The 72,089-nt window shown below is 42.7% G+C and overlaps 2 protein-coding genes and 1 pseudogene across 3 annotated transcripts; 1 reads left to right on the top strand and 2 right to left on the bottom strand.

Moving 5' to 3' along the window:
- Positions 1-19,709: 19,709 nt before the first annotated feature.
- On the top strand, positions 19,710-21,106 carry Mageh1 (MAGE family member H1). The gene has a single exon (XM_090326382.1). The coding sequence runs from the start codon at positions 19,929-19,931 to the stop codon at positions 20,586-20,588; it is 660 nt and encodes a 219-aa protein (XP_090182508.1). The 5' UTR covers positions 19,710-19,928; the 3' UTR covers positions 20,589-21,106.
- Positions 21,107-50,637: 29,531 nt separating this feature from the next.
- Usp51 (ubiquitin specific peptidase 51) lies at positions 50,638-55,917 on the bottom strand. 2 transcript variants are annotated; one of them, XM_090326048.1, is made up of 2 exons: positions 55,848-55,917; positions 50,638-54,991 (listed from the first exon to the last, which is right to left on the bottom strand). In XM_090326048.1, the coding sequence occupies exon 2, from the start codon at positions 54,937-54,939 to the stop codon at positions 52,810-52,812; it is 2,130 nt and encodes a 709-aa protein (XP_090182174.1). In that variant the 5' UTR covers positions 54,940-54,991; positions 55,848-55,917; the 3' UTR covers positions 50,638-52,809. The 2 variants fall into 2 exon arrangements, with proteins under 2 accessions (XP_090182174.1, XP_090182173.1); XM_090326047.1 differs by lacking the exon at positions 55,848-55,917 and adding an exon at positions 55,545-55,823.
- A 9,925-nt stretch (positions 55,918-65,842) lies between these two features.
- LOC150040808 (small ribosomal subunit protein uS5 pseudogene) lies at positions 65,843-66,351 on the bottom strand (annotated as a pseudogene).
- Positions 66,352-72,089: the final 5,738 nt, after the last annotated feature.

The following is a 72,089-nucleotide window of genomic DNA, read 5'->3' as shown; positions in this document are numbered from 1 at the left end:
CTTTACTTTTGTTCCCCCCACTCCATGATGTACCATTTCATTCCTTATAAAATATATTTCCTTAGCCAGGCACCAGTGGTTCATGTCTACAATCAAAGTTACCCAGGAAGGCTTAAATCTGTACATCATGGTTTGAATCCAGCCTAGACAGAAAAGTCTATGAGATTCTTTTGTGTGTGTGTGTGTGGTCATGGGGCTTGATCTTGGTCTGGGCACTGTTTCTGAGCTCTTCAGCTCAATGCTACTGCCCTATCCCTGGGCCTGGGCGTTGTCCCTCAGCTCTTCTGATCAAGGCTACTGCCCTACCCACTTCCTATTTTCTAGAGGTTAATTGGATTTAAGAGTCTCAGGTACTTTTGTGCCCAGCCTGGCTTTGAACCTTGATCCTCAGCCTCCTGAGTAGCTAGGATTACAGGCGTGAGCCACCTCCTGGCAAGTGTATGAGACTCTTAGTTACAATTAACTCCCAAAAAGCTGCAAGTGGAGATGTAGCTCAATTGATAAAGCACTAACCTTGAGAGAAAAAAGCAAGCAAGAGTGCAAGGCCTTAATTTTAAACCCTAGTATCAGCACACACAAATAATAATAATAGCAAAAATACATAATTTCCATGTAAACATTAAATTTCATATTTAAAAATTACCAGTAAAATGATACTTGGAAGATAGCAGAGACAGGGATAGGTGCCAATGAGACAAAGTCACAAATGAGATTTAATTCCTCTTTCTCTTTCTCTTCGTATCAATTTGTATCTCTCTCTCCTCTCTCTCTGTCCCTAACAAAACCAGAACATGGAATGACAGATTTCTTCCAACAAATCTATTGAACATCCAAATTAATATTGTCCTCTTAGGAGCTAATCTATAGACTTGCTGTAACAGCATAGCTGTCGCTCACAATACTGTCTGAAGCTACAAAAATTGCTTTCAGGGCCCTTAAAAAAGTCAGATCATTTCAACCCAAGCTATGTTACTTGAGAATCTTGCTTTCTGCTGAGTCTTTTCTGATGACAGATATTATTCTCCAATTTCCCTGCACAGAAAGAACACAGCACAGACTTAGCGTGGCTGAGTCTGTGTTTCCAACACAACACTGCCTCTGAAGATAATCCCTCTGAAGATGTATTCTGAATACAGGGGAACTTTGCTAGATAAATGGCTTCCCAAGATAACTGCTCTACACGGCAGTCCTGTTCATTTTCAAAGCACATCTGTGGCACCATTCTCCAGTCAGATCCCACACAGTGATGCTGGGAAGCTGGGAGATACAGACAAGAAGAAAATAGGCCTGATTGCTGGGTCAACCCACAAGCCAGCCCAGTCTCTGAGAAGAACCAAATGGTGCAGCCCTGAACACAAAGCTACATTTGCCAACAATCTAAAAGATAGCAATACAGAGCAGGTGGACAGAGGACAGAGGCCAACACGACTTCAAAAGACCAGCGAGCAAATGCAGACAGGCAAAGCTTCACAGAAACAAAATAAAGAAGAAGAACAAAACCAAAGCCACCTCATTTTTTATAGTGTCCCATCAATTCTGTCTTGTCCTTTTCTGTCTTGCATACCAACAGCATGGGAAGCCAACTTCATGGGAAGAAAATCTTCCTATCCAGTTCTATGCAGTTCAAAACAAGGTGAGTATAAGCAGCTCTCTGAAGACAAGAATCAGCACAAGCTGGGTCAAGAAGTGAATGGAGCTGGCTTTTGGTGGCTCATGTCTGTAATTCTAGCTCCTCAGGAGCCTGAGATCTAAGAATCCTGGTTGGAAGACTGTCCAGGCAGAATAGTTCATGAAATTCATATCTCTAATTAACAAACCAAAGCCAGAAATTGAGGTATGGCTCAAGTGGTAAAGTGCCTTTAAGAAAAAAAGGCTGAGCGAGAGGATAAGGCCCAGAGTTACAGGACTAGCAAAAGAACTAGGAGGAAAGGGGTCTCCTTAGAAAGTCCCCAAAGTGCCCATTGTCTTATTTCCCCTCCCCAGTGAGATCTCAAGATGGACGGCATGTTGGGAGAAGCAATAACTTGATACAAGCTCTTAATGATCTATGAGCTTAAAGGTACAGAAGAGCCCAGAGCCACCTCTGACTTGGCCTGGTTTTGATCTGTACCAAGGAGTCTGAATTCTCTACACATATTCTCCTAAATTATCAAAACATAACCCTACTGAAGAAGAACCCGCATTTGAATGACCCTCCCATCACCAGCCCAAAGTCATCATACCCTTTGCAAGCTCATATCCCTGCTCTTATGTTTGCAGCTTTTGTAACACTCACTGTGTCTTGGATTGAAAAGCATGCGATGCCACCAAAGTAATCTCAGTGCCCAGGGGTTTTCACCTGGACTAAGAGAAAAGGTAGATGGTCACAGCTCAGTTCCAGAAAAAGTGGCTTAGTGAGATTCCCTGAGGCTGTGACACCTGGACATCAGTCCAAGACAGGCAGTCATGTTCAAGCAGGCCCCAAGGAATTCTTGGCCAAGTCCTGCTTAGAAATTTAAAACTCTAAACAAAATGGGTCCTGCTTTCAGCTAGCAATCTTTATTCCCCTCAGCACAGCAGCAAACTCACCCCCCAAAAGAACAGCTCTCTCCTCAACAAGAATAACTTTACATAAGGATATCCACACTGCCCTTTCTTCCATAAATCTCTTTAGGCTATACAAATACCAAAGGCATAGTAATCCATCCTGTACCTTCTTTCCTGATGTCTTATAGCCATGATTATTTTTTTCTAGTCCTAGTGCTTAAACTCAGGATCTGAGGGCTGTCCCTGAGTTTTTATACTGAGAATTCAGGCTCCGCCACTTGAGCTATAGCTCCACTTCTGGCTTTTTAACTGTGGTTAAAAGTGTCATAGACATTTCTGCGTGGGCTAGCTTTGAACCATGACCCTCACATCTCAGCTTCCTGAGTAGCTAGGATTAGAGGCATAAGCAACCACTGCCCAGCCATAAAGATGGTTCTTTAACTGTCCTCACTCTAGCTTATGCAAGAAATAGGAACAGTAATTTCTGGAGAAGCTAGAAGTCAGAAGTAGCCTGCCAAATATCTCTGGGACCACCTAAGGAAATAAACATTTAATCAGCCAAGGCTTCCAATGCTCAGAATAAGAGAACCAAGTGTCCTAGCACTTCCTCTTTGTACTAGAAGGAAAAGACATCAGGTAAAAAGAGCATTTCCAAAGACATTGAGATCCTCTGGCATTGTCTTAGTAAAGATTGGAGGATGTGCAAGATAACATTCAACAGCCTCATTTTGAAAAGTAAACGCTCATTATCCCTTTGCTCAGTTATTTAGGGATAGTTTTTAAAGACCTATTAGTCTGAACTTTGAGGAGAAGCTGTATATATACTGGGATATAACCTAATGTCGGAATCCAGATTCAGCAGAGGCCTCATAAGTCTGATCTGCCTGAAGGAACCAATGCTGATTTGCTGAATGCATTTGAGGATAGGCAAGACTCCAGTCCAGAGTGTTCCAGATTGGAGTACTGAACTTTGTGGGGAGACAGTGGAAGAGCAGCAAAAGAGAGGCTGGTCACACTGGAGGGAGTGGTCCTGGCTCACCCGTGGGAGGCCCAGAGGCAGAGGGGCCAGCTGCAGATCTAGCAGATTCTCCTTTCATCTACAACCCTGGCTAGTAATAATCCATCTTCTCACCTGAACTGATCAGAATCAACACTGTTTCCCCAGGTGGAGGGCATTGATGCCCATAATGGAACACAGAACTTTGCCACGTTTGGGCCACAGGTACTTATACCTCATCTTCACCGAGTTCTTTTTTTTTTCTTGGAGCTGGCTCATCCAACTTTCCAGGAAAAGATCAAGATCCATCTCAAAGCCATCATCCGTTTGATGAGAACTAAAGGCACCCTCTAAGTATTGGGGTCTGGGAGCTCTAAGCAGGGGTAGAGATACTGCTACTCTGGCTACTCTAGAGATACTGCTGGCTGGCCATGCTGCTGTCACACCCATTGTTTTCCTTCCACAGGTCACCACAGGCTTCAGGAGAAGCAAAGAAGGTAGCTTTGACCCTGGGAGGACTCTGCATGAATCACCATAACAACCAACATTTCATCCATCTCCATCTCATCCCAACTTCCTCTTTGAGAGGTCAGTGTTCCTGAAGATAGGACCATAGGCTGCAGCCTGAGTCTCATGCTCCAGGGATGGTGCCTGTAGCATGGTGCTTTGCAGGAACCCTTCCTTCCCACACTTCCTTCATTTTGCAGCAGATCTGTAAGTTTCAGTCACTAGCCAGATTGTCACCTGTTTTCTTCCCAGCACTGCTGTTTTTACCAGGCCTTTGCATTCTTGATTTCCATATCACACATAAATTTTCTATCCAGGCTGCAACGCCACCTGCTGGAGACCTGAGGCATTCAGAGCCTTGAGGAGCTACTTGAGCTGTTCCTGAATGCAGGAAGAGCCAAAGAGCGACCCTTCCCACAGCTCCCCCTGGTGGGTGAGTCCAGAATGGCCTATCTGAAGCACTGGATCACAACACTTGGCCTCACTAGCCATGCTGCTGTCCCTTTTCTATTTTCCTTTTGACCATGTGCTTTACTTCCTCATTTTCAAACATTATATTTGCTCATATTTAGAACACAGGTGTTATTTATTGTTTCTATGTTTCGAGGTTTGCTGTTTGTTTAGTTTTTTGTTTTTTTGTTTTTTCTCACAGAGGCAGTAGGCATGTCGGGAAAGGCTAAAATCTGCAGTAAGTCAACTCTGCTTGCAGTCCTGACTGAACTGCTGACCTAGCCTTGTGATCTTCAGCATGTTCTTCAACACTGAACATCAGCTTCTTTATCTTCAATCTATCTCTTGAAAATAAGTCCTGGCTGGCAAAAAAAGATGAAGAATGTTCACCACATGGAGAGGTAGTAGTTTCATGTATGTAGCTGTTAAAGAGAGAAGACTGTGTGACCAGCTTGCCTGAATTCTCCTCTTACTCTTCCATCTTGTGAGATGGAAATATTTTTAAACATCAAATGGTAGACAGGAAAGAATGAGGTTGTAGATTAAAGATCAATATCCTGGGAATTAATGGAGATGATTCTGTATATCTGGACAGTGTAATCATTTAGAATAGTGGGACCTAATACTCTACGATCCAGAGAAAATTAATATTTATTGATCACACTTCTCTGAATTAGCCTTCTAGGTATAACTATGAATCCTAAAGCAAGAGTTCAATTGCTTAGGCCCCAGTTTTATCAATGAAGATGTTGAGGTATATTGAAGTTTGGTACATGCCAAGGTTACGATATCTCCTGACAGACTGATCCAGGTTTTGATGACCAGAGAATGCTCTTAAGACTGTGGACCCTTTAAGTACTGTGTAACCATGTACTCCTTTTCCTCCCAGACAATAAAGAGAAGATACTGTAATTTCTTTCTTCTTCCTTCCTTCCTTCCTTCCTTTTTTCTTTCTTCCTTCCTTCTTTTTTTCTTTCTTCCTGCCTTCCTTCCTTCCTTCCTTTTTTCTTCCTTCCTTCCTTCTCCTCCCTCCTCCTCCCTCCTCCTCCTCCTCCTCCTCCTCCTCCTCCTCCTCCTCCTCCTCCTCCTCCTCTTCTTCTTCTTCTTCTTCTTCTTCTTCTTCTTCTTCTTCTTCTTCTTCTTCTTCTTCTTCTTCTTCTTCTTCTTTCTCTCCTTTTTTCTGATCCTGGGGCTTGAACTCAGGGCCTGGGTACTGTCCTTGAACACTTTTTTCTCAAGGCTAGTTCTCTGCCTCTTACGCTGTAGCATGACTTCCGGCTTTTTCTGTGTATGTGGTACCAAGGACTCAAACCCAGGGCTTCATGCATGCTAGGCAGGCACTCTACCACTAGGCCACACTCCTGGCCCTCAACGGCATTTTTCTTTGTTTTCTGAATGACAACCATTCTGACTGAGTTGAGACAAAAGATCATTGTAGTTTTGATATGCACTTGGTGAGGATTAATTAATATCATGTAGCTACGTATATTCTATAGCCCCTGATACATTTATTTGGTGCTTATCAATGCTTTATGCTATTTCTGTGAGAACGGATTGAGTATGACTACATTTTTTAATTTATTTGTATGTGTACATGCTTCAAATTTTCTAAAAATTATTTACTGTTATTTTCAATGAAAAGGGGGAAAGATGGTACATTTTGAGCCAAAAAGATTGATAGGAGTGGTGCTATAGTGCAAGCAGTAGAATGCTTGAATACAGAGAGGCTCAGGAAAAGAGCTCAGGCCTTGAGTTCAAGCCCTAAGCCTGGCAAAAAATCACATTTGCAGAGAGTGTAGCCTAGTGGTAGAGTGTGGTAAATTGTTTGCCTAGCATGCATGACGACCTGGGTTTGATTCCTTGGTACCACATATACAGAAAAAGCTGGAATTAGCACTGTGGCTCAAGTGGTAGAGCGCTTGCTAGTCTTGACAAAGCTCAAGGACAGTGCCATGACCCAAGTTCAAGCCCTATGATTGGCAAAAAAAGAGAAAAAAGAAAGAAAATAGAAAAAGACTAATAGGATTCCTCAGTACCACATACATAGAAAAAATCCAGAAGTGGTAGAGCTCTAGCCTTGAGAAAGCCCAAGGACAGTGCTCAGGCCCTGAGCTCAAGCCCAGAACTTGCAAAAAAAAGAAAAGACCGATAGGGCAACCCCTACTCCAACAATTAGCCCATAATCATAGGAGGTAAAGATCATCAGGATGACAGTTTCAGGCCAGATCTGGAAAAAGTTAGCAGTGTCCATGCCTGTAATCCTAGCTACTCAGGAGATGTAAGTGGAAGAAACACATTGCAGGCCAGCCCAGGAACAAAGCTCTAGGCCTTTCATGAAATATAAAAGCAAAATGGGATGGGAGTGTTGTTCAAGTAGTCAAGCACCTGTCTAGTAAGCACAAGGCCCTGAACTCAAACACTTACACTGAAAACAAAAACTTATAAAATAGACATAGGTTATATTCTATTTTGGAGCCTGGCACCTGTAGCTCATATCTGTAATCCTAGCTACTCACAGTTCAGAGCCAGCCCAAGCAGGAAAGTCAGTGAGACTCTTATCTCCAATATACTACCAAGAGAGATAGAATTAGAACTATGGTTCAAATGGTAGAGTACTAGCCTTGAGAAAATTAAAGCTCAAAAACCTTGATACATAAGGCCATATAGTATGAAGCTAATTGAAAGGACCTCCAGGATATTGAAACAAAAGCCATATAACTAACTAATGATTGTTGTCCCTAATGTACTATGTTATCTCTCATCTCCTTTGCTGTCCCTTGGGTATCTCATATTGTTATAGTATCTCACTTTGTTATCTGATATAGTGAATTTATTTGTATTTGGTTATTTGAAATTTGATAGGGAAGGGGGGAAAACAAAGTGGGGGGAATGGGGGGAGGGTAATGTGTACCAAGACATGTGAAAGGGTATCAATGTATGTGAATTAATGCACCTTCTATCTGGCAAATATCATGTAACCCTTTTATTAATTACAAAAAAACATAAAAAAAGAAAAAAAAGAAAAGAAAAGCTCAGGGAGAACACCTAGGCCCTGAGCTGAAACTACAGGACTGACACAAAAATTATTTTTGAAGGTAGTATAAACTAATAGTATACCCTGGCATTCTTCTGGTGCCTTCCTGCAAGAATCCTGACAAATGGAAAGTCTCAGCTGTGAGTGATTCCAGGTTCTAAAGCTATTTCTAGGGAGATATTTTCTCTTGAGAATATATCTCCTTTAAAGGACAATAGTAGAGAGGACAACCTTAGCTCCAAAGCCCCTCATACTGAATTAAACCCTCATTCTATTTAAATGATGGTTCTGATATATAAGCTTCCCAGCTATATACTCTACATTCTATAGTGATAGTAATTTTATACAGAATGTTAAATTTTATTGTATTGCATTTTTCCCATAATATTTTTTACTTGTACTTTGAAGCTAATTTGGGACTCTTCTTGCTTGTACAAAAGTAGACAAAACATCTTTTAGAAAAAAAATATTGTTTCTAAATCCCTCAAGGGAAAATTGGATCTGAAACAGTAAAATAATTTAATGATTAATTTTGTATCTCAAAGAACTAAAAGTAATTTATTTTAATTGTCCAATATCTGTAAACTTGGAAACAATGTATCCCGTCATCCTGGAAATATTATACTGGAGCTTGGGAACATTTTAATTCATCTACTTTATAGCTTCACAGATAAAAAAGAAGAAAAACACAGGCAATAATTATATACAGATGTTGCATGCTGTGAGGCCAGGCAAACAAAATATTTACATATTCTAGAAGGAGTAATAGCACTAGATAACGGAAAACCGGAAATACCTAATTCCTATTTGGTAGTAGGAACATTTTCTTTCTATAACTAGCAATATGTCGATTAATGTCGATATAATAGAAATAATCTTTTACAACCACTGTTGTATTTAGACATTCTCTCTTTCTCTTTTTGTTTCTGTCTCAGGCTCTCTCTTTAAGTTCTTCCTTTTCTCCATTAAATAACAGGCCAGGGTTCCTTAGTGACCTTTTAGCATTCCATCTACAGCCACAGGAGAAAGCATACTGCCTTTGGCTTTTTTGCTTGATGCTAGTGCTTTACCACTTGAACAACAGTTACATTTATGGCTTTTTTTGCTAGTCCTGAGGCCTGAACTCAGGGTATGGACACTGTCCTTGGGCTTTCTCAAGGCTAACACTCTACCAATTGAGCCACAGAACCATTTCTGGCTTTTTCTGTGTACGTGATACTGAGGATTCGAACCCAGGGCCCCGTGCATGCTAGGCAAGCTCTCTACCACTAGGCCATGCTCCCGGCCCTGGCTTTTTTTTTGAGTGCATTGTGTTCTTTTTTTATTTTATTTTTCATATATTTTTATTGTAATTAATAGAAGGGTTACATGATATTTGCCAGATAGATGGTGCATTAATTCCCATACATTGATACTCTTTCACATGCCTTGGTCCCCATTTCCCTCCCCCCACCCCACCCCTCATCTTGTTTTCCCCCGTTCCCTATCCAATTTCAAATAATCAAATACAAATATATCCGATATATCAGGTAACAAAGTGAGATACTGTAACAATATGAGATAACCAAGGGACAGCAAAAGAGATGAGAGATAACATAGTACCTTAAGAACAACAATCATTCATTATATGGCTTTTGTTTCTATATCCTAGAGATCCTTTCATTTAGCATCCTACTATACGGCCTTTTGACATTGCCCCATTTGTTAGGAAATGGAAAGACTTAGAAAAGATCATATTAAGTGAAGTAAGCCAGACTCAAAGGAACTTAGGCTCAATGGTTTCCCTCATTTGTCATAATCAGTAGAAACCTTGGGCTCTCCTAGCAGAGATTTGCAATAGAGCAAAACCTTGATACAAAAGGCCATATAGCCGGCCCTGGTTTTTTTTTTTCTTCAGTTAATTGGAGATAAGTCTTAGCAACTTTCCTGTGTTGAACCTCAATCCACAGATCTCAGCCTCCTGAATCAGGTAGCTAGGATTACAGGTATAAGCTACTGGCGCTCAGGTTTATGAGCCCACTATTAAAGCTTCAGTAAGTGGACCATTGCCTAGTACATAATAGCTGTTTTGTAAATAGGATTGGTACATGAATAAAATGTCTGACACAGCCATTATTGATACTACTCTGTAGTTCTGGTAGAAAAGGGGAAGTTACTGAAGATACACAAGTTGCTGAAGTATTTAGATGGTGAGGGAGAATCCTGAGGATGGTACTGAAATTTTGACATAGCTAGAGACAATTAGGAACCATTAACTCAAAAGCACCAAGGTAGTTATTCAATAGATACTGCAAACCCAGCATTGTTCCCAGCACTTTATGTGTATTAAGTAATTTGATCCTCAAAGAAGTTATCTGGCTAGGCACCAGTGGCTCATCCCTGTAATCCTAGCTACTCAGGCAGCTGAGATCTGAGGATTATGGTTCAATGCCAGCTGGGCAGAACAGTCCATGAGAGTCTAATCTCCAACTAACCATGAGAAAACTGCAAAGGGCACTGTGGCTCAATGTGCTAGAATACTAGCCTCAAGCAAAAATGCTCAGAAACAGAACTCAGGTCCTGAGTTCAAGCCCCATGACCAACAGAAAATGTTATCTGAAAGGTATATCCTTCTATATTCTTATCCACAGATAATAATAGTGAAGTGTACAAGAGATCATTAATGTAATCTAATGTATGATGGAATCTGGAATTAATCCCCAGCAGTCTCCCTTCACAGACCATGCCTTTAATCACTGTGCATTATCGCCTCTTCCTAGATAATCAGTAGACTTTGGGGAAATGCATTCTTACAGCAAGTAAAAAGGATAATGTTGGACAATTGTTTTTTTAAATGAGGTCAGAAGAATAAGAAACAAATGGGAGACAGTTTATGGTACATATATATTATGTAGATAGTCTACATAATACTCTAGTGTTAACTTTGACAAAGATGGAAACATTCATTCCTGGAGCTTGAACTCAGGGCTTCTGCACTGTCCTCGAGCTTTCTCAAGGCTAGTGCTCTACTACTTGAACCATAACACCATTTATAGATTATCTGTGCATGTGGAACTGAGAAATTGAACATAGGGCTTTGTGAATGCTAGGCAAGCATTCTACCACTAAGCCACACTCCAGGCCACGATGGAAAAATTGATAACAATTGAAATGATCTACCACTCTTTTTTTGCCAGTCCTGAGGCTTGAACTCAGGGCCTGAGCACTGTCCTTGAACTTTCCTCAAGTCTAGCACTCTACCATTTGATCCAGAACACCACCTTCAGGTTTTCTATGTATGTGGTACCAAGGAATCAAACCCCGGTCTTTGTGCATGTTAGGCAAGCACTCTAACACTAGTCCAAACTCCTGTTCTGCTCTACCACTTTGAACCATGGTTCAACATCTGGTTTTAGGTGGTTAATTGAAGAGTCTCACAAACTTTGCTGTCTGGGCTTGGCTTTGTACTGTGATCATCAGATCTCAGCCTACAGAGTAGCTAGAAATATATGCATAAGCTACCATTGCTTGGTTTCATGTTGGTTTTAGACTTGAAGTTGAAGGACAAAGTTTGTTTTATTTTATTTATTTTGAGGGTGGAGAACTTAGTTCAGAAAAATATATCTCATCTAAAGGCTGATGCTACTTCATTTCTAAATGCAAAATGGATTTTTATATCAACCATGCAATATTATGAAAATAAATTTAGCTGTAATACCAGTCATACATATTTCTCATTTAAGGAAAATCCTAGCAAATTATGGCTGTAATTTTTGTAGCATTGTTTGAAGAAGGAGAAATAACTTAGAAGACCCGTATAGCCCTCAATATATAAAGTCATGAAGAGATGTTTAGAAAACACCAAAAGGAGTCAGGTACTAATGGCTCAGGCCTGTAATGATAGCTACTTGGGAGGATGAGGTCTGAGGACCGCAGTTCAAAGTCAGCCCGGGCACAAAAGTCCGTGAGACCTTCATTTCCAGTTAACCACTACAAAACTGGAAGTGGCACTGTGGTAGACTATTAGCTTTGAGCTGAAGACTCAGGGACAGCACCCAGGCTCAGAGTTCAAGCCCCGTGACCGACTAAAAAAAACACAAAAAACAAAAACACCAAAAGGAGTATGTATCACTGTTGATGAGGAAAGTTGAAATAATTTTTACAATGATCCAAATTTTGTAAATAAAGCAAAGTAGAAAGATGTGTGGTCTATCTAAATGCATACATGCATATAGTCATACTCATTAATTCTAGTCATAGATGTTGATTGTAGAAAATGCCATGTATGGGGTTGGGGGATTTAGCTCAATGGAAAAGCACTTGCCTAGCAAGTGCAAGACCTTGAGTTCAATCCTTAGCTCTGAAAAAAAGAAAGAAAAATGTCATGCATATGACCACAGATGAAATTTACAAAAATACTAAAAAAAAACAACTACCCTAAAACAAAAGCAAAACTAAAACCAAACACAACAGATGAATTTTTTAAACATACTAAGAAAAAGAAAAATGCCATCTATGTGTCCATAGATAAAATGTACAAGAATAGCCAATTGTGGTGGCTTATGTCTGTAATCCTAGATACTCTGAAGGCTGAGATTTGAGGATCTCAGTTCAAACCCAGCCCAGGCACTAAAGTCTATGAGATTCTTATCTCCACTTAACCACCAGAAAACTGGAAGTGGCACTGTGGCTCAAGGGGTAGGGTGTTGCCCTGAGCTGAAGAGCTCAGGACAGTACTCAGGCCAAGAGTTCAAGCCCCACAACTGACAAAAAAATTTTACAAGAATAATAAAGACAAAACAAAACAACAAAAAAACAACAGATGAAATTTACAAAAAAATATTCAAAAAAGAAAAAGAATACCATTCATGTGTCCAGAGAAAATTTTACAAAAATAGTAAAAAAAAAAAAAAGCAAAATCAACAGATGAAATTACAATAATATGAAAACAGAAAACAATTACAAAAGTACTGAACAACAACAAATAAAGAAGCCGGGTGCTGGTGGCTCACTCCTGTAAACCCTTCCTAGCTACTCAGAAGGCTAAGATCTGAGGATGGGGTTGAACTCCGGGATTGAGTTGAGCTTTACTACTTGAGGCTATCGCTCTACCGCCTGAGCCACAAAGCCACTTCCGGTTTTCTTATTGATCACTGGAAATAAGTCTCAAGACTTTCTTGCCCGGGCTGGCTTTGAACCGGAACCATGATCGTCAGATCTCAGGTCTTTGACTAACTAGGACTTTCGGGGTGAGCCACCAACGCCCGGCTAGAGAATTGTGTTTTGCAGCTATGAAATGCCCGCCAAACAGACGGAAGTGGCCCTATGGTGTCAGTGGTAAAACCGCCGGAAGTGGGTCTATGGTCCCAGTAGTATAGAGCTAGCTTTGAGCAAAAAAGACCCAAAAACAAAAATAAAAAAACCTCAGGGATACCGCCTAGCCCTGAGTTCAAGATCTGGGACAGGCACAGAAACATAAAGAATACTAAAAAGAGCACTATCACTTCTAGAAAACTAAAAGAATATTAAATACAAATCAACAGAAAAGATTTGCAGATATTAAGTGAGATATTCTCTAAAAATTGATGTTAGTGAGCTAGACCTACAGGATAAACAGTATATGGATAAACAGTACATTTTTAGTCTAATGCGTATGGACATATACATAGGTAGCAAATATATATTACTTTATATATGCTCATAGCCATAAGAATTTTATTGTTTATGTTAGTAGACTCCAGTGAGGATGGATAACACAATGGATCAGGTGACCAGAACATATGGTGAATGTATCCTACCTATAGCATAAAGAATGGGAAGAAAATTGAATTCACCATTTAAATTAACACAACTAGATATTGGTCTTGTGGGTGTTTAGTATATTAATCCCTGCTCTTGTCCCTCTGCTTAACATTAATTTGCACTAAAATACATTTCACCCCCATTCAATCAAGCATGACACAAAATAATCCCACCACTTATGTTTCATGATTATAAGAGTAGATACAATCTGCTCTTCCTCATAAGGCTCAATAGCCTTACAGTTGTAAAGTTAAGTCCTTACACATAGTGAAAAGCAATGCAGAAAAATCACCATTGGATTGTAGTACTGAGAAGTTAACAAATGAGAGAAAGCACATGGGATCAGAATCACTTGTTCAGATAAGGCCAGTAAATCAGATCACATTGAGTGCAAAGGTTGTTCTCAGTGGAATAACTAATTAGACGGCTCAGTGGCCTGCAGAAGTACTTGTGGGTATCAGAAAGTTGATTAGTGTTTCACAAAAGGAGTACCCTGTAGCACTTAGTTTTAAGCAGTGGCCATCAGCTGGGACAGCATCTGGGAGAGATCAAACTAGTACACAAGGTAACACCAGAGAACAAAAGAAACAGTACATGTACACTTCAATATATCCAGCCTAGTCTCAAGTTTCATTCATGTCCTTTTGTACTTTACTTGAAAATATTTGAAAAATGTAAAATCAGATTCACTTCAGCAACAGAGCTCTTCTTCATTAAGTATGTGCCATGAACAAGGCACATATGCCCTGTCTCTTAGCTTCCTTATGGTTAGGGAGCAAACTGCCACAGATTTTGAAGTTTATATGATCTTTGACCCATTTTATTATTTTGCTAATCTAGAGGTGTTAACTTTAATATATATATATGGATATATATTATATATGTGTGTATATATACATATATATGTATACACACACACACACACACACATATATATATATATATATATATATATATATATATATATACTCTAGGGACTGGATAAGATAACCTGTCCTCTTGTCCTTTATATCTTCTAGAAGCTGTCTACATTGCTTGGTTAAATAGCCCCTTCATTGGCTTTCAAAGTCAGTAGTGTATCATTTTTTCTCCTCCCCTGCTCTTTCTTTCCATCCTGAAATCTTTTATTGACTCTACTTATCTCCTTTTTCTAAGAACTCTAAGAGCTGTACAACAGAGGCTCATACCTGTAATCCTAGCTATTCAGGAAGCTGAGATGTTAGGACCAAGGTTCAAAGCCAGCCTGGATGGAAAAGTCTGTGAGACTCGTATCTTCAACCACTAAAAATAAAGCCAGAACTTGAGCTACAGCTCAAGTGGTAGAATGCCACCCTGATGCAAAAAAAGCTTAAGGACAGCCTCCACGTTCAAGTTAGAGAATATGAACACACACACACACACACACACACACACACACACACACACACACACACACACACACACTATGACTATGTTGGGTTCTGATTATGTCTCCATCTCAAAATCTTAACTTCATTACATTTGAAAGGTTCTTTGATCATATAAAGTCACCTATTCACAGGTTCTGAGGATAGGAACAGGGACATCTTTGAGAGCTGGAGGTCTGTCACAACCTATACAAATTTCCTTTCATTCTTCAGACCATCAAATGAAGAAATTTGGGCTTAGAAAGGTTAATTAATATTCTGAACTTGATAAATCTTGAAAGCGACAGAACTAAGTATAGAAAATCTGGCAAGGTAAGTAACGACCCTCACATCCGTATTTTTCCTCATTGCCTTCTTTTTGGCTCTTGTGAGAGCACAAAGATTCCTATGTTAAGCCTCCTTGTATTGCTGAATGTGCATTCAAATGGATCAGCTGTGCTGTATTTAATGGCAGAATCTAGGGTTCGAAAATCTAAAGGTGTGCATTCAAATACTGAAACTCAGAAGCAGGGCTATTATCTTGAGGAACATTAGTTAACCTCTCTATCATTTCATGGGGAAATAACAATTGCAAAGATTCCAAATTGGAGGTAGGTTAGATAAATAACATGGTAGCCAGCAACACTCAATGTTTAATTTCCCTCCTCTTACTGAACTCTCAAAGCCCCTACACATCACTTACCTTCTTCTATCACATATGTCTTACCCCAAACCTAAATGCTGGGAATTGGTGTCTAATGCCTGAATTCTAACTGCTTAGGAGACTGCTGAGGATTGCCAACTCCTACCTACAGACAGATCTGAGAGATACTTATCTCCATTTAACCTATCAAAAGCTGAAAACAGAGATGGTAGAGTTTCAGGCTTGAGTGAAAAGGCAAAGGAGAGTACAAGGGCCTGCCTTCAAGTCCCAGCACCAGCATAGACACAAAAATATATATGACCTCTTACCTCACAAAGTGTGATTTTATGATTTCCTCCTGTTATTTCCATTCCACCACACATGATAATATTTTACTATAAGATATACTCTATTTTTTGAGCAAGAATTTGTGGTCTTGTCTTATAAATATGATTTAGTAAAACTTTTTTTTGCCAGTCCTGGGCTTGAGCTCAGGGCCTGAGCACTGTCCTTGGACTTTCTCAAGGTTAGAGCTCTACCACTTGAGCCTTAGCACCACTTCCAGCTTTTTTCTATGTATGTGGTACCAAGGAATCAAACCCGGGCCTTCGTGCATGCTAGGCAAGCACTTTAACCACTAGGCCAAACTCCTGGCCCCAATTTAGTTAATTTTTTAAGAACACTGACAATACCCTGGAGCCTAAATTCTGTTCCTGATTATTTCACTGGAGGAAGTGCATAGGAATTGAGGCTTTAAGTTGCACATTTCAGTAGTATTTAAGAAAATTCCTAGGGTCGGAAGTGTGGCCAAGTGGTAGAGTGCTTGCCTAGCATGCAGGAGGCCCTGAGTTCAATTCTTTGGCACCATATACACAGAAAAAGCCAGAAGTGGTGCTGTGGCTCAAGTGGTAGAGCGCTAGCCTTGGGAAAGCTCAGGGACAGTGCAGAAGTCCTGAGTTCAAGCCTCAGGACTGGTAAAAAAAAAAGGAAAGAGAAAAGAAAATCTGTGTACAAAAGTGAACTTGGAAAGATAATGAATTTGCCATATCACATTTTCTTTTTTTTTCTTTTTTTTTTTGCCAGTCCTGGGCTTGAGCTCAGGGCCTGAGCACTGTCCTTGGACTTTCTCAAGGCTAGAGCTCTACCACTTGAGCCTCAGCACCACTTCTGGCTTTTTTCTATGCATGTGGTACCGAGGAATCGAACCCGGGTCTTCATGCATGCTAGGCAAGCACTTTAACCACTAGGCCAAACTCCCGGCCCCGGCCATATCACATTTTCATTAGCTACTATCAAAATGGATACAAAATTTCAAAGAATATGCCTGACTTTACAATGTTTTAGGCATACAGAATGCCAAATATGAAAATAAAAAGATGGATGGGTAGATAATGAAATCAGGGAAAACTACTCCAATTCAGAATTTCTTGTGTAGGCTGTTGGCCTTCCAGGGACATAAAACAAGTTGGACAGACAAGGCTAGAAAGAGAGCAGACATTCCTGTTTGTACAGAACAAATCATACCACAAGGACATTAGGTGAATGCATTAGGGTCAAAGGGCACATAAGGGGCACAGACTGAACTATATGTTATGTTCTCGTCTGAATTTTTTCTTTCTTTTTCTCTGCATGAAGTCCATCCCAGAATCATTCGCTCAATACAGCCATATCTTATTCCAGAAAATACACCAAAACCTGGGGGATAGCAAAGACTCTCTGGGATAGGATTTGGACTAACTAGGATTCCTTCCCCTAGTAGGGTTACAAACTATGGATATCTCAAGCAAGAATTTCAATCTTTTCATCCAAAATGGTAAAAAGAATTTGCTCAACTTTTAAGAATTCACTTAACAACATATGTAAGGGCTGAGAGTTTGGCCTAGTGGTAGAATGCTTGCCTAGCATGCATGAAGATCCTGGTTTGACTCCTTGGTACCACATACATAGAAAATGCAAGAACTGGTTATGGCTCAAGTAATAGAGCACTAGCCTTGAGAAACATCAGGACAGTGCCCAGGACCTGAGTTCAAGCCCCAGGATTGGCAAAAAAAGAATACATGCAAAACAAAATCCCCATTATGTATTCTGAAGGCTAGGATCACTGTTTGAAATACTTGAAGGGTCAAATGTGTGCTTATTGTGGGACAAAGGCTTTTCACTTACTATTTAATTCATGCAACCCTATGAAGCCAGTATTTTAATTACTTCTACCTTTATAGATGAGGAAATAGCCTTGAGGCAGGTTAGCTTTAGAGAAAGAATGCTTAAACCAACCCCCTCTGTTAGTCATACCCTAGGAGACCCTTGAGTTCTATTCCTTTCCTAGTACCTGCCAGGGACACTAAAATTTCGGGGGTAATTAGTGGTCAGTTTGTGGTTAAGATTTCTCTCTAAGGGTAAGAAAAAAACTCTTTGGTTTAGTTCTAAACAAGGACATCACTGGTATAGTGTAAATACGTGAGTCTTTAAGCCTGACATCTGTGTAACAAATTCCAAGTTAAGATTTCATACATATGGATTGCATCTCACATGTACACCTAGAACTATAGGATGACAACCTTGTGCATGTGCAGATCCCTTCCAAAAATATCTGTGAAGTCATGATCATTATAAGATCAGCTCACTGTCATTACTATGAACTACTCCCTACATTCTCTGAAATCTAGAAAGCTGATTTTTTTTGTCAGTCCTGGGGCTTGAACTCAGGGCCTGGGCACTGTCCTTGGACATTTTTTGCTTAAAGTTAGCACTTTGTCCTTGAGCCACACCACCACTTCTGGCTTTTTTCTGCATATGCAGTTCTGGGGAATCGAACCCAGAGCTTTGTGCATGCTAGGTGAGCACACTATCAGTAGGCTACAGTCCCAGCCCAAAAGCTGACATTTTTTTTAAAACCATGTTTGTTCTCGGGCCTTCTAGCTCATGTCCTGCCTTTTTGTGCTGGTCCTTTTGGCTTGAACACAGGGCCTGCATGGTGTTCCTGAGATATTTTGCTCAAGATTAGTACTCTACCACTTGAACCACAGCTCCACTTCCCACTCTTTTGGTAGCTAATTGAAGAGTCTCACAGACTTTCTTGCTCATGCTGGATTTAAACCTGCAATTCTTAAAATATCAGCTTTCTGAATAGCTAAGATTACAGGCATGTCCCACTGGCGCCCTGCTCTGTTTAACTCTTTCTGTGTCTCTGTCTGTGTCTCTTTGTCTCTGTGTGTGTCTGTCTCCCTGCCCATTAATTTCTTGTTGGGGCTACTAAAAATCTGGGATTTTCACTCCCTTTGCTACCCACTGGTAACAGCCTCAGAGAGGTGAATCTATTTGAGCAAGCCAGTATCTGGGAATCTGGGATAATATTAAGAAGAAAAAAAAGAACAGCTTGATAGCTGTAGGGCTTCCCTCAAGGGAGTAAACATCTCCCTTTGGGAGAAAGAGATACGCTTGAGGAGAGAGAGGACTGTGAGCTAGCAGATGGAATCTGGATAGTTGGAAAGGGAGGGGAAGACTGTTCAGGCTGAAGAAATCACAAACAAAAGCAAGATGGGGATTAATTTTGCATGTTCTGTGAATAAAGCAGTTCCAATCAAGTGGTGTGCAGGTACTCTGGAGCCTAGAAACCCTGGAGGCAAGTTGCACTCCACCTCTGCCTCTCTGTTCCCAGTTTCTATTAGGTTCTTAGAAAAAATCACGCTTAAAATGCCTGCCTCTTCATCCCCATGGCAACAGCCTTCAGACTCGCTCCCCTCCCCCTCCCCCTCCCCCTCCCCCTCCCGCTTCCTAGGTGGTCTGCCTGCAGACTCAGGCGGCCTGGAAGACTGCTGGAATCCAAGTCTGATACTGTCACTGCCCAGCTCAATAAACTAACCAATATATATCCGTGCCTTGAACCCCCATCCCAATGCCCCCCACACCTCCCCGAACTAGGCCTTGACGGTATCATCCAGTGGGCTCACAAACGACATACACATAAGTGCCCTTCTTTGTATGAATGTGCTGTGTAAACCAGGACAGGAAAGAAGGCCTTGGGCAAGGTACGCCTTGAGCCCCCCTGTTCCCCACCCTGACCACTGGCCTTCTGTAAAATTGAATTTGAGACCCACTGCTTTGCAAGACCTGCGAACCAATCTTAGAACGGCCGTGTCCGACTGAAGACTATGAGAACAGTCGAAATACAAAACGATTCGGTTTCAGAATGTGAAAGCACTAGGCGCATTGTTTCTTTGCATAACCCAACCTCCACCAATCCCTACTGTCAGGCCCACCTTTGTCCCACCCCATCGGTAAGCCTACTCCTTTTCCTATCGGCTAGCGGAAGTCCCTGTGGAGAAGTCTGCCCACTTCCTCTTTGGGGTTCCGGCGTGTGCGTGGCAGGAGAGGCGGGGCCAATTCTCGCGCGCGCGCTAGCAGCTGTGGCGAGTGCCCGCGGCTACTGCAGGCACAAGGCAGCTCGCCCGAGCCAGAGCTTTGTGGCTCTGCGGGGTGCTGCTACAAAGACTATTGACATTTGTGTTCTCAGTGGCGCAGTCTTCTTAAGGCTGATTGCGCCGCTTTCAACAGAAGCTACAGGCGTTTATCGCCCACACTGCCTTGAGGTTCGGAGAGAGAAACATGCCTCGGGGACGAAAGAGTCGGCGCCGCCGGAACGCCAGGGCTGCGGAAGAGAATCGCAACAATCGCAAGATCCAGGCCTCAGAGGCCTCTGAGACCCCGATGGCTGCCTCTGTGGTCCCCAGCACCCCAGAAGACGACGTGAGCGGCCCAGAGGAAGACCCAAGCACTCCAGAAGAGGCCTCCACTACTCCCGAGGAAGCCTCCAGCACTGCCTTAGCACAAAAGCCCCCTGTAACCCGGAGCAATTTTCAGGGCACTAAGAAAAGTCTCTTGATGTCCATATTAGCCCTCATCTTCATCATGGGCAATAGCGCCAAGGAGGCCCTGGTCTGGAAAGTGCTGGGGAAGTTAGGGATGCAGCCTGGGCGGCAGCACAGCATCTTCGGAGATCCCAAGAAGGTCGTCACGGAAGAGTTTGTGCGCCGAGGATACCTCCTTTATAAGCCTGTACCCCGCAGCAGTCCGGTGGAGTATGAGTTCTTCTGGGGTCCTCGAGCACATGTGGAATCCAGCAAGCTGAAAGTCATGCATTTTGTAGCAAGGGTTCGTAATCGATGCTCCAAGGACTGGCCTTGTAACTATGACTGGGATTCAGATGATGATGCCGAGGTTGAGGCGATCCTGAATTCAGGTGCTAGGGGTTACTCTGCACGCTAGGGAAATCTGAGGCAGACCCTTAGGAGAAGAAAAGAGTTTAAGGTATCCCAAGGCCTAGGTGGCCTGGGGCTTGTTGACAGTAATGTGGATTGGGGGAGGGGACTGTACTTGGTATTTGTGATCAGTGCTAATTGTTTAACTGGGAAATAGAATGTTTGCTTTAGATATTGTAAACTTGTAATAATTTTACAATGCTTTAAGGATGACCATATGTTTCCATTTAAAATCGGCGTTTCCCCCCATCCCCTGTCCTTGAAATCTGTTATAATAGCTTTGTTATCACTTGGAGATGATTTCATTTCAGTATATTTTGTGATGTGGTACACAATTGCATAATTGAAATAAGCTGTTCTTTTAAAGTTTGATATAACCTGTAAAATGTGGGAGGAACATGAGGGAATTGTTCATATCTGACCTTTCTGAAATGCTTTCTATCTGCTGTCTTGTAAACAAAACACTACTATAAATATAATTACTTACACGAAAATATAGACAAAATAAAAGCATAGTAACTAGCACACTTTGTCATTTATTGGCCACCTGTTATGTGAGAAGAAAGTATATCTGTTCTGGGGAGAGGCCTTACCATACACCCCAGGTTCCCAAAGAAGATTCTGGATTGGGTGGGAGAGAAAAATATGGAAACTAGCAGAACAATAACTGCTATGCTTGAGAAGAAGTATGGGGTGAGGAGAAATACAGAAAAGCAAACAATGCCCCCTGGGGAGTTGAAAGGGACAAGGGGCATCACAGTGGGAGGGGCATCAGGGTACTGCATGCTCTGATCTGGGCTTGGATATCTATTAGAAACTAACCCAGATAGGCAGAAGGAGGTGTTGTCAATGAGCAGAGAGGGTATCATATGGGTCTGTGGAGATAGGAAACAGCCTTGAATAATCTTGGGAAAAGGGAGCAGGGTGAGGAGGGCTTCCATGAAAGAAGGCTTCTCTGGGGCACTAGAGAAAGGAGAGGGTATTGTTGATGAACAATACTCTGAGTTCTGAGCTGCCATTGGAGGTGGAGGAAGGTGGAAGGTGGAGGCGCTGAAGGCAGCATGGACTATGGGAAAAATCACACTTTCCTCACTGAACTACTGGAGTTCTGCCAAGGGGAAAGAACAAGAAATGAGGCAGGGAAGGGGGAGCAGAGCCACTGCAACCAAAGGAGGCAGCTGTCACTGACTTTATTCGAAATAACATGGTTATCAATGATAATGAATGTGTAATAAGGGAAGAAAATCTCTTAAAAAGCAGAGCTTCTAAGACCCTGGAAGAGACACATGGAAGAATCAATTTGTGACAACTTTATGAGGCAAAATCACACTTCTCTCGAAACTTACAGATTGTTTTAGTACACATTATTTGAAATATGTGTGTAAGAGAGAGACAGAGAGAGAGAGACAAGCAGGGACTAGCATTTTCCCTTAACCCAGCTAAAGAAGTCAAAAGGTCATTCTCTCAGGTGCAATAAGTCACAGGGCTCAAGTTTGAGCTGACACACTATATCGCCATCGAGAGCAAGAAACAATGCACTTCGCACCCATTCTATCACAGACTCTCTGAATCCTTCACCTGCCCAGGCCCTGCCAGCAAATCTGGAGATGTGGAAACCACCTCTCCCACTCTCCTTAGATAAACACTCACAAGGAGCTTTGGCCAGCTCCAGAGTCTACCCCCTAGGGCTAAATGTGTGAACTGAGAATGTCCTCCAATAAGAGGGCTGTGTGCCTCATTAGCCAGCCTTGTGAGGTTCCCAGTGACAAATGTCACACAGAAGAGTGTGACCACAATTCTTCCTACTTTTTCACCTGCACGTTTACACAGAGAGCCAGCTGTATACAAGCCAAGACCCTGGTACAGGGTAGACAAATGCAGAATTTTCTGCCAATGCCCAGGGACCCACACTTAGGAGCCTGAAGGCCAGTGAGGCTTCAGACAAAATGAAAGCTATGAAGTCACAGCAATTGCAACTTCATTCAGTAAGCTAGAAAACAGTGAGAGCCTTCTGGGATTCAGGCAACATGAGAGAAAGCAGGCACAGAAAATCAACAGGCATTGTGAGGCCCTGGGAGGGGCATGTTGGTCAGAGCAGCTCCAGAGGTAGACAAGGTGGGAACTCAAAGCAGAGATTACCAGATGACTTTCCTGCCTAGAGACACAAATGGCAAGATTCAGACCCTAAAAAGCACTACAGATCTATTGCCTGCAGTCCAGCAGCTGTCCTCCAGGCAACACCACTGTCTCTCTCTGCCTGCCAGTTTATTCACAGGATTTCTGCCCTCAAAGAACCCCCAAGGGCCAGGTTTCATCCTCCCCCACTGTGGAGAGGGAGGCCCACTTGAAATTCTCCCCCAGAGACAGAAGGGGGTTCAAAGAAGTCGATCAGCTCCAGGTAAGTTGGCCAGGAAGTGGCAGGGCCTGCAGATGAGAACTGTCTCTGGGATCTGCTTTCTGCCAGAGACTAGCCCCATATATTCCTGCCAGGCCTGATTGCTTATGGCTCATTTTACAGGAAGCTCCAGCTACCTCAGGGGAGGCCTTATGTCCTTCCAAAGACTATGTGAATCCGTGAATTCTTTAGCTCTGGTGGGAATAAACATCTGAGTGTTTATCCAAGGGCTTGTTCGAAAGCACAGGCCAAGAAGCTTAATGCAGCCAGTGATCCAGCAGTCCCCAGAAAAAGGGGAGCAAGTCTGGGAGTGAGTCTGCCTCCAGACACACTGCAGGAGAGCTGAGTGCTGGAACACTGACATCCTCAGGCAGAATCTGCACAGTGCTTAACAAACAAAGGCTGTGAACTTCCCTAGCCAAGACAGGGAGGACTGCAAGGGTTAGGGCCCCTCTCCTGTGGCCTGAGTTGCAGCCAGGATGCACTGCAAAGAGTTAATTTGGTCTGGATGAGGTAAAAGCTGATATGGGGCGGGATTTCCGGTGCCTGGCAAATGAATGGCAGGCCTGAGGCAGAGGCAGGCCAAGGGGCTTCTGCAAGGTGCTGTGCAAAGACTCATTGGAATATTTACACCACATCTTTCAGCTTGGAGCTGTATGCAGAGGAGCCACCATGCTGTGACTCTTTGGTTCTGTAAATCTGAAACTAAGCAGGCCCTACTCCATCAGAGATTTCATTTCCAAGAAATGAGTGGGAGAGCTGCAGTTTTAGTTCCAAGGATCACTGTCAAGCTGCAAGGAGCTGCTGGGTCCTAGAACATTCCAGTTGTTTAGAGCACGGAAAGAATAGAGAGCCCCCAAGTCCCCTAAGCAATCAAGAGTAGCAGCTGGCTTTACAGATCCCCTGAATGATTCCAGGCATGTGTGATGGCTGTGTTTAGCATGGTCTCTTACCCGTGCAGCAGGCGTGGACAGTAGTTGCCCCAGGTTGAACACCTGGTCAGGTTGAACAATTTAAATACTCAGTCAGATCTCTCAAGAAAGTTACAAGTGTCAACTAACTGGTCCTGAAACCTGCTCTGCCGTGTTACCGGAACAGACTTCATCAGTAGGACATTTCAGAATTCTATCCAATATGGGATAAAAGCTTCTGTGTTCAAATTCTCCCCCAGCCCAGGATGAAAATGGCTAAAATATGATGCTGAGACATGACAGGGAAGTGTGAGAAATGAAGTTCTTATACAATCCGATGTTTGTTGCCAATGTCCCATCATCCTGATTTGCCTTGACTCCATTGGCAGGTTTGGTTTATGTGTGTTAGGTGTGGAATGATTATTTCTTTGCAAGGCAAAGGTGTTCACCCCTTCACAACACATTTCTTCGAAATGTGACCATACTGTACACTTCATCAAGGCCTCTGAACCTAAGTCAGAGCTTTTTCACAGTGGAAGGAGCAAACAGTAATGTTTCTGGGCCTGTAACTTTGCTCTTGGACATTGTTGCAAATGCAGGGTACAGAATGGGCTAGATGGCTTCAGTTTTAGAGAAAAACAACTTGGGAAAATATTGGCATCATGATAAGCAGTGTGCAGCTGCCAATGGAAAAAAAGCACAGATGAATGGCAGCTGCCTTAAAGGCAGCATATAAACCTTGACCTTAGCAGCCATATACAGAATAGACAATAACCATGGTACAAAAGAGATATGATTTGAGCTTGTGCAATCATTGTTCCCAGGAAGGAGGTTTGACGTCAGGTTCCCACCATATCGAGGCACAATTCCTCTTTTCTGAAAGAAACAAGTTTCAAGTAGCCATAAATGTATCCAAGAACAATTAATATCAAGATGTACCCAAGCCTGCACAGAGTTTACTCCAGGACAATTGAGTCACGAAGAAGTGAAACAACAAGGAGCTAATGAAATTTCTCTGGAAATCAATTTGAGGCCAATTTGACAAAACAGGTTTTTTTGTCTCACCCAAGACTGCATGGCATTAGGGAACAATTCAGGAGTAGCCCAGCATTAGAGAAGTTCCCAGGGAAAAGTGAACCCCAGTCTGGTACTGATGATTCCCCAACAGGAAAAAAAAAACGGTTACACAGGGTGACTTGGAGGAAAGAAAGAACCCACAGTTAAAGAAATCAGGATCAGTCCTTGACTGGAGAAATCCCCTCTCTCAAATCACTGGACAAATAACATTCTTGAGCATGTAATGTCAACACATAAACTATAGAAGAAGTAGCAACGTTCTCTCCTATAATTATGACCAAATAAACTCTGAGTCTTTCTCTGCAAGTCAGCTCTCAAAAGTCACATCACCAGCATTCTTTCACAAGCTCTAATGGCTTACAATTCATCTAATCACTCATTCAGCACCTATTGGTCAAGCCTGCTATATGCCAGTTATTCTGATTGTCAACCTGTGGCATACTGGTGAACATATCACATCTTCCCTTGCTTTCCTACGTTAGCAAGAAAACAGAGATGAAGTGAAATTGAGGCTAAAGACTCATCCTCGGGATCTGGGAGTTTCTCTTGGTGGTAGAATGCTTGCCTAGCATACATGAAACTCTCAATACCATGTAGACAGAAAACAATCCAGAAGTGGCACTGTGTCTCAAGTTGTAGAGCTCTAGCCATGAACATGGAGAGGTTCAGAGACAGAGTCCTGGTCCTGAGTTCAAGCCCCAACCCTGGTAAAAAAAAATAATAAAAAAAAAGTCGGGGCCGGGAGTTTGGCCTAGTGGTAGAGTGCTTGCCTAGAATGCACAAAGACAAGGGTTCGATTCCTTGGTACCACATACATAGAAAAAGCTGGAAGTGATGCTGAGGCTCAAGTGGTGGATTTCCAGCCTTGAGAAAAATCCAAGGTCAGTGCTCAGGCCCTGTGCTTAAGCCCAGGACTGGCAAAAAAAAGAGTCATCATTTCAGGTTTGGGGTGGAGGTGATGATGGTGGTGGAATCGGTAGTGTAAGATAACACCAAGCAAGCATGGTAAAAAAAAAAAAGGTGACACAGGTCCCATAGGATGCTAGCACACAGAAAGAATGTGCAATAGTGTAGGGTAAACAGGATCATCTTCAAAGGAAGGGTGACATTGGAGAATAGGAATGAAGAAAGCGAAGGTATTCAGTCTTACTCATGTAAAAGAAATATTGTCCTGGTATAAAGAACATCCTACAAAAAACTTTAACATCAAACAACATATACCAAATTTTGAAAAAGAGCAAAGAGTAAGTGTGCTTACCATGCAGTGGACACATGGGAAAAGAGAAAACAAGTTTAGGGAGATTAACATAATTCTGATTTATGTAGGTCCAATGGGCTAGTTGAAGGAAGCTTCCTATTGCTTACTATAAAACATGAGGAAGCAGTGAGGGGTTGAGCAGAGAAATAACATGCTTTTAGGAATGATTACCACAGTTAACTCTGTGTCTGTTGAAACGAGAATGAATAAAAGCAAAGATGGCAGGGAAATTAGGCTAGGCAAGGAACAATACTTGTAAACCAGATGAGAGATGATGATTACTTGCATTATTCAGATAAAAGCAGATAGGACCTGGAGAACCATGCATGTTAAAGCTGAACCCACTGAATTCCTTCTGGTTTGGATGTGGCCCCTTAGGAATGAGCCAGGCTCAGTCAGGATGTTCCCCTGCCTCCCCCAAGCAACTAATGGACAGGATTTTGTATAAATGAAGAATGGGGAATGGAATAAGTTTACAGATGGAGAGGGGATCAGGAATTCAATCCTGCACATGCTGAGCACAGATAATTCTTTGACATTCTTATGAATTGAGTTATAATTGTATATATTACGTGAGAATGTGAGTGAAAGGTGAGATGCATAGGTGGCATCCTCAGTTAATGAGACAAGCTTAGCTCTGCTTCAGAGTGAGTGTGTCCAGAAATGACAGCAGATCATGAGCACAGCATGGCAGCCTAACCGGATCAAAGAATAGAGAAGACGCCAGTGGACAAGACGGACCACTGTTTGGTGAAGAACTGCTAATCTTATGGCAGGAAACATGTGAAGGCAAGTGTATCAAGAGAGATACATGGGCTGGAAATGTGACATAGTGATACAGTGCTTGCCTAGCATGCATGAAGTCCCAGGTTTGATTCCTCACTACCACATTAAAAAAAAAAGCTGGAAATGGTGTTGTAGCTCAAGTGATAGAGAATAAAAAGGAATATCAGGGATACTGCCCAGGCCCTGAGTTCAAACCCCAGGACTGGAAAAAAAGAGAGAGACATGGTCATACACCCTGCTCAAAACACTAGGGGATGCTAGGGGACAATAAAGGAGGATGGAAAAATGGGCCATTGTATTTACAAATGCAAATGCACCTGGGGGAGCTTGTAAGAGCAGCTTCATTGGAGGACGGCTGATGAAATTTGCTTTGGACAAGTTACCCAGAGAGGGTGTGGAGAGAGGTGTGGTTGTACAGAAAGTTTTAAAGGAGTTATTCAGTGATTAGGAAAAAACCTGGTGGTGTGAATTGGAGAAGAGGGACTAAAACAGCTTCACTCTGGTGGACGCAATTATATTGTGTTAAGGGAAATGGACAGAGAGGAGTGAAAAGACTACGACAAGGGAGGCAGAGAAAACCCTTTCTGAAATACACTGGGGAAGCAGCATGGCCCAGGAATATTGAATAAAGGGAAAAGTTCACAGGAAACTCACAGTTGGTTTAGTGTGGAGTACTTCTGGCTAGGGTTGAACTCTGGTAGACGTTCTGGCCACCTGCATTGAGCTACTTGAAGTCAGCCCCCCCCCAAAAAAAATATTTGCTCAGTCCCTATAACTATTGAGCATCCAATGTGTACCAGAAAAACACACCACAGCAACTCACCTCTGCTTCATCTTTCAAAGAAGCCATGGTGAGGGTGATACCACGATGTTCCTGTTACAAGTGGAGATGGCTGTGCAGTGGGGGAGATGGATGAGTCAAGGATATTTACTAAGAACGACTCTTGGAGCCCAAGCAATCTGCCTCCAGGCCTTCTGATAGCAAGAGGCTCACACCTGTAGAAAGCTTTCAGTGTAGCATTGCAGTGTAGAATGCCCCAGTTTTGTTTTCCTTTACTAGTTCTAGGATTTGCATTCCAGACCTAGAATTTGCTTGGCTGGCTTGCTTAGCTATCACTCTACCACTTGGGTGACACTTGTAGATCATCACCCACCCATAAAGTGGTAACAAATGTGCTCTGAGAGCAGACTAAGCATGTGCCTAGTCTTCTGTGTGACCCTGCTATGGGATTGCACGCCTGGGTTCTATTCAGAGGCAGAGGCTGAGGAGCAGCCTCATTCTGTGATCTTGACTTGCTTCTATGAGACACCGCTTGTGATGGCTCATCCAGCTCCTTGTGGACAGCCACACCCGAAGCCCAGAACTTGCAATGAAGTGGTATCTAACACAACAGTACTGCACAAAGGCCTGCTTCTTCACTGAGGCAGCAGAGTAAGTTATTGAGAATGCTGAAAACCCTGATTAACCTTTAAGGGCACTGGGTTACTTGGCTTGTACCATCTTCTTGTTGCATACAAGCACACACACACACTCACATGCAATAATGTAGTCATTTCCACTGAGGTTTTGTGCATATATTTATGTCTGCATGGGCATTCCCTTCATTCTGTCACCTGACCACTTGACCACATATGTCAAGAGTTGATCCCATCTGATATGACCCCAAGAAATAATAGAGTAACTTCTTGCTCTTGTACTAAGTAAGCCTAGAACTAGATATGTTGAGTCTCAAGATTCAGAATTCAAGCTCAGGTCAGGAACGAATAGACTTTTCCTATTCTGTTCCAGAGACACTAGGCTGGACTCCATCACAAGGACGAACAGGGGAGGAAGAGGAGTCCTGCAGCATCACAGTGCAAAATGTAGGGTGAGGGGAGATGACTTTCCAGACGAGCTGTTCTGAGTCACACAGTCACCTCCAACCCACTGCAACACCCTTAAGCAGAAATGTCAATCAAGACCTTTGGTGCTTACCTCCCTGCCGATGGACACTTAGCATCTTCCCAATCTGCTTTCCCTAAAGCAGTGCTTTAGTTTCCACATTTAACTACATCTCTGACTGTCCTGAGGCCAGCTCTTCCCAGATGCTTCCCATCCCTGTTGCAGTGTCTGCAGTAAAGTTTGCCAAGTCCGTTTGAGGCCTCCCTGCACCCTGAGAAGCTCAGCTACAGAGCAGCTGCCAGGCCTGCCTAATGGGGACAACTGATGTCCTGATAAGGAGCAGTCCATATAAACCATGCAAATCAAGTAGAATTATGCTAGGCCCAAGTTTGTGATGTCTATCTGTCTCATACACAGCTTGGGGTCCCAGTTGAAGTTATCTATGTATATGTCACCCTAACATTCCATCTACAAATCATGAACAATATGTCTTGCCTTGTAGACATGAAGAAAAAATAAATCACCTGATCTTCAAAAACTCCCAGACTGGGACTTGGCAAGGTGGCTTTTGTCCATCATCCCAGCTACTTGGGAGGCAGAGATAAGAAGATAGCAAAAGCTGCCCTGTGCAAAACGGTGAAAACTTACTTGAAAAATAATGTGAAATAAAAAGGGATAGAAGCATGCCTTCCGTGGTAGAGCACTAGAAGGGAAATGCCCTGAATTCAAACCCCTGCAGCACCTAAAGGGGATAAATATATCTTTGTTGGGGGTTTGTCACACTAACACTTTTGCAGGACAAAATTTATCCACATCAATCACTCATGGATGAACATACATATTTGCAAAATCATTGATCCTTGATTCTAGAAAGAAATCTGGCAGCACATTAATAATCTTGTTCCCAATAATCTTTGTCAACATCAAAGGACCCTCCCCTAATGACCAGGGCTTTCCCAAACACGCCCGCCCCTCACGTCTGTACTCACCAAAGACCTGTGCCAAGGTTTTGCAAAGGGTCCAGTCCCCAGACGGTGCTTTCAGCTGTACCCTCTGGCCCCGTGCCTCAACATCGGAGTTATTCCCCAGTGGGTGCTATTGCTGGACATTACTACAGAGTGTGTGTCTCACCACCACAGAGCTGAAATAACAAGAAATGGCAACTAGAAAGAACAACAAAGACTCAATTTCTGATGGTTTCTTGACCATGTTGATCCCACAGCAAATCCAAAAGCAGATTATCACTGTGTTCAGGCTTCCAGTGGGCCCAGATAGTCAAGGATGCAACTTACTTTGTAGCTTTTGGTACTTTATGATCGTGGGAAAACTTCATGATCCTTGCAAAATTTCTGTAAGCACTGAAAAATGAAAGGCGCTGGGAAATATTAACTTGAATTCCACAAACCACAGGTTAGCTGTGCTACCCCTGGGGTGGAGACTGTCAGTGGAAAGATGATAACCATGATAACAAAAGTCATAGCAGCATAAATGTGCACACTCACCCTGCTGTACACACTCACTGGTTTGCCATGTGTATACCGGTTTTCTGCGCCTTGATGTAAACATTCCCTCTTGACTGAGAGCACTGGCTATTGCCACTGCTGATCTCCCCAGCCCCAGGGTAGAGAGTCCCACAACTGCTGCACGAGGGAGAACCAAAAGATCAACACAAATCAATAGGCAGAGCTATCTGAGCCTCAGGTGTCAAACAAGTAATCATGGAAACTCCTGAGTGTGCCTTGCTGTGGCTACTCGCTAAAGGATATACCTTAGAATGTTATCATGCCTCACAAAAAAGTCAGAACCCTGCTGCTCTGTCCCATCCCTACACCCAAAGGTGAGTTTTGAAGTAGTCCTGCCAAGTCCACAGTATTATTCGCTCGAAGAGAGTCCCCTCCCTTATTCTGTACAGTCATGGCCATTTGTAAACACATATCTGGTTTCTGGCACAAATCACTAAGTCCTTTTGCTGACATTCTCAGATATTTCTTGATATGGCACACCCTGACATTGTCCATAGACAATATTTCATATCCCTCTAAACACTGAAAATTGACTTTGAGGGAAAATCAAATAGTCATTTGGCTGAGCTCAAAAACTGGATAAACACATACAAGTTTTGTTTCTTCTCTCCTCGCAAAAGGTCTTATATCCTGCTTACTCCCTTTTCCTCCCCTTCAAATGTAATGTCTTGGAGGACTCCAATCCAGATATAGAGGGAGATATAGAGGGAGGAGAAAGCCATGTGAACGTGAAAGCTGAGATGTGATGGAGGCACTTTCGAAGCCAAAAAACTCCAGCTGGTATCTGGTGGAAGGTGGAAGAGGTAAGGAGGTAAGTTTCAGAATCCAGGCCATAATATGGTCCTGTTCTTACCATCTTGCTGTCACATTCCTAGACCACAGACAGTATCATGGTATATATATCTTCATTGTAGCCCCCGCATCAGTGAAAATGGGTAATAGCAGCTTGGCAATGAAGGCTCAGGCCTGTAATTCTAGCTGCTCAGGAGGCTGAGATCTGAGGATTGTAGCTGGCGCAGGAAAAATCTTGAGACTCTTATCTTTCATTAACCACCAGAAAACTGGAAGAGGCACTGGCTCAAAGTGGTAGAGTGCTAGCCTTGAGCAAAAGAGCTCAGGAACATCTCTCAGGCCCAGAGTTTAAGCACCATGACAAGAAAGAAAGAAAGAAAGAAAGAAAGAAAGAAAGAAAGAAAGAAAGAAAGAAAGAAAGAAAGAAAGAAAGAAAGAAAGAAAGAAAGAAAGGAAGGAAGGAAGGAAGGAAGAAAGAAAGAAAGAAAGAAAGAAAGAAAGAAAGAAAGAAAGAAAGAAAGAAAGAAAGAAAGAGGGCCGGGAGTTTGGCCTAGTGGTTAAAGTGCTTGCCTAGCATGCATGAAGACCCAGGTTCAATTCCTCCGTACCACATACATAGAAAAAAGCCAGAAGTGGTGCTGAGGCTCAAGTGGTAGAGCTCTAGCCTTGAGAAAGTCCAAGGACAGTGCTCAGGCCCTGAGCTCAAGCCCAGGACTGGCAAAAAAAAAGAAAGAAAGGAAGGAAGGAAGGAAAGAAAGGGAAAGAGAGAGAAAAGGAAAGAAAAGAGAGGGAGGGAGGAAGGAAGGAAGGAAGGACGAAAAGAAAGAAAGAGAAAATAGAATTGCTAACAGAAATGCTGGAAAAAACTAATAAACACAGCAGTAAGAAAAAATATAGCAAATTTGTACATTTCTGAATTTACCCTATGTATACTTGTGACACTGATTCTATTCAATGATTACAAAGCACACAATAAAATTAGACTTTTTGTGGGTCATGGGGCTTAAACCCGGCCCGGGCACAGTCCCTGAGCTCTTCAGCTCAAGGCTACCACCGTACCTTTGAGCCAACCCCACTTCCTGTTTTCTAGAGGTTAATTGGAGATAAGAGTCTCAGGTCTTTTTGTGCCCAGGCTGACTTTGAACCTTGATCCTCAGATCTCAGCCTCTTGAATAGCTAGGATTACAGGTGTGAGCCACCACACCTGGCTTAGACTTTTGAAGGGATATGGTATGAAATAAACATGATAGGAATTTTCCCATTTTTTCTGCCCTGTCTTAATGGCCCTATGAGTTCTATCTTTGGGGATCCAAAAACCAATTTGTAGACAGACTTGCTACAAGATTCCTTCACCCCAAGTAGGGTGATTGTATTATGGTCACCAGCAAATGTCTGACTACTTTATGGGGCCTGAATTCTGGGTCTGGACACTGTCTCCAAGGCCTAAGCTCTCCATTTCAAAGCTAGCGCTCTACCACTTGAGCCGAAGTTCTACTTCTGGTTTTCTGGTGGTGAATTTGAGATAAGTTTCACAGACTTTTGTGCCCAGGCTAGCTTTGAACCGTGATTCTCAGATTTCAGCGTCCTGAGTAGCTAGGACAGGCGAGAGTGACCGGCTCCAGGTCTGAGACTTCTCTGAGAGCAAATGGAAGCTGGTCTATGGTTGAAGATATGGATACCCTATTTCATATCTGCTCTGTGGCACATATAATCATACGCATACTGGGCTCAGTTCTGGTGTGTTGTTGTATGACATTTCCACAGTTGAATTTCCCACCTACCAAATACCCCTGCCATTGGGGCCTATTTGGCAAATAATGTAAGATGTCACATTTCCAAACATTGCTCTTTGTGTCTGTGTTTATGGTCTCTGTGTTTCTTTTTTATTTTTTTGCCACTCCAGGGCTTGAGCTCAGGGCCTGAGGACTGTCCTTGGATTTTTCTCAAGGCTAGAATTCTACCACTGGAGCCTCAGCACCACTTCTGGGTTTTTCTAAGTATGTGGTACCAAGGACTCGAACCTGGGTCTTTGTGCATGCTAGGCAAGCACTCTACCACTAGGCCAAACTCCCAGCCCTATGATCTCTGTGTTTCTGTGTGCCTGTTGATGCACTGTGGATGTTGCTTTCTTTTCTTCTAATATTCTTATGTGAGCAAATTAATTTGTTTTACTTCATTTAAATCCTATTATGAATAGAATTCTCCTACATAATGTTACCCTCATTCCCAAGAGCACACACTTTCCAACATCCTAGGGGCCATTAAAACACATTTGAACACCAAGGATAAGTTGGGAAAGAATGGAAAATCCTTCCCTTCAGTATTTCAAATAAATATTCCCATCATACTGTTTTGCAAGAGGAAACACACTTTGTTCACACCCACAGATGCTGAGGCCATGCTGACCCCACTACCATCAACACAAACACACACACACACACACACACACACACACACACACACACACACACACACACACCTGGTCTAGCTGTTCTCAGTTCTGTTCTTATTTGGAAGACAAGGTCAAATGTGAACCTGCTACTTTCTGGAAGAGAAACCAGGATGGCCCCAGACAACCAAGGGCCATCTGATGCCCTGGGCACCAACTTCTACAGCTCCTTCCTGGATCACCTGGGTCATGAATGGTGTGCGCCATTGCAGACACTGTAGGTAAGACTCTATGGGTGCTCTTGTTCCCAGAAGTAAGCAAACTGAAAATTCATCCATGAATATTTACCCTGGGATAGAAGACAGCAAACTAGGCAAGAGCTCCAAGCAGCATATACCCATTCTGTGGCACACTAGTGGTCAGAATGGAGGGAGAGTCACTGACAGAGATGTTAAGAATGATTACATAGGGTTAGGGTTAGGGAGAGATGAGTCCTAATTCTTCTGAAATGTAGAATGTGTGCTCATCTCACAGTGATCATGAAATCCAGGGCCCAGGGTGTCATGAAGTTTCATTGTTTCTAGTTGCTTATGTATTTGTAATGTTTCCATTGGCTCACTGATTCAAACAAGAAATCTATTAAAGTGCAACTTAACAGAGAACAAAGAAGAAAAGAATGATTCCAGTGTTTATGAGGGTCAAGGACTAGGAAAACTATGGCTCCCATTACTTTCCCCCTATATTTCTTTTCTTTTCTATTTTATTGCTGGGATAATGTATAGAGGGGTTACAGTTACATTTGTCACGTAGTAGGTTCATTACTTCTCACACATTGATACTCCTCATGTTTTTGTCCCCATTTCTCTCACCCCACCTCCTACCAATCCTCTTGTTTTCCTCCCTTCCCTATTTCAAACAAGCAAATAAACGTATATACAATATAACAGGTAACAAAGTCAGATACAGTAACCACATGAGTGTAACCATAAGGGCAAAAAAAAAAAGAAGAGAAATAACATAGTACATTAAGAACAACAATCACACAAGATAAACCTCTTGTTTCCATATGCTAGAGTTCACTTCATTTAGCCTCATCCTATATGACCTATTAAGACCCTCTGCTAGGAGAATCCTAGATGTGTACTCATTATTACAATACTTCCCCCCTATATTTCCACATCTTGATTTGCTTTTCTTCTACAGGCTTGACCAGAAGGAATAACTTATGATTGCTTTAATAAAGGAATATATTTGCTTCAGCTGTTAGAGGTATCACCAACCACAGGGGATTGTGGAGGATTTCAGAACCCGCAAAAATCTTGCAAGGGACAATGGAGGGAATGGAAAAGTCAATGGATTGTAGACGTGTTTTGTCACTCCTGGTCACTTGGGATGTTAGATGCTGTGATATGGTGGTTATGCTTTGAAAAGGTCCTTATCTGTTACAGTGTATTCCTGGAGGTAAACAATCAGCTGTGCATGCTTGCCTGCCTCCTATTCCCAGGTGAGTGCTGAGTGGGGGCTTAGTGGGGTAGAGAGAAGGATGGTGGAGGGAAGATGAAAGAAGTATCAAAGAAAGTTAATGATTGCAGGAGCTGATGAATCTTAAACTTAATGGGTACATAGTGAGCATTACATTATGAGACATCTCTGCTTGTCTGTTTTTGAGTTTTCATATTAAAAGTCTAATATTAAAAATAAATAATACTCATATTAGTGAGTTTAATGAGGGATAAAGATATGAGGAAGAGAAAACACCAGAAATGGTTGACTCATGTTACCCATGTCAAATAATGAGAAAAGCACCTGTGTTCTCTGCATCACCAAACCATGGGCATTTTTCCATTTGTAAAATTGGGCAGACATAAGACAAATTCAAATAAATGGTGCCCCATAATGAGAAATAATAACCACAGAAACAAATGACTGTTTCTCTGATTTGTTAATTATATTTTATTTTAAAAGTACATCATTCCATGCCACCATAGCCGTTGAAGAACTATATATTTTATATATGATAATATGAACCTTTGGTAAGATATTGAGGATATTTTGCTTGAGTATTTTATAACTAAAAAGAAATGAGGATCGGGCAGGGAGTTTGGCCTAGTGGTTAAAGTGCTTGCCTAGCATACACCAAGACCCGGGTTCGATTCCTTGGTATCACATACATACAAAAAAAAAGCCGGAAGTGGTGCTGAGGCCACGTGGTAGAGCTCTAGCCTTGAGAAAGCCCAAGGACAGTGCTCAGGCCCTGAGCTCAAGCCAAGGACTGGCAAAAAAAAAAGAAATGAGGATGCAGTCATTTTGAAGAGACCTGGAATATACATAGAGACATATATACATACATACATAAAACGCACTCATATACACTTATACACACACATATATACATATATGTATATTGCATTCCATTTTATACTCTTTGCATCTTCATTTTCTTTTTTATTTTGCCAGTCATAGGGCTTGAATTCAGGGCTTGAGCATTGTCCTTGGGCTTTCTCAAGGCTAGCACTCTACCACTTGAGCCACAGCACCATTTCCGGCTTTTTCTATGTGTGTGGTACTGAGGAATCGAACCTGTGTCTTCGTGCTTGCTAGGCAAGCACTCTACCACTAGGCCAAACTCCTGGCCCCTGCATCTTCATTTTCTCGTGTGCTGGACCTCAGGCTTTACCTCATGGTCTGGACTCTGACCCTGAATTTTTTGCTCAAGGCTAGTGCTCTACTATCTAAGACACATGTCTACTTCTGGCTTTCAGGCACTGAATTGGAGTTAATAGTCTCATAGTTATTCTTGCATGAGTTGGTATTGAAATGAAATCCTCATTTCTCAGCCTTCCGAGTATCTAGGACTACAGGCATTGCCCACCAGGGCCTGCCTCCTTATGCATGTTTCCATGCTTAAATTCATAGGAAAAAAAAGTTTTATACTTCAGTGGTTTGTTTGATTGTATTTTTAATTGTAAAAACAAAGAGTTATTGTTACGTTGTTAACATTGAAACTTATTTACCCACTCATAACAAACAATGTAGCCTTCACAATGATACAGTCACAGGTAATCAAAGCTACCTCTGGACATGTAGGACCTCTATCTCCATCATCCTGGTTGATTCTAATGGCAGAGCAAGAAGCCTCTAATGCCCTGAAACAATGTCCGATTTTGAGATTGTTCCTGAAAGTGGCAGCAGAGGATGTGATCAAAGGTCAGCACTGAATACTGAGCACATTTGCTTACTCTAGCATCTACCTCACACAAAGCGAATCAAGCTTTGCTTCTGCATCTGTGCATGCGCATGCGCGCGCATGCACACACACACACACACACACACACACACACACACACACACACACACACACGGATACAAATAAATAGAGCTGCAGAACCATCAATCATAATGAGGAATTTGTGAAGCAACTGAGAGTTGAAGAGAATGCACTCCGATTTCTAGAACTCTTCCCACCTCCAGTGGAGAGCCAGCATGGGGAGTAAATCTACACACACCAAGAGGTAATGGTGGCATTCAAACTGAGGAACAAAGGGCATGCCAGTCAGATGAGTACACAAACCAGCCTGTCAATGAAATGTTGATACAGAGTGCTTTGAGTCCTCTAAATCAATGATTTATGATACAACTACTGAGTCCATTTCTCACAAAGTGCATGTACACTGCTGATAGACTTTGGAAACTCATTCACAGCCCATTCCTTGCTATCAGCAGTCCAGACAGGGTCAGGTATTCTTCCGACTGCCTTTATTTCAGTGTTTACATTCTCAGAATGTTTACCTTCTATGCTGGTAAGGCCCTGCAGTCAGGGAGTAGACAAAAATTCTTTGTTTTGTCAGTTGTGGGGCTTTAGCTCTGGGCCTGGGTGCTGTCCTTAAGCTCCTCAGCTCAAGGCTACCGCCCTACCGCAATTCTTAATAAAATATTTGGGAGTATGGTTATTATGGTACCACCCAAAGATGATTGATCAGAACTATCATCAAAGGAAATTGGTCAGAAAATGTTGATAAAAATTCCAGACTTTCTCCTTAGCATTATGATTGGCAACATGTCTCAAATTCCAAGACATCTTCCTCTAAGTAATTTCTCATTAACTCTCCCTTCTTAACCAGACAATGAAGTCTAGTAAATTATTAGACATAGAATTCTGTTCTAATTTCACATTAAAATTAAATGAAATTTTTACAAATGTTTTGATTGAAAAAGTAGAAAGTAACTGAGTTTCCTGTGTCCTAGGAAATATCAGTAGAGCAAGCCAAGTTCCAGGCTTTACCCATCACTATAAGACATTGAGGAGAACATTTCAGAACTTGTATAGCAGCCTCTCAATTAGGGGCTGAAACAAGACTGGTTCTAGTCACATGTTTCAGTCCTAATGATGTCAACGTGCTTATGTAGATCTCACTGCCTCCTGTTTTCTGCAGCTTCTTCTATGAGACATCAATGTAAGGGTACCCATCTAATCATGTCCCCGGACACAGGGCAATTTGATGTGGAAATGGATTTTCAAGTGTATCTCTTGATTCCTATGAAGATTTAATGAATCCATGAATGTAGAAACACAACAAACTACCAGGGATTGCAGCATGTGCCTGGAATCCCAGAACTCAGGGAGAATGTGAGTTTGATGACAGCATGAGTTTCTTAGTGAGACACAGCCTCAACAAAAAAGCAAAAAAGAAAAGTCTGAAAAGAAACACACACAAAAAACAAGATCCTTGATATCTTGTCCTAAGACACCATGAACTCTGCTTAACTGCTGATTTGAAAAACCAGCCAAATGTAAAATTTGATGTTATGGTTTGCAAACTACTTGTCTAAGGAACAGAAGTCTAACCTGCTCATTGCTTACCATTGACAAAACAAAGTCTGATCTGCTGACATGCTTGTTATTTTGAGACACAATGAAGCACTGTGGTCACTTTTTTCTTTGTGTACCGGTCCTAGGGCTTGAACTAAGAGTCTGGACACTGTCCCTAATTTGCCTTTTGTTTTGTTTTTGTTTGTTTTGTTTTCATTTTAATGCTCTACCTTTGAGCCAAATCTCCTCTTCCAGCTTTTTGCTCAATAATTGAAGATAAGCGCTCATCAACATTTTTGCCTGGGCTGCGTTTGAACCCTGATCTTCAGATCTCACCCTCCATAGAATGTAGGATTATAGTCATGAGTCACTAGTTTCCAGCTGATTATGGGCATTTTTCAGTTTGTTCAGATCATATAGAAGCAGGGGACCTTGTGGTGAGACATGAGTCTACATGGCTGCCCCTGTTGCCTTCCATAGAAAACACAACCACGTGTCCACTTGATCATAAAAACCTAATGTGATCATGTGAGACAAAAAGAACATTCCTCACCATTTGGAAACACACAGAGGATGAGAGTGATGAACACCAGGTGCTGTTTTCCCCCAAACACATGGGGGCTTTGAAGAGCTCCCTGAGAGCTCAGGAGCCTATCAGCTGGCTCTTCTCTGCTGTTGCATGGCATGTATACATGACAACAAATGCTTGCTTGGCAACAAGTTAGTTGTTTCTGGAAAATGAAACTCCTTAAGAACTCAAGGGGAAGAAAGCCACCCCCAAACCTCACTACAGACAGCCTTTGGACCATACCCAGTTTATCTATAGATGCACAGGCTTCATTTGGCTGACTGTACAACAGGATTCTTTTCCAGAAAGCCACAGTATTCTAGAGATATGGGTGTCCATCCTGCCCTCACTGCAAGTATGGTGAAACTGGAAGGGAAGTAAGATAAATGCAAGTTGTCCAGACACAGCTCACTGTTTTTGCTAGTCCTGGGTCCTGAACTCAGAAGCTGGGCCCTGCCCTTGGGCTTTCTCAAGGCTAGCACTCTAACACTTGATCCACAACATTTCAGCTTCTTCTGTGTATGTGATACTGAGGAATCGAACTCAGGGCTTCATGCATTCTAGGCAAGCACTCTACCACTAGGCCATACTCCTGGCCCTGAGATGTTCTTATCCTTTCCAAATTTCTGTAAATAGTGAAAAGTATAATATACAGAGTAATTCTACAGGAGGTTATGTGGCTAGTAAGGTAAGGGGACTACTTCTCAGGCCATCAAGGACCTTCACAATCACATTTGCTACTTAACCATCAACCAGAAAGAAAATAGGTTATTTCCTCTTTAACCTACTTCCAAATGCAAATCCTCATGTTGCCTGGCCACCTGTTAATGATTTCATTTCTGTCTCGCCTATAACTTTGGATATATACTTCTTATCATTCTGCGTATGTGTGCAGCACTGAGGCTTAAGTGCTGTTCCTTTTTCTTCCCTGAAGACTGGTGCTCTACCACTTCACCCCTGGCTTTTTTGGGCGGTAGTTAACTGGAGTAAAAGTTCCACAGACTTTCCTGCCTGGGTTAGCTTCAAATGTGATCCTAAAATCTGCCTTCTGAATAATTAGGATTATAGGCATGAGCCACCAGCACATACCTCCTTCATCTCTTTATACATGCTATTTAAACTCCACATGTAAATTTCCAATATGTGCCCTCACTGCAAGTATAGGTCTCCTCTGTTAAGATATTTACTATCATCAATTTAGATTGGGGCAAGAGCTCAATATAACTCATTATAAAAATATTAGAAGTTATTCTGAATTTAAAGCTGGATTGAAAGCACCTAGAAAATTGAAAAGGAACTTTTCTTAGTGGAGCACACAATTTGTATAAGTACTATCAAATTTTTAAAAAAAGGGCAAATGCTGGGGGCCGAGTAACACCATGTCTATTGTGAATAACTTTCTGCTGGGAGGCAGGGCAACATGCAAGAGGCAAGGGGCACAACAATGTTCATTGCTGCACTATTTACCATAGCAAAGATATGGAACCAACCTAGATGTCCCTCAGTTGATGAGTGGATCAACAAGATGTGGTATTTGTACACAATGGAATTCTATGCTGCTGTCAGAAAGAATGACATTGCCCCATTTGTTAGGAAATGGAAAGATTTAGAAAAAAATCCTATTAAGTGAAGTAAGCCAGACTCAAAGGAACTTAGGCTCAATGGATTCCCTCATTTGTGAATTATTGTTGTTCTTAAGGTACTATGTTATCTCTCATCTCTTTTGCTGTCCCTTGGTTATCTCATATTGCTACAGTATCTCACTTTGTTACCTGATATATCGGATATATTTGTATTTGGTTATTTGAAATTGGATAGGGAACGGGGGAAAACAAGATGAGGGGTGGGGGTGGGGGGGAGTGAAATGGGGACCAAGCCATGTGAAAGGGTATCAATGTATGGGAATTAATGCACCATCTATCTGGCAAATATCATGTAACCCTTCTATTAATTACAATAAAAATATATGAAAAAAAGAAAAAAAAGAGGCAAGGGGCAGGAGACAAGGCAAGGCGCAATAGGCAGGGAGCAAGACTTGATTACCACTGGTTACAAATGTGTTATTGTTTATCACTCTCTGCTGAGACCTAGAGTGGAGGTATGTTAGCTGGAGGGACTGCCTCAGGAGGGTTTTTTTGGAGGGTTAGAGCCCCTGCCTTGACAGATCTCCCTGACTCTTCTGATTGTCCTCCAGCGAGGGAGGGCTGGGTGCGGGCAGTCAGTCACCCCTCTCCTTGCTTGGCTTGTTCTGGTCGGGCTTGTTCTCCCTGTCCCCCCTGCTGATCGAGAGGGACCTGGAAAAAGACCCCGAGAGGCAAATACATTAGTTCATCTGAGGGACAGAACAGAGTAATTTAGTGGGTTTTTTTACACTGTGTTAGTGTCGGTTACTTGTCCTGCTGTATTGTGTTGTTCATAAAAACATTTTATGACTTCATTATAAACTATAATCTTTTCAAAATTTTTGATACTCTAAGGATGTGTATAAAAAATTTAAGTTATTGCAGACAGGGAGTTTGGCCTAGTGATAGAGTGCTTGCCTACTTGGATTCCTCTGTAACACATACATAGAAAAAAATCAGAAATGGTGTTGTGGCTCAAGTGGTAGAAAGACCAAGGAGAGTGCTCAGGCCCTGAGTTCAAGACCCAGGACTGGCAAAAGAAAAATTAAGTTATTGCTTAGCACTGATAGCTTACACCTATAATATATGTGCCTCAGCAGGCTGAGATCTGAGAATCATGTTGGAAGCCAGCCTAGGCAGAAGTGTCCATGAGATTTTCATTTCCAATTAACAAGCAAAAACCTGAAAGTGATAATAGAGAGTTCACCTGGAGCAAAAAAAAAATTAAGCAAGAATTAAAACCTTATGTTCAAGTCCCTGTAGCAGCAGAAAGTAGAAAATGTTATTTTAAGGGCCTTTTACTTGCCTAGGAAGGTGTTGTATCACTTAAAATATGCCCCACCTTTACCTCTATGAAATTTTAGATATGGGAGTCTGGATTGATTACTTCGTCTCCTTTTTGAAATGGGCATGCTTTCTTTGTTTTTTTCATCTTGATACTCACAGGATTTTGGAAAGTTCATTGAACCGCATCCTCTTCTAAGAATCAGAAGTGCATGGGCCGGGAATTTGGCCTAGTGGTAGAGTGCTTGCCTAGCATGCATGAAGACCCAGGTTCAATTCCTTGGTACCACATACATAGAAAAAAAGCTGGAAGTGGTGCTGAGGCTCAAGTGGTAGAGCTCTAGCCTTGAGAAAGTCCAAGGACAGTGCTGAGACCCTGAGCTCAAGTCCAGGACTGGCAAAAAAAAAAAAGAATCAGAAGTGCAGCATTTAATAAAAAGGTGCATGGGCCAGGAGTGTGGCCTAATGGTAGAGAGGCCTGGGTTCGATTTCTCGGTACTACACACACAGAAAAAGCAGAGTGGTGCTGGACTCAAGTGGTACAGGGCTAGACTTGAGAAAGCCCAATGACAGTGTCCAGGCCCTGAGTTCAAGCCCCAGGACTATCAAAAGAAAAGAAAAACGTGCAACACCCTTCTTTTGGGCCAATTTGACTCAATTAGAAGATACACAGTACAAATACACATTTTACAAAAGGGAATGAAGTCAAGCAAATTAATAGAAAGGGTGACCATCTCAGGAAATACAGATGGATTGGGCTTTAATTTGTGGATTTCAGAGAGAATCTCTTTGGGCTATGTTTGAAGACAAACCACACTGCAGAGAAGATAAGGTACAGGAAATTGAGTCTAGAGAGAGTAATAGATGCAAAGGCCCTGAAGTGAAAAGAAGCTTCTGTTTTGACAAGGAACATAGAGTCCACACACTTGGAGTTCTCTGGGCAGCAGAATCTGTACTAAACACCTGGTATTTCTTTACACAATGAAACCTCTCCCCACCAGCAGCACCTAGGTGCTAACCAGCACAATCAGCATAATTTCACACATGAGGGACGTAAGACAGACTGTGGTTAGGTTTCCTGGGGAAAGTCACACATCCAGGGGTGGAGAGTCAGCAGAAAATCCATGTGGATCCATAGTCCATGCAATCACCCATCAATCTACCTTGTCAGGCCTTAGTTTCCTCTATATCAGGTCAGAAAGGGTGATGACAGGGTCCTAAGCACACAGCAAGTCAGGAGACAAGTTGGGCAAAATCCCAAGATTCTGTCTCACTTGGCAACCTGAGAGTGAGAATGGAAGGCCTATCTACTGACCCCCTCCACTCCAATTAAAAATCTCTGTTGGCCCCTATGAGGGCAAATCCTGTGTCTGACACTGAATGAGGTACACTGGCCTTGTGTTAGATATGATAGGATGGGGTGTGGGTTCATGTTTTTCCTGGCTGTACCCGACATTCCCCATTCCAGTTCTGTGCACTATGGGTTATTTCTGTCAGCTGATGCATCTGCCCCTCCTGGGAGGCTCTGAGCTCTTTGATGGCAGGGAGCAGGTTTGTCTTATCACTCTTGTGCCAGGCCTGCACCAGACTCTCAGGGGAAAGCTTATGAATAGATTTTCAGATATTTATCCCACTCACAGACACATAGCTAACAGTAGGAAGTGAAGGTGTAAGAGAATATTCATGGCAGTACCAACTGTAGTGACAAAAGTCACCACATGCTGTGTGTCCTATTTTTGCAGTTTCTCTGTGCTCTCGGAATCATCTCCCTGTCTGATGTGGGGTCTGAGGAGAGTGCCTGGATGTAGGATCAGTGGAGCTGCGTGTAAAAGTGGAAGAGAGGCCAGAACTTGAAGGAGAATTGTGATATGACATGTCATTGGACTGGAAGCCAGTTGAGAACACTGTCCTTGAAAAGCTTGTCAGGGGCAGTCTTCTTTTTGGAATGTTTACCCCAAAGTAGTGAGATATTTGAGACCCAGGTTGAGAAAAGGCAGACTGTGTGGAATCTAGTGAAGAGGCAATTTGAAAGACCGAAGAGCTGAGAGCTGGTAGTTCACATATATAATCCCAGATACTCAGGAGGCTGAGATCTTAAGATCACAGTTCAAAGCCATCTCAGGCAGGAGTGTCCATGAGACTTATCACCAGCTAACCACCAGAAAACCACTGAGGAGCTGTGGCTCAAGGTGGTAGCCTTGTGCAAAAGAGCTCAGGGACAATGCTCAGGCCAAGAGTTCAAACCCCACAACTAAGAACAACAACAACAAAAAGTCCCAGGACACCAAGAACAAGTTCATAGCCATTTTCCTGTTGACACTTCTATACCAGCCTACACCTAATGTTCTTCCAACACCTGCTGTGGATGGAGATCTATGAGAAATAAAGTAGTGCTAGGGTCAGCAACTGGAACTAAATAGCCTTGTCTTCATGCTATTGCTGTACATACCCTATAGCCATTGTTCTTTTTTTTTTGCCAGCCCTGGGGCTTGAACATAGCACCTGGGCACTGTTCTTGAGCTTTCTCAAGGCTAGTGCTCTACCACTTGAGCCATAACACTATTTCCAACTTTTTCTGTGTATATATACTAAGTAAGCAATTGTGTATGCTAGGTGAGTACCCTACCACTAGGCTATACTCCCCGCCCACAACCATTGTTCTTAAAATATAATTTCCATTCAAAGAATATCAGAGTCACTTGCTATGTTTCTTAGTACTGCTTCAGAAACTCAAGACAGATATTCTTTTTTTTTTTGCCAGTCCTGGGCTTGAGCTCAGGGCCTGAGCACTGTCCTTGGATTTTTCTCAAGGCTAGAGCTCTACCACTTGAGCCTCAGCACCACGTTTGGCTTTTTCTAAGTATGTGGTACCAAGGAATCACACTCGGGTCTTCATGCATGCTAGGCAAGCACTCTATCACTAGGCCAAACTCCCGGCCCAGGACAGAGATATTCTTATGTGTTTAAGTTAAGTCCACCAGGATATTGCAGAAGTATACTCATGTATGGAACCACTGAATTCTAGAAGAGCATAACCACCCAGACACATTCATTTCATTTTTTTGTCAATTCTGAGGCTTGGCCTCAGGATCAGGGCAATATCCTTTAGCCTCTTTGTGTTCAAGGCTAAAGCTCTACCACTTGAGCCACAGAACCACTTCCTGCTTTTTCTGAGAAGTTTATTGGAGAAAAGATTCTCAAGGGCTTTTCGGCCTGGGTTGGCTTTGAACCATAATCCTCATATCTCAGCCTCCTGAGTAGATAAGATTATAGACATGAGCCACCAGCACCAGACACATTTATTCCAAATTTGACAAGCATATTATGTCATGCCTGACTTAGGTTTTCCTATATGAATGATCATTTATTTCTTTATTAATAAGATGGTATGGACCAAGTGAAGAATATTTGTCTGTTGTGTGACTTGAACTATGGGTCTGGGTGTTGTCCCTGAGTTCTTTTGCTCAAGGCTACCAACCTACCCTTTGAGCCGCAGTGCCACTTTCGGTGTTCTTTTGATTAATTGGCCATAAGAGTCTCATAGACATTTTAGTACCTTCACTGGCTTTGAACCATGATCAAACATCAGGTTTCAGCCCCCTGAGTAGGTAGGATTACAGGCGTGAGCCACTGCGCCTGGCCAGCAGAAGAATTTTTTTTGTGGGTTTGAACTCAGCCTGGGTGCTGTCCCTGAGCTCTTCAGCTCAAGGCTACCACCCTACCCTTGATCCAAGCCCTACTTCTCCTTTTCTAGAGGTTAATTGGAGATAAGAGTCTCAGGTCCTTTTGTACCTGGGCTGGCTTTGAACCTTGATCCCCAGATCTTAGCCTCCTGAGTAGCTAGGATTACAGGCAGGAGCCACCACACCTAGCTCAGCTGAATTCTATTAAGGATTTGAAGCTCTGTAGAAATCATATTTTCCAAGTGTTAACTTGGAGATAGCAAGTGATCCATGTTCATATATTGACTAACATTAACTAATTTTAAAGGACTCTTTTGGTGTGTGTGTGTGTGTGTGTGTGTGCCGGCATTGGGGACTGAACTAAGGGGCCTAGGTGCTGTCCCTTAGTTTTTTACTCAAGAATTGTGCTCTACCATTTGAAGTACACCTCCAGCTTTTGGGTTTTTTGCTGGTTAATTGAAGATAAACGTTCACCGACTTTTATGCCTGCTTTGAAACTTGATGTTCAGTTCTCAGCCTCCTGTGTGGATGGGATGGGAGGCATGAACCATCTGCACCTGGCTTCTCATTTGTTTTGTGTCCAGTTGTTTGATTTTCTATTTCTTGTCCCTGGCACAGTAAGGGGTACGGTTTTCCAATCTGATGAATAAAATAATCTGTAATGGGTAGATATTGTTTTGATTATCACTTTGTATCTGGCAAAATGGAAGGTCAGAATATATACAATTAGTTATAAATTCATTTTTTGGCTTTCTTTTGTGTTGTTAGTACTGGGGCATGAACTCACATGTCATGCTCCTACTTAGCTTTTCCCACTCAAGGATAGCATTCCACCACTCCACTTCCAGCTTTTTCCTGTTTAATAGGAGATAAAGTCTCAAGGACTTTTCTATCCAGGCTGGCTTCAAACCAGGATCCTCAGATTTCAGCCTGCTAAGTAGCTAGGATAACAGGTGTGGCTACAAATTAGTTTTTGTCTGCCTATCTGTCTGTAGAGAAAGGCACAATAAAATCTCAGAGCAGCTAAGAGCCAAGTCATAGGCTGCAGAGGTAGCAATTGGCCTAGTTAGCATTTTCTCCTTGGGCTGCTAATCCAGAATTGAGCAACACTTTACTCAGCTATAGCTGAGCAAATGCCCTTACTGAAGGGCAAAGAAGAAGGAAAAAATATCCACGACATTTCCCTTCATAATCAGTGTATCATTCTAAAGAACTTTCCTTCAGTGACTTCTACTTGAGATCTGGGGCAGTTTGGCAGATACCCTTTATTTTTTTTTTTGCCAGTTCTGTGGCTTGAATTCAGGACCGAGCACTGTCCTTGGATTTTCTCAAGGCTAGGGCTCTATCACTTGAGCCTCAGCACCACTTCCGGCTTTTCTATGTATGTGATACTGAGGAAGAGAACCCAGGTCTTCGTGCATGCTAGGCAAGCACTCACTAGGCCAAACTCCCAACCCTGGCAGATATTCTTCTACAGTACATCTTTCTTCTTTGTCACAATGAAGGCCTCCCTCTGCTTACAGATATGAGGGATATGAGAGGTGTTGGGGCTAAGATTCAATGTAAGGCACCCAAATGGCCCCGCCTTAGGTACTAGAGTCCTGTCGAGGGTGTGCCCATTTGTTCTCAAACCCATTCCCACCCCTAATGTATGGGATCTGAGAAGCTTTCCTGGAGGATGTATCACTGTAGCTAGCTGTAAATATGGTGAAACTGGAAGGGAAGTAAGATAAATGCAAGTTGTCCAGACACAGCTCACTGTTTTTGCTAGTCCTGGGTCCTGAACTCAGGAGCTGGGCCCTGCCCTTGGGCTTTCTCAAGGCTAGCACTCTAACACTTGATCCACAACATTTCAGCTTCTTCTGTGTATGTGATACTGAGGAATCGAACTCAGGGCTTCATGCATTCTAGGCAAGCACTCTACCACTAGGCCATACTCCTGGCCCTGAGATGTTCTTATCCTTTCCAAATTTCTGTAAATAGTGAAAAGTATAATATACAGAGTAATTCTACAGGAGGTTATGTGGCTAGTAAGGTAAGGGGACTACTTCTCAGGCCATCAAGGACCTTCACAATCACATTTGCTACTTAACCATCAACCAGAAAGAAAATAGGTTATTTCCTCTTTAACCTACTTCCAAATGCAAATCCTCATGTTACCTGGCCACCTGTTAATGATTTCATTTCTGTCTCGCTTATAACTTTGGATATATACTTCTTATCATTCTGCGTATGTGTGCAGCACTGAGGCTTAAGTGCTGTTCCTTTTTCTTCCCTGAAGACTGGTGCTCTACCACTTCACCCCTGGCTTTTTTGGGGGGTAGTTAACTGGAGTAAAAGTTCCACAGACTTTCCTGCCTGGGTTAGCTTCAAATGTGATCCTAAAATCTGCCTTCTGAATAATTAGGATTATAGGCATGAGCCACCAGCACATACCTCCTTCATCTCTTTATACATGCTATTTAAGCTCCACGTGTAAATTTCCAATATGTGCACTGGTCCAAATCTCAAGGTACTTGATTCATTCATTCATTCATTTTGAACTAAATTGCCTTGAAAACTCCAAAGGAAGGCAAACTAATATGAAAACATTATCATAATCTGAAGGGAATCAAATTATGTCATGTGGCTCGTTCTCAAGCAGAAAAAAAATAAAAATATTCAATCAAGTGGCATGACTTAAGGGATAGAGCACCTGCCTAGCAAGTGTGAGTCACTGAGTTAAAAATCTCACTATCACAAAAAAATTGAAATACAAACAAATCTCACCTGAAATCAGTAAGTCTTCCATTGCGGCTGTAGAGTTGTGGCAGGCAGAGAGCCATGAGATTGGCAGTCAATTTTCCATTTACCTTCATAGATATTTTTTTCCTATGTATGTGGTACCGAGGAATCGAACCGGGGTCTTCGAGCATGCTAGGCAAGCACTCTACCACTAGGCCAAACTCCCAGCCCTACCTTCATTGATATTATGTACATTTAGGAACTGCTATAGGCTGTGTATATCTCCAGTAATTCCTATGTTGAAAATGAATCCCCAATACAATAGTATTAAGTATATGGCTTTGGAAGTGAGTTGCTCAAGAGCATTCAGCCAGCACACATGCCAGTTTTCTTATAAAAGGGCTAGAGAGAACTTAGCCAGGTCCCCATTGGCCTTTCTCTCCAATATAATGTTGGACACAATGTCTCTCTCTGGAGGAAGCAGAGTATTATCCTGGAAAAAAAGCAGCAAGCCTATGGTTCAGACACCTCTAGTGCAGTGGGAAATAAATCTCTGCCTCCTTATAAAATGACTCCTTTCAGGTGTTTTGTTGTAATAGCCCAAGGAACTAAGACAGGGCTCAAGTTGGAAACTGCTTTAGGATTCTTGCTAAATTGTCCGAAGTCTAAGTTAATAACTGCTAACCAGTTACTATGCTTTGGACTTAGAACATTCCTTCAAGATATGCCTTAATAGGGCCAGGAGTTTGGCCTAGTGGTTAAAGTGCGTGCCTAGCATGCGTGAAGACCCGGGTTCGATTCCTTGGTACCACATACATAGAAAAAAAGCTGGAAGTGGTGCTGAGGCTCAAGTGGTAGAGCTCTAGCCTTGAGAAAGTCCAAGGACAGTGCTCAGGCCCTGAGCTCAAGCCCAGGACTGGCAAAAAAAAAGATATGCCTTAATAGCCTTAGTGTGAGCTGGGTGTTGTGGCTGATGCCTGTAATACTAGCTATTCACAAAGCTGAGATCTGAGGATCCTGGTTCAGAGCCATGTTATGCATGAATATCTGTGAGACTCTTTATTTTTCCAGTCCTGGGGCTTGAACTCAGGGCCTGCGCACTGTCCTTGGGCTTTCTCAAGGCTAGCTCTCCCCCATTTAAGCCACAGCACCTTCCGGCTTTTTCTGTGTATGTGGTGTGGGGAATTGAACCCAGGGCTATATGAATGCTAGGCAAGCAGTCTACCACTAGGCCATGCTCCAGGCTCAGTCTGTGAGACTTACTTCCAGTTAATCACCAACACACCTGAAGTGGAGGTGTGGTGCAAGCTCAGGGACAATGAGCATGCATGCCACACACACACACACACACAGAGAGAGAGAGAGGAGAGAGAGAGAGAGAGAGAGAGAGAGAGAGAGAGAGAGAGAGAGAGAGAGAGAGAGAGAGAAAAGACTTAGTAAGAGATAATGAAACCTCCAAGTGTTGTAGAAGAAAGCTCTGTCACTGAGTTTGTTGTTTTTTGTGTGTCAGTACTTAAGGTCTCTCTCTTGCTTGACTTTTTCAATTGAACAGCTCTAATTTCATGTCAGGGGAGGGGGCAGCAGGGAGGGGGAGGGCAGTGTATACTTGAAGGAGACTAGGCTCCTGGCGCTTTCCTCTCTCTTTGATGCTCTGCAAGCAGCTTTCCTCTTGTGAGAGGTCTATGGAGAAACCAAACACTTTATAATCAGGCTTGATCTGAGCGAAGTGGCCACTCTGGCTAGCAAGGGCGATGTAGGGCAATGTGACCCATAGGTCTCCCTATCTATACTTACAAGGGTGGGTGGAAGAATGAGTGCTAAGCAAGAAGGCTCCAGCTCTCTAATAAAGCCACCAGACATCATTCTTCACTGGCAATCATGATGTGCAGTAGCTGTAATTCTCCATTGGTCAAAGTATACTGTCTCATGGAAAAAGCAAATGAATGTGGTTTATTCTACATAGGTGTTGTGTAGTGAACACACACTGAGGAGAGCTAAGGGCCACTGGATGAGGGGCAGCACTGCTAAACACAGGAGCCAGCTTCATCTTCAGTTGCTGTTCCTCACTTCCACCCAGTCTCTCACCCTGCCAATTTCCATCGCTCGACTCTTTTCTTTGCACTGTATCTGGGCTTCCCTGCACAGACTAGCTATGTTTCTTACTGAACGTATCATTTCTCAAGTCATTCCCTGCAACCACATGCATTTCATGTATTACCTTTGGGAGAGATACACTGATCACGTTATATTACATCACTGGGTAATGAGAGCTTGATGAGTGAGGGAATGGGTGGAAAACACATTATTGACAAGGTCAATTGAGCAAATAACAGAAGTCACTCTCACGTTTAACAAACATTTATTAACACAAAAAATGAGTAAGGCATGGCCCTCTGTTCTCAGGATGCCTGGTGAAAAGAGGCAGACAATCACAAAGCTACAGTAGGATCACAGTAGAATAAGTACTATCACCAAGGTATGGACAACGTACTTTGGAGGCACAGTAAGTGGGATAAAGATGGGGAGAGAGGAACAATTATCTAACTTATACTGGCCTACAGTTTCCAAGGCAGGCTCCAGAGAAGTCATCTGTGAGGGCTAAGAGTAACCACTAGGTGAATGGTTAAGGAAGCCTTAACCAGCCTTGTGGGCTGGGGGCTCAAGAAACCTACAAAAGGCCAGCTAAGTGAGGGGTTCAGGGAACCAGGCATGAGTGAAAGGGATAAGGAAATAAAAAGGGAATAAGGAATGAGCAGAAGGACTGCTAAGCACAAACCCATAGCTCTACTGCAAAAATTAAAAAAAATAGTATTTTCCCATGAAGAGAAAGACTCAAAGCAGAGAGGGTGGGCCATATGTCCTCAGACACCGGTCCCTACCACCTCCTCAGTCAGGCCAGGGAATTCAAACCCCAAAAGCAGAGCTTCACAGTTGTAACCTGATTTCACTAAGCGGCACAATTAGCACAATCCACCTATCAGAAGCTATGATACAAACAAACAAAACAAAAACAAAGTAAAAAAAAAACGTTTAAACACATTTCTAAAAGGCAAAGTCCCTAAAGTATTCATCTTTTTTTCAGATGAATTGATTTGTCTAAGTAGCTCTACTTCCTTCAGGAAATTAGAAGGAGCATGAATCTGAGAAAGATGGACGAGTCGTTCAGGCTTTGCTGCTATCTCAAAATTGGATGGTCAGAGAAGGGTTAAAGGGTCCACCTTTTTTTCCACATTGTACTTATGCATTAACATAAAAACCAAATAATATCTATAATATCAAACTCCTTTGTCTTATAACTCCTGCCTCTTACTTCTTTTATACCCGTCTGTATCTTAAAATCCGTAAATAAAAAAATAAAATTTAAAAAACTTTAGGCTTTTTTATTTGAATGGTTTACGCTTGTTTTCTTTCTATACTTAAACTACTATCTTTCAATATTTAATATCTTCACGTAAGTCTCTTCTAATATAAGGTTCTTTTTGTTTTTAAATTGTCTTTCTGTAACCTTTTTAAACTTCTAGAACAACTTCTATTTCTGGCTTGCATGATTTTCAATTTTCAACTCTTCTAAACAGTTTCTCTGAATTTAACTTGAATTTTTACTCCATTCTGCACATGGTGAAGCTTTTACATTGTGAAATTTAATAAACATTGAAGTTTCAAAGATTCTTTTCTTTTTCTTTCCTTTTAAAATAAAGTCTCTCACTAACTCTCTTGGTAAACTTTCTTTTTAACTTTATTTCACTTCTTTCACGAACTTTTTGGTAAACTTTTCCTTTTAACTTTGTCTTATTTCACCTATCTTAAATTTTAAGAATTTCTAAATATTCTATGTTTAACACCATTAATAATTTTGAATCATTTTAAAATCAAAAAAATATTTTAACTATTTCTTCTAAAAATATTCAACTTAAAGTTTTTAACATTTAAAAATGTTCTTTCAAAATTTTTAAAAATGGGTTTTTATTAAAAAAATGTTCCTCTTTTAAAGCTTTAAGTTTTTTTTTCTTTTAAAATATTTTGTTTCTCAATATTTGGCTGGTTACTCATAGCTGGTACATCCATTCTAAATCTTTTTCCTAATGAATGTTCCCAGACTCTCCACAATATTTTTGTAGAAATAAATGGCATATAGTAGCGTGGGAATACCTCTTCCCGTATCTTTTGCCATTTTGAGCTTTCCTTTCATTTTAACTGTGCTCAATGTGACCATTTCTAGCCTGGTCTCCCTCCCTATCTCTTAATAAGGCTGAATGGTCACTGGTTAGTATTCCGTTCTTGTCTTCTATAGACCCATAGGCCACAGTAAAAATAAGTCCTTTATATCCAGATGCCACATGTCATGTATAGGTATTATTGTCATTGTCCATTCTAAGTAGGTTTTTCTGTTACTTCAAGTGGTACTTGTTCTTGTAAAGTACTATTAGAATTGTCCATTCCAGGTAGATTTGTGTGTCACATCAGGATCCTTACCTAATCATTTCTTTTACTTTTTTCCCCCCTCTGGATAGTGCTCTGGTATGACTAGTCTTTCTCAAGGCATTGCTTGTGGTAGAATAGTAAATACCCTTCACTGTAGAGTAAGTCCTCAATGGTAGCCTTGGTGATGATGGCATCATCACAGCTGAACCACTGATCCTCTTGTTGACGAATGAAGCTGGTGTAGTGGCCACTTTCCAAAGTTCCATGGTGGTTAATCACTGCAAATAGGGAATACTTATTCTCATCAGACACACAATTAGTTGGTGGCTGGCCGTCTTTCATGATGCTCTCTTTAGTAGAGGCCAAAAATGGAGTCATGTCCAGTTCCAGGGGAAAAGATATAAAAGTATTAATCTTTCGCCTCTGTTTGCCTACATGTTCAAAGCGCTTGAGATGAAAACACGCCACCTTAGGCAATTTCTTCATTGTCAGCTGCTTGGTAGATTCTTGGTAGCTTTGGCAACTACTGCACTTGATTTTAGCACTGCTTCCTAGGGGCTCTGGCCTTGTAAACCACTGCAGGCAATCAGTAAGGGAGGGGATTCCTGGTATGTGGTCACCCCTGCTCATTGTGCTGTCAGCCCACTCTGAGGTCTGGGAACTGAATGTGGCATAGGAACCAGGTAAATCCAAACTGATATCCCAGCATGGATCTATGGTGGTCGAGACACCGTGACAGGCCTGACATGTCACATCTGACTGTAAGCCACCTGTAAAGATTTGGTCTATGATGCAATTACAGCAGTTGGGATTGCTAGCTTCCTGTTCATCACTATCATCTTTGCTGTGTCTATGCAGCACGTCTAAGATTGCAATAAGAAACTCATGAGCATCCTGCTGCCTGTACCCTGCTAAATGTTCTGCATGAATCCAGATCAGGTGCAGTAACTTATAGGGAATATGAGGAGTTCGGCTCCCAGAGTACATAGCATGAAAAAGTGAAGACATTTCACATACCAGACACAAACTGGGGCTTGTCATTATACACTTGTGCTTATCAGACAGGAAGAAATCCTTCAGCAGAGGAATATGAGTAAGTGCCTGCACAATACAGTTCATAAAACAGGTGTTCCCAAGGTTGATTAGCCCTCTCAAGCCTACAGTATAGACTACCTTTTTTCTCCTCTTTTTCTTGGGTTTCACCAAATTGAGATCCTGTTCCTTTGACTCACAGGTTGAGTGCTTATCTTCAACCCCCAATGGCATAAACTGTTCATTGGAAAATTCTGTCGAGGTGGAAGTTAATACTTTCATAATTTTCTCTTTTGTTTCTTTGGCAATCTGTTCTATATCTTTGTCATATACATAATCCTTACACATAAAGCAATATATAACTCCATGATAGAGGTCTACTGCTAAATTGTGCTGTTTGGCTTCTGCATGTTTATGAATATGTTTCTCAGTAAAGCAGCCAAAATAAACACAGGACAGACAAGAGTGTAGTCTGTTCATATGGGTACTACATACATGACAGATGCATGACTTTGCCTTACGTTTCCTAGTCTCTGGGGTTCCACTCCAAACGAAACGCTGGTAGATCATTCGCAGGTTCTTCTGCCAGTTTTTGGCTACTTTAAAGCTCACCACATGAGAGCAGCCTGTGGGACCCTGAACAAACTCAACCTCCTGTAACCAGTCCCCAAAGCCGCCTGGAACGCTAAAGCCACTTAGGTCACTAGAGCAGCTTCTTCGTGTCTGGGGCCTGGATATAGGCCTGTATCTACGCCGGGATCGGCGCCAAGCCGGGGCACGCGAGGGGGGCGGCGGCGGCGGCGGCGGTGGTGGGAGCCGGATCGGAGGCGGGGGTGGGACTAGGAACCTTAGCGGGCCACGGGCGCACCGGGAGCGGGACTGGGGCCGAGGGCGGGGCTTGCGGCGCGGACTAAAGGACGAGATGGTGTTGTGATAGGAAGAGGGGATTGGTAGGAGCACCTTCTCATCGCCACCGCCGCTCCAAGGCACGTTCTCGTCAGGCGCAGGTTTGATCTCCTGCCCAGTCTCCAGCTTCATTTCAGCTTCCCGGACCGCGTCGGTCGGCGCTGCCTCCGTCGCCTCCTCCTCCATTTTCCCCGCCTTCTCAGCCTCCAGCTCCGCCGAGGCTCCTCCCCCGCCGCCCGAACTCAAGCCCGCATCAGATTCGGACGAGCGGGAACCTTCCGGAACCTGGGCCATCGTCGGCCCACTTCCAGGCGGGAGAAGGAAGGCCTGTGCAAAGGACCGGCGCCTGTAGGTGAAAGGAAATAGGAACTTCTGAGAGACAGGAGCGCGCTGTCATGGCCGCACTGCGCCGCTCTGTCCTTGGGGACCCCTCCCACTGGCCTCGGAGCTCCGTCCGCTGCGGCCGCGGGGCTCCACCCCCTCAACTCGGGCTCCCGGAGCTGGTGTGCTCACGAGATGGTTACCTGGTTTAAACGCAATCTGTTCATGCGGAGATTGGTGTGGGGGCGGCGGAAAGGGAAAGAAAAGGAGAAAAAGACCGGAGGGGGATGGGGAAAGAAAACAAAACCAAACCAGCCTGAGCTTTTAGGAGAGAAAGAATGGAAAGTTATTTTTTTTTCAAAGGCACCACCCTCTGACTGCCCTTTTCTTGCGCAGCCTCGCATTGGTACAGATTTCGCTGACGTTTTTTTTTCCCCCCTGTATCTTAAAAAAAAAAAAAAAAGAAAACCCACTAAGGTCAACATCATATGTTAAATATGGCTGAAAGGAGGCTACCTTTTTGAGAAATGGAGTCACCGAAAGAAACGACCCCGCAGCCCCGCCGCCTCCTAGCTTACCTATGCTTCTGGGCCGGGTCAGCTCCATCTTCTGCCCTTCCCACCAAGCTCAGTTTCGGTACTCCACGCTCTAGCGCCCTCTCTTGCTCTTTCGCTCTCGTGCTCTCGCACCTTTTTTCTCGCTTCGGTCCCTTCATTTCCTACGATTTGCTCCTACGGTTCAAATCGCTTCTCACTCCCTCCAAGCGTTGCTCGCTCCAAGCTACCGTCATCCACGATGCGAGACCCGCAAAGTCTCAGCTTCCTTCCCGAACTGTCCCCGCAACGCCCCCAGCCCCGTGTTTGTATAAATGCCTTGGTTACCTTGGGCCCCAGGCGCGTGATATGGAACGTCAGCAGCTGCTGCTGTCCAGGCGCTCCTCAGCCAGTCTTCTCTCCTGACCTCTCCTCAGGGCTGGTCACAAGGGGGCCGCCCCCTGGTCCCTCCCCTCTCGACGTGCGGCCCCCAGCCCCGGATTCTGCCCTCCAGCAGTGATGAATGGCAAGGCTGTCCGATTCTTGCAGACAAACCTCTTCCTGAGAGATTTTTTTTTCCTAGAGGCAACAACGATAGATTTTATGAAAAGCTCCAGGAATGGAGGGTTCAGGCTTCACCTGCCTTTAAGTGACTTCTTTACAGAAAAAAAATAAAACAACAAAACAACACCAAACAAACATTAATCAAGCTTGACATGGGGAGTTAGAGGGATGGTTAAGTCACCCGCATAAATCCTTCCAAGACCGTTGGAAAAGAATCTGCTCTCTGGGAGTCAATTGGAGAGGAGGGATATTATACTAGGAAAAAAAGGGGAGGCGAAGCATAAACCAGGATTAGGACTCTGATAGATCCGAACCCAGCTACTAGCTTGCCCGGGTGACAGCAGGCACCATACTTAAACTCTCTGAGCCTTAGCTGTAGTCATTTGTTAAACGAAAACGGAAATAATCGTAACATTTAACATCTAGTCATAGTGCATGTAAAAATTTTTTTAAAAAGTCTTTATATCAGTCTTTACCTCTCACCGCCGTCTTTCTCACTCTCCACCTTGGTATCCACACACAGCACAGCGTGATGCTGCCTCTCAAAAGTTTCTGCTCATTTACCCCTTTCATCCTAAGGAGGCAGTTTATATACTAGAGCCCGAAGCCAACATTGATACAAATCAACCTTTACTATGAAGTTAGGGTGCATTTTAAGGGACACACATAACACTTTGTATCAACAAAGGGAGTTCTTAGCCCTGGAGAACTTTCCCACCCTTTTTGACAAAAACAAAACTCAACATTCCAACCCCCAGGAAAGCTTCTATCTATAGGCCATGCTGCCCTTTCTGTCTAGTCCCAAGATTTACCAGTGAATTACATAGTAGTAATCTCCCCAGGATATCTCTGCACCCCACTCTCCCTTTATACCCCAGGATTAGGATTTCTGTCTTCTAAGGTCAAATGTAGTATCTACTAGATGCCACCTTTCCATGAATGACAGTGATTTTGAAACATTCTGTACATCTATGAATCTATTTGAAACTTCTGACCTAGTGCAAGTCATCTGGTTCAGCAAGAAGAAAAAAATTGCCTTAATTTTCCAATTCCCCACAGTGACTACAGGTTGAGAGGTTGAAATAAGACTCTGGCTGCTCCAAAGGAACTTATCAGCAGGCAAAAACATTGCTAAACTTTCACATCATTATTAAGTTTCCAACCATGGGCAAACCACCTATCATTTGTGAGGCTCAGATTGCCCTAGTAAGAGAAGAGCTGGTTCAACCTGTCCGGTAGTTAGCTTTCTATCTCTGTAAGAAATACGTAATACTAATCAGTTTAAGAGAGGAAGGGTTCATCAGGCTCATGCTTTCAGAGATTTCATTCTATATTCATTTGGCCCTACCACGTTTAGTCACAGTAGTAATAGTGCATACATATTGTTGGTAGGATGTGTTGGAGCAAAGCAGCTTAACTCATGGGAAGAGACCCAGGATGTGAGATTTCAGGGGGGTTGATTATAAAGACTTAGACACATCGAGCACAAAGGCAATGATTTTTTTCCTGCTTCCAATCTTCACTACCACTCATGAAAATGGGTCTAGTAAACTGTATGGAATAGGAATACATTGTAGGATTAAGTTCATAGCATGTGTGATATATTATGATCCTGTGTGTGTGTGTGTGTGTGTGTGTGTGTGTGTATGTGTGCGTGTATGTGTGCCTGTGTCAGTGCTAAGTCTAGAATTCAGAGCCTTGAACACTCACTTGGATTTTTTCTATTAAGGCTTGTGCTCTACCACTTCAGCCACAACTCCACTTTTTTGCTGTTTAATTGGAAACAAGAGACTCACAAACTTTTTGTACTGGCTTGGAACCATGATCCTCAGATCTTAGACTGCTTAGTAGGTAGGATTACACGTGTGAGCTACAGGCACATAGTAATTTCTTTTTTCAAACACATCAAGAGAATTTCAAATTTTTGGCAGGATTACTGGTTATAATGAACACTCATACTTGGAAAAATTTTATATAGACAACACAATACAGAAGGGTTAATAACATAGTTACCTTTATTTTTTTCAAAAACACAGAATTACTCTGTTCTGCACTACCTCGCCCAGTGAATTATTTTTTCCATAATAAGTCTTGTCAAAATGATGTACTCTCATTACAAATTCCTTTTACATTTTCTAGGAGCATACACAAAACTACCATACTTTCCAATCTGCTTTATCAAGCCCAGTTTCATTTACCTCTTGCCTCATTTCAGGTTTTAGCAACAAAGTATATACCTTCCTGACAAAAGGAGACATTTTACTTGTAGTGAGGGAAGGAATAGACACTCAGGTCTCCCAAATGCTATTAGCTTTCAGGAAAGAGACCATTTGTAGAGGCCACCAAAGGAAGCCTGTGCATCTGTTGACCCTTTGGGTAGTGTCTTAATTAGAGAAGATGAGAGTGTCCTGTTGAACTTGGCTATCTTTGGAGGAGAGGGTGGCTTTCTTCCCCTTGAGTTCTTAAGGAGTTTCATTTTCCAGAAACAACTAACTTGTTGCCAAGCAAGCATTTGTTGTCATGTATACATGCCATGCAACAGCAGAGAAGAGCCAGCTGATAGGCTCCTGAGCTCTCAGGGAGCTCTTCAAAGCCCCCATGTGTTTGGGGGAAAACAGCACCTGGTGTTCATCACTCTCATCCTCTGTGTGTTTCCAAATGGTGAGGAATGTTCTTTTTGTCTCACATGATCACATTAGGTTTTTATGATCAAGTGGACACGTGGTTGTGTTTTCTATGGAAGGCAACAGGGGCAGCCATGTAGACTCATGTCTCACCACAAGGTCCCCTGCTTCTATATGATCTGAACAAACTGAAAAATGCCCATAATCCATTGCTAAAAAAGAAATGAACTCTTTACCTGACTTACATAACAGTAACCCCTCTGCACATCACCTTTATAATAACAATGAAACATTAGAATAAAAAAGTAAAAGAAAAAATTTAAATGGCCACAGTCAGCAGAGCCCTAGTGCCTCACACCTGTAATCCTAGCTGCTCAGGAGGCTGAGATCTGAGAATCAGGGTTCAAAGGTAGCCTAGACAGAGAAGTCTGTGAGACCTTATCTCCAATTTTACAGCAAAAAACAAGAAGTTGAGGTTTGTCTCAAGTGGTAGAGCACTGAAGCCACAAAATTGAGGTACAGCACTGAGGCTCTGAATTCAAGCCCCAGTACAAGTACACAAAGGCAAAAGTGCTCACAATGCTTCCCTCTAAATATTTAAACAGGCACCTTTTTATCAATGGGGAGCAAAAGGTATGTGGCTGAATGAGCAGGTTAGATCTACCTCTGGGATAAGAACCAATATGCCATATTTTCCACTTGTCTGGTTTTTCAAATGAGTGGTTTAGAAACAGGTCAGTGTGTCTTAGGGCATGATATCAAGAATTTTTGTTTCTTTGTGTTCCTCCTCTTTCTCCTCCTACTTTTTTCATCTCTTCTTGTCTTTCCTGATATTTGTCTTGTTTCAGCCCCTAATTGAGGGGCTGCTATACAAGTTCTGAAATGGTCCCCTCAATGTGTTATAGTGACGGGTAAAGCCTAGAACTTGGCTTGCTCTCCTGATGTTTCCCAGGACACAGGAAACTCAGTCACTTTCTACTTTTTCAATCAAAACATTTGAAAATTTTTCATTTAATTTTAATGTGAAATTAGGACAGAATCCTATGTCTAATAATTTACCAGACTTCATTGTCTAGTTGAGAAGAGAGAGTTAATGAGATATTACTTAGAGGAAGATGTCTTGGAATTTGAGATATGTTGCCACTCATAATGCTAAGGGGAAAGTCTCGAATTTCTTTTTCTCTTTTTTCTTTTTTTGTTGTTGGTCATGGGTCTTGAACTCTGGGCCTGGGCGCTGACCATGAGCTCTTCTGATCAAGGCTACTGCCCACCACTTCTTCTGGTTTTCTAGCGGTTAATTAGAGATAAGAGTCTCACGGTTTTTAGTGCCTGGGCTAGCTTTGAACTGAGATCCTCAGATCTCAGCCCCCTGAGTAGCTAGGATTACAGACGATGGGAACCACCACGCCTGGCTAAATATGGAATTTCTATCAACATTTCCTGACCGATTTCCTTTGATGATAGTTCTGATCAATAATCTCTGGGTGGAACAATAAATAGCATAATAAAAATACTCCCATTTTTTGTCTGTTGTGGGGAATGAACACTGTCCCTGAGCTCTTCAGCTAGGCTACTGCCCTATCCCTTGAGCCACAGCACCACTTAAGATTTTCTAGTGATTAATTGGATATGAGTCTCACGGACTCTTTAGTGCCCATGCTGTCTTTGAACCACGATCCTCAGAACTCAGACTCTTTGAGACACCGTGCCTGGCACTCCCAAATATTTTACTAAGAATTTTTTCTACCTCCTGACTGCAGGCCCTTAGCAGCATACAGGGTAAATATTCTGAGAATGTAAACACTGTCTGGACTCCTGATAGCAAGGAATGGGCTGTGAATGAGTTTCCAAAGTCTATCAGCAGTGTACATGCACTTTGTGAGAAATGGACTCAGTAGTTGTATCATAAATCATTGATTTAGAGGACTCAAAGCACTCTGTATCAACATTTCATTGACAGGCTGGTTTGTGTACTCATCTGACTGGCATGCCCTTTGTTCCTCAGTTTGAATGCCACCATTACCTCTTGGTGTGTGTAGATTTACTCCCCATGCTGGCTCTCCACTGGAGGTGGGAAGAGTTCTAGAAATCGGAGTGCATTCTCTTCAACTCTCAGTTGCTTCACAAATTCCTCATTATGATTGATGGTTCTGCAGCTCTATTTATTTGTATCCGTGTGTGTGTGTGTGTGTGTGTGTGTTTGCACAGGGCAGAAGCAAAGCAATGTTAACATCACAATAATAAATCTTTGTATTCTTTTTTTGAGTGCTTATTTTTTTTATCTCTGTAACTTTTATTGTCAAGGTGATATATAGAGGGGTTATAGTTATGTAGGTAAAGACATAAGTATATTTCCTTTTTTGCCAGTCCTGGGCCTTGAACTCAGGGCCTGGGCACTGTCCCTGGGCTTTCTCAAGGCTAGAGCTCTACCACTTGAGCCACAGCACCATTTCTGGCTTTTTGCTATGTATGTGGTACCAAGGAATTGAACCCAGGTCTTTATGCATGCTAGGCAAGCACTCTACCACTAGGCTAAACTCCCAGCCAGTATATTTCTTTTGGACAGTATTATCCCCTCCTCATTTTCACCCTGCCCAACCCATGTCTCCTTTCCCACCACCCTCCCCGTAGTGGTAAAGTTTGTTCCCAATATAGTTTCTGTTACCACTGTTGCACTGACTGTACTTGATTCAGTGGCCCCTTGGCCATCTTTGCCGGTCTAGGATTTACTCTGCAGAAAACTCCAAACATTCTTTTATTTCACAGAATTTAAGTAACTCTTTGTTTTCATCATCCAAAATATAGTCAAGCCAGGTGGCATTGTCTCTCACCTGTAATTCTCATAGTTTAAGAAGCTGCATTCTGAGGATGATAGCTCAAAGCCTGCCTGGGCAGGAAAGTCTGTGAGATATTTTTGTTAAGGAAAATACATCTTTGAGATTCTTGTCTCAAATTAACCACCAGAAAACTGGAAGTGATGTTGTTGCTCAGAGTGGTAGAGTGCTAGCCTTGAGCAGAAGATCCCAGGTATAGCACCCAGGCCCCCAGTTCAAGCCCCAGGACTGATTTTTTTTCCTTTTTAAAGTACTTTAAAGAAAAAAAAGGAGGGCCTTGGAAGTTTTGTTATTTCCTCTCCTGTTGCAAATTCTCGTGGTTGTTTTTGTGGGGTGGTGGAGAGCTTGGTGATGCTGCCCACTGAGGGCGACGGGCCTCTCTATTTGAAGGTGACCACGTTTAGATTCTGAGCTGGGAAGTGGAGGGTGAATAGGTCACGGAGGCCTTTTTTAGTTAACTTTTCCTTTTTTGCTGTCTAGTATCCTCATCAGTCTTCTGCTTCTTGGTATCGACATCATCGTCCTCATCATCTTCAGCTACCTGTTTCCCTGGAGCTGCCTCTGCCTCCTCATCTTCCTCTCCATCCTCCTCCTCTCCATCACCTTCTTCCTCTTCCTCCTTCTTCTTCATCTAACTCATTCTCAGCTTCCTGCTCCCCATCTTCCATATTAGCATTCCCATTGGCAGGGGCATCTCTTCCATTCGCTGCCTCCTCCACAACTTCCTTCTTCTCCTTCAACTCCTTCCTTGGTGGTGATGTTGGAGCTGGTGTCCACAGCCACATCTGACATGGTTGGGGGGGGCACAACGGTAATCGGTGCAGGGAGAAAAAAGAATGCGAGAGTTGGATGACTCGGGCAAGAAGAAGGCTGCCAGAGTCCGCGGTGGCTGAGAAGGCCCGTGGCAGAGGAGGTTGCTGTGAGCAGGAGCCAGGAACAATGCAAAGATGGCTTTTTGGAGCAGCTTAGTGGGGCCAGGACTGATTTTTTAAAAGTCAAGCAAGGCCACTCAGATACAAAACCTTTTTTTGGACATGAACTTAAAAATGTATGCATGCAAATAGTATAAAAATTAATGAGATATATCACTATATATATTATGTGCACATAGATATTCATAGTCTAAGGTCATGTAAAATAATGTCTTCTAACTCACTTCTGTCAGGTATAAAATTCTCAAGACAATAAGCTCAGTATTCTAACAATATAAACATACTAACATCAACTGAATTTGCTTATTTGTACTTCTACAGCAATGATGCCAAAGATGATGCACTTTGAAAATAAAATACGATTAACAAATCAGGAAGGCATTCTCTCCTTTCTGCGGTTGTTGTTTCTTGTTGTGGGACACCGTTTATTTGAATTTGTCTTATGTCTGTCCAACTTTACAAATGGAAAAATGCCCATGGTTCGGTGATGCAGAGAACACAAGTGCTTTTAGCCAGGTTCCCATCAGTAAACCATCATTGGTGTTTTCTCTTCCTCATTTCTTTACTCTCCATTAAACTCACTAATCTGAGTATAACATTTTTAAAAAAATATTAGCCTTTTAGTGGGAAAACAAAGACAAAAAAGCAGAGATTATCTTCCAAAGTAATACCCACCTTGTACCCATTAAGTTTAAGATTCATCAGCTCCTGCAATCATTAACTTTCTTTGATACTTCTTTCATCTTCCCTCCACCATCCTTCTCTCTACCCCACTAAGCCCCCACTCAGCACTCACCTGGGAATAGGAGGCAGGCAAGCATGCACAGCTGATTGTTTACCTCCAGGAATACACTGTAACAGATAAGGACCCTTTCAAAGCATAACCACCATATCACAGCATCTAACATCCCAAGTGACCAGGAGTGACAAAACACGTCTACAATCCATTGACTTTTCCATTCCCTCCATTGTCCCTTGCAAGATTTTTACGGGTCCTGAAATCCTCCACAATCCCCTGTGGTTGGTGATACCTCTAACAGCTGAAGCAAATATATTTCTTTGTTAAAGCAATCATGAGTACACATTTAAGATTCTCCTAGCAGAGGGTCTTAATAGGTCATATAGGATGAGGCTAAATGGAGTGAACTCTAGCATATGGAAACAAGAGGTTTATCTTGTGTGATTGTTGTTCTTAATGTACTATGTTATTTCTCTTCTTTTTTTTTGCCCTTATGGTTACACTCATGTGGTTACTGTATCTGACTTTGTTACCTGTTATATTGTATATACGTTTATTTGCTTGTTTGAAATAGGGAAGGGAGGAAAAAAGAGGATTGGTAGGAGGTGGGGTGAGAGAAATGGGGACAAAAACATGAGGAGTATCAATGTGTGAGAAGTAATGAACCTACTACGTGACAAATGTAACTGTAACCCCTCTATACATTATCCTTGACCCTCATAAACACTGGAATCATTCTTTTCTTCTTTGTTCTCTGTTAAGTTGCACTTTAATAGATTTCTTGTTTGAATCAGTGAGCCAATGGAAACATTACAAATACATAAGCAACTAGAAACAATGAAACTTCATGAAACCCTGGGCCCCGGATTTCATGATCACTGTGAGATGAGCACACATTCTACATTTCAGAAGAATTAGGACTCATCTCTCCCTAACCCTAACCCTATGTGATCATTCTTAACATCTCTGTCAGTGACTCTCCCTCCATTCTGACCACTAGTGTGCCACAGAATGGGTATATGCTGCTTGGAGCTCTTGCCTAGTTTGCTGTCTTCTATCCCAGGGTAAATATTCATGGATGAATTTTCAGTTTGCTTACTTCTGGGAACAAGAGCACCCATAGAGTCTTACCTGCGGTGTCTGCAATGGCGCACACCATTCATGACCCAGGTGATCCAGGAAGGAGCTGTAGAAGTTGGTGCCCAGGGCATCAGATGGCCCTTGGTTGTCTGGGGCGGGTCATCTCTCCATCCTGGTTTCTCTTCCAGAAAGTAGCAGGTTCACATTTGACCTTGTCTTCCAAATAAGAACAGAACTGAGAACAGCTAGACCAGGTGTGTGTGTGTGTGTGTGTGTGTGTGTGTGTGTGTGTGTGTGTGTGTGTGTGTGTGTGTGTGTGTTGATGGTAGTGGGGTCAGCATGGCCTCAGCATCTGTGGGTGTGAACAAAGTGTGTTTCCTCTTGCAAAACAGTATGATGGGAATATTTATTTGAAATACTGAAGGGAAGGATTTTCCATTCTTTTCCAATTTACCCTTGGTGTTCAAATGTGTTTTATTGGTTCCTAAGATGTTGGAAAGTGAGTGCATGCTCTCGGGAGTGAGGGTACCATTATATAGGAGAATTCTATTTGCAATAGGATATAAGTGAAGTAAGACAAATTAATTTACTCATATAAGAAAAGTTAGAAGAGAAAGTGAGTCAACAGGCACACAGAGACACAGAGAATCATAAACACAGATACACAGAACTCTGTTTTAAAATGTAACATAGTATATTATTTCACAAATAGGTCCCAATGGCAGAGACATTTGTTGTGTAGGAAATTCAACTGCAGCTGGCCAGTTCATCTTTGTGTAATTCTTATGAAAAATTATTAGAACCCACTGCTACAGCAAATGGTTCTTTGGCCACACACATTGGAGTCATGTTTGGAAATATAATAAGGTCTGAATCATGAGTCAGAGAGAGAACAGTTTAGTAACAGCACAGTATCCCAGCTGCATAGCAAGGTCAGCATAATGCATCAAGTAGAAGAAAGTAGAACTTCACCCTCTGCTCACCTCACCTCTTGAACCAGTTGGAATGTGTACTCAAAATGCAACATTCATTATGAGAAATAAATTGGTTTCTTTGAATTTGTACTAGAACATGTACTGCTGTAAAATTTGAGCTTCTGCTATCAGATAGTCTTTGTCAGTTGACTTCTTCAGTTTATGGCATCTATAACCCTCTGGAGGTTTGAAACTTCATAAAACAAAAAAACTATTGTATTCCATATGAGAAGTTTGGAGCAGTACTCTTTGAGCTGGTCCAATATGTGCTGGTCCAAGCAATATAATCCGATGTTTAAAAGCTGCATTTTTTTCACTCAAGAGAGATGAGTATTTATCTTGTTGAGTCTTTATTATTTTATATTAGTTAATTAATTGTGAATGTGGGGGCAGGGCAGCCCTGTGGCTTGAAGTCAGTGCCTGGACACTGTCACTGAGCTTTTATTTTGCTCCAGATTAGTGCTCTAACACTTGAGCACCAGCTCCATTTTCAGCTTTTTTTTTTTAAATCTTGATTCACTTTATTATTCTTGTATAAAATCTTACGTTGTGGCCACAGCTGGAGCTGGGGGCGGGGAGGAGACCACCAGCCCCGATCAGCAGTGCCTGTCACCTGGCGCGGGACAGTGGGAGGGAGGCTTGCTGATCTTGGTCCCCCAGTGTCTTCTCCGCATGGGGACAGCGGAGAGCTTGGCTGGGATGATGGCTCTTGGGATGGCAGTGGAAACCTCCCCGGAGCACCTCACACCAGGCGGACACGGCCATTGTAGTCGCCAATGGCCACAAATGCCTTGAGCCTGGTGCGCTGGCCAGCACGGGTCTGCTTTTGCACCTCGTCCTTGGGGGATGACCCAGGAAGAATTCGACGACCGCAGACTTCTTGATGGGCAGGGAGAAAAGACAGATCTCCTCCAAAGACTGGACCTTCATGTCCTGAGCCCGGCGGCCCAGTTTGGTGACCGGGATCCATTCCTGATCTTCGGCCTTCCCTCCACGAGCCCCTGGGCTCCCGCCCCCAGAGGCCACTGCTGAAGCCACCAAGGCCTACCATGCCTGGGCCCCCGGGGCCTTCGGACCCTTCTGCTGCACCGGCATTGTCTGCCATTAGGTGTCTTCCCAAAGAAGAAGCCACTTTCAGTTTTTTTATTTTTATTTTTTCTGTCAGTTGCAGGACTTGAACTCTGTTCCTGGGCACTGTCCCTGAGGTCTTCAGCTCAAGGTTAGTGCTCAAACTCTTTGAGCCACAGCAACACTTCTGGTTTTCTGGTGGTTAATTGGAGATAAGAGTTCCAAAGATTTCATATCCCAGGTGGCTTTTAATAGCCATCCTCACATCTCAGCCTCCTGAGTAGCTAGGATTATAGGTGTGAGCCACCAGTACCTGGCCAGTTTTAGGTTGTTTGGTAGTAGTTTATTGGAGATAAGTGCCTCACAGACTTTCTTGCCTGAGCTAGCTTTAAACCATGTTCCTCAGATCTCTTGCTTAGAGTAGGTAATATTATAGGTGCAAACCACCAGCACCAAGCTATTTTGATTATTTTTGCTTTGTCAGATAGCATAATCCCTTGAAGGACATATAACTGTATTGCCTATGGGTTAAAGAGAAGGGAATCTTTTCTTAGTATGGGTACACAGTTTGAAGTTCACTACAGCTGGGCCATCTCAAATGCTCCAGATGCACAAAGAGTAGTTATGATCAGAGTTCTATCCCTACTAAGGAGATTACTTTTCAACAATGAATTGGCCCTGGTACATATAATAGTACAAGTGTGTGTGTGTGTGTGTGTGTGTGTGTGTGTGTAAGGAGGAGAGTAGAGAGAAGAAGAGAGAAGGAAGGGGTTGGAGAGGCGAATGGATAGGAGAAAAGTGGAGAGGAGAGGAACAAGAGGAGAGAAGGGAAAACTCAGAGTCTGGAGAGAAGGGGAAAAAAGGGGAAGGGAGAAGGGAGAGGAGGTGAGAAACAAATTCTCCCTGTGTGTGTGTATCTATGGTTTCTGAGCTTAAACATCTTAGAGAAACTCCAGTAATAACACTTCTTTCAAGGTTGATTTTTTCCAGTCTATATAATGATTTGAAATAATGTCTGTGGCCTTGTGGGAATGTGAAATAGCAAGTGATATATGAGAATGTCAGCAACAGGACCTATGACTGCTGTTGGGCATGGGATATATGTTCACAAATGACCATGATTGTAGGGAAGATGTGAAGGGGGCTCTCTTCCAGGGAGGAATAAGGTGCCCTTGGCATGGATACTTCGGAATCTAACATTCGGTAAAAGGTTGACAAAGAGCAGCAGGGTTCTGGATTTTATGTGACGCGTGTTAACATCCCAAGGTACAACTTCTTACCTGGTGGTCAAAACGAGGCCATCTCAGGAAGCTCCATAAATGCTTGTTTGACACCTGAGGCTCAGATAGCTCTGCCTATTGATTTGTGTTGATCTTTTGGGAAACCCCTGGTCATTAGGGGAGGGACCTTTGATGCTGACAAAGATTATTGGGAACAGGATTATTAATGTGCTGCCAGATTTCTTTCTAGAATCAAGGATCAATGATTTTGTCCTGCAAAAGTGTTAGTGTGACAAACCCCCAACAAAGATATATTTATCCCCTTTAGCTGCTGCGGGGGTTTGAATTCAGGGCATCTCCCTTCTAGTGCTCTACCACGGAAGGCATGCTTCCATCTCTTTTTACTTCACATTATTTTTCAAGTAAGTTTTCACCATTTTGCACAGGGCAGCTTTTGCTATCTTCTTATCTCTGCCTCCCAAGTAGCTGGGATGATGGACAAAAGCCACCTTGCCAAGTCCCAGTCTGGGAGTTTTTGAAGATCAGGTGATTTATTTTTTCTTCATGTCTACAAGGCACGACATATTGTTCATGATTTGTAGATGGAATGTTAGGGTGACATATACATAGATAACTTCAACTGGGACCCCAAGCTGTGTATGAGACAGATAGACATCACAAACTTGGGCCTAGCATAATTCTACTTGATTTGCATGGTTTATATGGACTGCTCCTTATCAGGACATCAGTTGTCCCCATTAGGCAGGCCTGGCAGCTGCTCTGTAGCTGAGCTTCTCAGGGTGCAGGGAGGCCTCAAACGGACTTGGCAAACTTTACTGCAGACACTGCAACAGGGATGGGAAGCATCTGGGAAGAGCTGGCCTCAGGACAGTCAGAGATGTAGTTAAATGTGGAAACTAAAGCACTGCTTTAGGGAAAGCAGATTGGGAAGATGCTAAGTGTCCATCGGCAGGGAGGTAAGCACCAAAGGTCTTGATTGACATTTCTGCTTAAGGGTGTTGCAGTGGGTTGGAGGTGACTGTGTGACTCAGAACAGCTCGTCTGGAAAGTCATCTCCCCTCACCCCACATTTTGCACTGTGATGCTGCAGGACTCCTCTTCCTCCCCTGTTCGTCCTTGTGATGGAGTCCAGCCTAGTGTCTCTGGAACAGAATAGGAAAAGTCTATTCGTTCCTGACCTGAGCTTGAATTCTGAATCTTGAGACTCAACATATCTAGTTCTAGGCTTACTTAGTACAAGAGCAAGAAGTTACTCTATTATTTCTTGGGGTCATATCAGATGGGATCAACTCTTGACTTATGTGGTCAAGTGGTCAGGTGACAGAATGAAGGGAATGCCCATGCAGACATAAATATATGCACAAAACCTCAGTGGAAATGACTACATTATTGCATGTGAGTGTGTGTGTGTGCTTGTATGCAACAAGAAGATGGTACAAGCCAAGTAACCCAGTGCCCTTAAAGGTTAATCAGGGTTTTCAGCATTCTCAATAACTTACTCTGCTGCTTCAGTGAAGAAGCAGGCCTTTGTGCAGTACTGTTGTGTTAGATACCACTGCGTTGCAAGTTCTGGGCTTCGGGTGTGGCTGTCCACAAGGAGCTGGATGAGCCATCACAAGCGGTGTCTCATAGAAGCAAGTCAAGATCACAGAATGAGGCTGCTCCTCAGCCTCTGCCTCTGAATAGAACCCAGGCGTGCAATCCCATAGCAGGGTCACACAGAAGACTAGGCACATGCTTAGTCTGCTCTCAGAGCACATTTGTTACCACTTTATGGGTGGGTGATGATCTACAAGTGTCACCCAAGTGGTAGAGTGATAGCTAAGCAAGCCAGCCAAGCAAATTCTAGGTCTGGAATGCAAATCCTAGAACTAGTAAAGGAAAACAAAACTGGGGCATTCTACACTGCAATGCTACACTGAAAGCTTTCTACAGGTGTGAGCCTCTTGCTATCAGAAGGCCTGGAGGCAGATTGCTTGGGCTCCAAGAGTCGTTCTTAGTAAATATCCTTGACTCATCCATCTCCCCCACTGCACAGCCATCTCCACTTGTAACAGGAACATCGTGGTATCACCCTCACCATGGCTTCTTTGAAAGATGAAGCAGAGGTGAGTTGCTGTGGTGTGTTTTTCTGGTACACATTGGATGCTCAATAGTTATAGGGACTGAGCAAATATTTTGGAGGGGCCTGACTTCAAGTAGCTCAATGCAGGTGGCAGAAATGTTTATCGGAGCTCAACCCTGGCCACAAAACAAAACAAAAAATAACCCCAAACTGCAGGCCAGGAGCATGGCCTAGTTGTAGCGTGCTGTCTTAGCATGCATGAAGCCCTTGATTCAATTCCCCAGAATCACATACACAGAAAAAGCTGGAAGTGGGGCTGTGGCTCAAGTGGCAGAGCGCTAGCCTTGAGCAAATGTGTCCAAGGATATTGCCCAGGCCCTGAGTTCAAGTTACAGGACAGGCAATAAATAAATAATAAACAAATAGATAAATAAATAAAAAGAAAACCCCCAAACTGAAACTTCTGTGAGTTTCCTGTGAACTTTTCCCTTTATTCAACACTCCCGGGCCATGCTGCTTCCCCAGTGTATTTCAGAAAGGGTTTTCTCTGCCTCCCTTGTTGTAGTCATTTCACACCTCTCTGACCATTCCCCTCAACCCAGTAGAATTTCGTCCACCAGAGTGAATCTGTTTCTCGGTCCCTCTTCTCCACTTCATGCCACCAGGTGTTTTCCTAATCACTGAGTAATCCTTTAAGACTTTCTGTAGAGATGGACCCCTCTCCACACCCTCTCAGTGTAACTTGCCCAAAGCAAATTTCATCAGCTGCTCTTACAAGCTCCCCAAGGTCTGTGCTTACCATGTGCCACGCTGAATTCGTGATTACCCCTCCATCCATGAATCTATTCCATTTTCCATTATCCACTTATACAAATTTTAGTCCATTAGTTGCTGAGGGGGAAACATTCTACGTGGAGATTTGTTCATTTCTGGTATGCCACACCCGAACTACAAGGAATTCAGCGGATTCATTTTAAACATGCGTTCCTCTCCATGCATTATTTCCTGATTATACCTGAATGGTCCAAGTCTTCATTATTTCGTGACTTGCTTACAATTATCGCTCCATGTCTGGCCAAGTTACCTTACCATTCTTGTTTTCATTCATCTTTCACATGGAGTAATGGTGGTGATCTTTTCTAAAGGCATATTATTCCTCTGTTCAACACCTCACTGCCTTCTTGTCATGTTTCACAGCCAGCAATAGGGAGTTTTCTCCAAATGGCCTAATTGGACCTATACAAATCAGAATTTTGTTAATCTTCACAAGCTGCCTTCCTCTCTCTTGCTTTTCCCTACTGCATGCTAAACATATTTACTTGCTTCTATTCCTCAAAGTATGTTGGATATGCTTAATTTTAGGGGTTTTTGGTAGGATGTGCTCCATGCCAGGACGATATTTCCTTAATGTAAAAAAGACTAAGCAACCTCACTTCCTTCATTCCCATTCTCCCATGCCATACCTCCTTTGAAGATGAACCTGTTTTCCCTACACAACTGCACACTCCTTTTCTGTGCTAGCATCCCCTATGACCTGTGCTACTTTCTCTACTGGGCTCAATATTACTTCACACTACCACCTCCAGCAGCATCATCACCTCCACTCTGTACTTGAAGTGATCACTCTTAACCTCACATTCACTTCATCTCTGCATTCTTTCTAAGGCAGGTACCATTTATGAAACCAAAAGAAGTTGTAATTTGGTCACAGTATACCAGCAGGTGACAACCAGCATATCTGATATGCAGCAGGCTTAATCAATAGGTGCTGAACTGTTAGTTATTATAGCTTGTGAAAGAATATTAGTCACGTGATTGTTGAGAATTGACAAGCAGACAAAGGCTTAGAGACTATTTGGTCAGAATTATAGGAAGAACCTTTGCTGCTTCTCTTAAACTGTATGTGTTGAATTGATATGGGCATGGATGTCATTTTTCCAGTGACTTGAGGTGGGGGCTTATTTCTACAGTCAAGAATCAAGCCTGGTTTCATTAAATGTGGGTTCTTTCTTTCCTCTAAGTCACCATGTGTGAACCTTTTTGCCTCTTCGCTGATCAGCAGTGCCAGCTTGGGGTCCACTGTTGCTCTAATGCCAGGCTTCTCCTGAGTTATCCTCCTATGCAGTCTTGGCTGAGCGGAAACAGTGTTTTTTTCAAATTGGCCTCATACCGGTTTCCAAGGAAATTTCATTAGTGCTTCGATGTTAGCTGCTTTATGGCTTGCTTTTTGTTTTTGAAATAACCTCTGGGCAGATCTGTGGTTATCTTGACACTGTGTCTTCTTAGGCATCTGAACTTCAGCTGGAATTGGGTGTCTGTGTCGAGGAAAATTTGGTGGGCTCTTGATGTTTACCAACCTCACTGGGGACAAAGGTTGCACAGAGTCCCTAGCTCCCTTTCACCAAGGTTATTTATGGTCTGTCTTACTTGTGACTGCTGTGACCAAGGCTTATGTACTGGATGCAAGGC

Source organism: Megascapheus bottae, chromosome X, assembly GCF_031878675.1.
Source record: "Megascapheus bottae isolate mThoBot1 chromosome X, mThoBot2.hap1, whole genome shotgun sequence".
In the NCBI taxonomy this organism is placed as follows: Eukaryota; Metazoa; Chordata; class Mammalia; order Rodentia; family Geomyidae; genus Megascapheus; species Megascapheus bottae.
The sequence above is the reverse complement of the archived record's forward strand: the minus strand, read 5'-3'. Positions and strand labels throughout refer to the sequence as shown.

Excerpts from the sequence above, each read along its gene's own strand:
- Mageh1 (XM_090326382.1), top strand. The coding sequence starts at position 19,929 with ATGCCTCGGGGACGAAAGAGTCGGCGCCGCCGGAACGCCAGGGCTGCG.
- Usp51 (XM_090326047.1), bottom strand. The coding sequence starts at position 55,681 with ATGAAGGGACCGAAGCGAGAAAAAAGGTGCGAGAGCACGAGAGCGAAA. Across the intron at positions 54,992-55,544 it reads GACCCGGCCCAGAAGCATAG|GCGCCGGTCCTTTGCACAGG; the intron begins GTAAGCTAGGAG and ends TTTCACCTACAG.